This window comes from Primulina eburnea, chromosome 3 (genome assembly GCF_022965805.1).
Source record: "Primulina eburnea isolate SZY01 chromosome 3, ASM2296580v1, whole genome shotgun sequence".
NCBI classification, from domain to species: Eukaryota; Viridiplantae; Streptophyta; class Magnoliopsida; order Lamiales; family Gesneriaceae; genus Primulina; species Primulina eburnea.
The window spans coordinates 13,862,137-13,929,933 of record NC_133103.1 but is presented as its reverse complement, the minus strand read 5'-3'; the positions used below and the strand labels follow the sequence as shown (position 1 = coordinate 13,929,933).

Below are 67,797 nucleotides of genomic sequence, written 5' to 3'. Positions count from 1 at the left end.
TGGTCTCATCCTTGTAAATGGACGGGACTTGATTGGACTAAGACATTGATGTACGACGGTTTTTGAAACAACCGTCGCTATTAGCAACGGTTTTTCAAAAAACTGTCGTTAATAGCGACTGTTTGAATTAAAACCGTCGCCGATCCACATCGGCGACGGTTGTACTAAAACCATCGCAAATATTAGCGACGGTTGCTGAAAAACCGTCGCTAATATTTGCGATGGTTTTAGTCTGAAAAACCGTCGCTAAAAAAAGTGGGCTGGGCTGTACAGCCCTAGAATAAATCCGTCTCTGAATGTGACCCAACGGGAAGGTAACCAATGGAGATGATTGTCAAACATTTATGTTAGCTCTCGCGGAACACTATCTTTGGTTATTTTGTCGTTGAATCTAGTATATATGGTTACTTGTATGCTAAACAAATTTATGAGATCTGTAGATATGTGATGACAGCAGTTACGTACATACGTCCACGAGATGGAAAATGGATTCTATGTCTCTGTTAGGATACCATTTTCTCGTACCCAAGGGACAACAAAAGTTTCAAAATTTTGTCTCGACATTCGAAACTATCATTGGACGTCGTATGAACCAAATCATCCATAGGCTGTGTAGTTATTATACCTACGCATACATAACGCTGGACACCAAATCAAATCGGGGTTATTGGAGATAACACTTCTTGTTTATCTCTACGAACGGATTTTTCTCATCTTGATCATCAAATCCGGAGCATGATCAGATACTGTGTTACTCGCTTGGATCGCACTGCAGAAGCCAAACGATTTGTGCTTTGGGACTGAATCGTCGGAATTTTCAAAATCCGGAGTCGGTGCAGCAGCGCGAAACGCGGCCATAGAAGTCAAGGCTTGACCGAAAATCTCTTCACCAATATTTGGTGATGGCCAAGACTTTGTGTTGAATTAAACATTAATATATTTACACATATACATTTAATTTTTATGCACAGACATATTAAATTAAATAACAATTATTTAATTCATATAAATTTACTCAATAGTTAATTAATTATAGATCTCCCTAGAATATTTTATGATAATTTTTGTATATTAGTTGTCACCACCACTAGTACAATAATTTAATCAGTAAATTCTAAATTCGTTGAATAAATGATTCCGAACTCATTATAATCTTTAACGACGAGCCGTCGATGTCGATATATCAAAGATACAAGTCTTGTTCATATAATGAAATCAAAAATTTCAAAAAACCAAAATTTCACTTAACATATTATGCGGCTGCCAGCCTAATAAACTCTTTTTACCAAAACATGAAGTTCCACTTTCCTTCCATAATCAACAATTAAGCAAACTTCCATTTCTTATATCTTATGAAATCAGCTTATAAACTCTTTTATAGACATTCTGTTTGATCTCCATCAAAATATAGTCGTCAAATTCAACTTCTTGAGCTTTGAATTTCTCAACGGAAACACAGAATCAATACATGTGTAACCTTCAATGATTCAGAGATACAGTTAGCCATGAGTACACATCTTCACATGATTCAGAATAACATTTATTCTTATTCGGGCTTACCCTAATTAGCCCATTATTTTAATCAAATCTTTGATCAAGAATGTCAGAAATCATTTCTGATTGCACCCATCAGATAATGGTAAGAGCGTCTAGTAGCATTGCCCTATAATTCCTTAAGTATCGCTGATAGTGCCTGCAAAAACCTTGAGTTATGGTTAGCGTATAGTACGATCTCTTCAAAATATATATCCCGATCGAATCTGCAACCATTGATATATCAAGAATTACATATGAGTTCAATAATGATGTAATTTATCTTTGAGTACTAATAGTGACATGTTATGTGCAAGTAGGAAAATACCTTTCCCTAAGCACGTTTATTTCTCTGTCCAGAGACTTCTTGCATTATTAACTAATCACATCACATATGATATCTGCACCCTTAGACAAACAGTGAATCTCCGACTACAATATATTTGCTCCTACGTATTTGGAAACTATATCGAACCTCGCTACCTAATGACCCTCAATGTAGGGATGGCAATTTTCTCCGAACCCGTTGGAGGATCCGATACCTGACCCGAATAGAAGAGGGTATGGAGAGATTTTTAAACCCGATTAAATAATTGGGTAATCGGGTATGGGGATTGTTGCGTGTTTTCACTACCGCAAGTATACGGTGCCAAGTTTTAGTACTGGTTAGAGTACAGATATCGTTCCCACGAGGAGTGTATATAAAAATGTATATCAATGCTTGTAATTAAAATAGCCAAGACTTTATTTAGAAAAATCAATAATCAAATTGGTTTGTTTAATTGAATAGCTAGAAAACAATGACTTAATTAAATCACCGAATTGAGAATTACCAATGAGAGAAAATATCTAGAGAAATGATTTCGCAAAGTTTCCACGACAATTCTTCACAGTTGAATTATTATTCCTGAATTCCAATCGTTTAATGGCCAAGAACACTTAATTGTTTTATTCCCCTTTCCCAAGTGACGAATAAAGTGTACCGATTAAACTTCACTTTTATTATTCCTAATAAAAATCTAAGTTTAAAAGATAAATGCAAACAATGTTCTTACTAAGCCTCGCTAAAGTTATACGCCTTCCGAACGCTATAAACATTTAACGATGTGTTCTAATGATCTATAATCCTAGTTTCTCTCCCGAGTTGTAGAATTAATCAAATAACAAACAATTTATGGCCAGTAAATTGCAGTGCATTAAGTACAGAGAACACAAGTAAACATAACATGGAATTCAATCAAATAAAATAACCACGTCAAATTATCGTGTCCACAAAGTTACATCATTCTCTAGAATAGGAGATTAGTTCATCACGAAATCCAAGAGAAAACAAGACATATTTGTAATTCTAGGCATCGAGTTACACGAAAATAAAAAGAAACGAAAGATAAAAGACAAATCCGAAGTGTCGTCTCTGTGTCCAGATCCGTCGTTCTTCGTATCTGCGATCGATCTTTGCGTTCCGGATCTTCGTCTCCTGACTGTTCCAGCTCTCCTAGGTATTTCTCCAGTGACGGCTGCGTGTCCCCCTTGACCTAGACGATTCGCGCATTATATATGTTTCTGGACGCGGCGTACGCGCGGTGGCGCGAGTTCTGGCGCTGCTGCGCGTGCCGTGCTGCTCATCTGCCCGTGTATGTGTGCGCGCGGGAGCGCGAGAGTTGGCGCGACCGCGCGCTGCTCTCGGGTCTTCTGCTGCATCCTTGTGCGCGCGACTAGCGCGAGATCTGGCGCGATGGCGCGCGCACCACTGGTCGATCATCCTGCATATCATTGCGCGCGGCTGCGCGTGATGTGGCGCTACCGCGCGCTAGCTACTGTCCGAGGACTTCATGGCGCTAGTCTTCTTGTCTCTACTCGGCTTCGTATCCGCTGTTTTCACCATTCCTGAATTGACAACAAAAACAAACCAAAAACGCATAATTCTGTTCGAAATAAGCATAATTCAAAATGGATTCTAATATAAATTAAGTGCAAATCTTGCACTTATCAAACCCCCCAAACTTGAACTTTTGCTAGTCCCGAGCAAAACAAAATAAAAACAGGAAGACAATTAACAAGTAATGAAACTCTTAACAGTCATGGATTCGCAAAAAGTTTTATTGGCCTCAGACTTATCTATTTTAATGTAATTCATGATTTCCCAAGAGTCACGTGTGTGTGTGATATGTCAATGTTCGTTTACCCCATCGAATGCTCAAATAGAGTTGTAATGCCCATTCGCCTTACAGAATCAAGAAATCCTCAGTTCAGTTCAACTTACACATCATCAACATAAACATTTGCATTCACAGATTACATAGGACTTTTTCGGTGATTATTTGGCTCAAAAGATGATCAACACAAGTATGCCAAAGCTGAAATCACAAAATGAGATGCTTGCAAGCAAGTGATTAAAGTTTATACTCATTGACAATGAATTTCAGGTATCCATAGGCTTGATTTGAACAACTTTTCTCCACTAGTATATTGGATAAATGTGACAAGGTTAATAGGTCTTGTAGGCTTGTAACGTTAGGCCACGGCTCACGGCTACAATAAAAGTATGGAAATCAAAATTTGAGAGAAATATTTGAACTTCATCAACTTCACTCATTTCATTGTCTTTTCAACCAACACCCACTTTATTGTTTTTTTTTCATTCATGTCCTTCATTTCCCATTTTTTTTTTTTTTTTTTTTTTGAACTCCTTTCAGCACATTTAACTTTTTATTTCCCCTTCAAAGAGCATTTGAATCATTCCAACACCCATGAACTTATTTCTCTCAAAATTGGGTAAGACAGTAAGTGTATAAGCTTCATTAGGTAGTTGTTGTGGGATGTAGAATAGATACAAGTGGGGGCTAATTGTGTGTCATTGACACACACCACTTGATTTTTTGTCGGCTCAAAATGGGGCACTAGGGACATATCATGTTCATTTGGTAGGCTCGAAGGCTCAAAACGGTTTCCAAAGATCGCCTAAATCATTCCCATGTCACATATTATCCGTATTTCGCCTCGAAAAGTGTTTAAACAAGTTCTAGACTTCCGTCAATCCATCAGTCAACTCATACAAACCAATCACATGCAATTTTCAATAGAAATGATATATGAAATAGGTGCACGAAGAAAATTTAAGCATCTCAATTAACTTGAAGCTCAAAGGGCTACAATTGACAGTAAGCAAGAAACACAGGCCCAAGGATATTGTGAAAAACTGCCTAGCTCATTTCTATGATTGCAAAAGCGTCAACCAATGTCATGTAAGAATTACCAAAAATCAGATCTTCCTCATCTATTTAGCATCAAAGGCATGCAACTTGTCTCTAAACAACGATAATATCAACAAACACGACAGAGCAAAATAGTTGTGACTCCTAGTTTATCATGAACACATATAAATATCAGGATTGCAATTCAGTTTTCATCATCGGCTACAAGTTTTACTTATCCATTACTTTTCCTAACAAATATAGAATGCAATAATAAAAATCAAACTAACTACTATGCAAAAATAAAAAATTAACTAACAAAGCAATTAAACTAAAAAAGCAATTGCACCCCCCCAAACTTAAAATATGCATTGTCCTCAATGTATGGAATTAAAGAACATGACAACACATACCTCGCACCCGAGTGTCAGAACTCGGGGCTCGAATTATCATTTCTAGATCCCTCATCATCATCTTGTGGAGCGTACTGTGGTGGCCAAGCTGGAGGTGGTGGCCAAGGTGCATCCTCGGGTCCAGTCGGCGGAAAGCGCTGGGCGAAAACCGACGTGAAATCCATCATATGTGTCATAAAAACATCAGTTCTGTGTCGATGTGCAGCCTGCTCACGGCGTTCGACGCGCATATCCTGTTCCAATCGGAACATGCGATCTCCCAAACTTGATCGAGGACGTGATGGTGGTGGCGGATTGCGTGCTCTGGCCCTCTGGTTGTATTGTGCTCTTTCCGCTTGTCGTTCTATATCGGATTCAAAGCGTGAACGATTGACCTCAAATACTATGATTGGGCTCTTGGCTTTCAAGATCTGTTCATCGTCTCCCCATCTCACACCGGCATAAAGACATAAGGCGGTGATAGTGTGTGCACAAGGGAGGCTGACCGTCACGAGTCCCGTGCCGGCACGCATGATGTAGCTGTGAATGAGCTTCCCTAGATCAACGGTTCGCCCAGTCATGATGGCGTAAATCAACGCCACTTTGTCATTTGTAATTTCAGTCTGATGGGAGGAGGGCGTAATCCGTGAGAGAATAAATGATGCCCAGTGGCGTGGGTCACTACGTAGATCAGATCTCTTCAGTGTAACCGGGGAGCCCTGATTCAGTCTCCACTCTGCACCCTCAATGCATAAAGTCGTTATAATCCGCTCGTAGTCCACATCTCCAGTGATCAACTCTGTGTACCCGTCATTATCAAAATCCGGCAGATTGTAGATGGCATTAATGGTGGCCGAATCAAAGTAGACGAGTTGCCCGCGCACCAATACTCCGTACTCCTCATGTCTGATTCTCAAATTTGCATAAAATTCACGGACTACGGGTATAATGGCGTCTGACGGAGATTGTGCTATATCGACCCATCCACGTCGCACAACTTCCGTAATTATAGCACAATCCAGGTGGGTCATATCAAGCCCTCGTTCAGGGATGAGAGATCGAGACACGGTGTTTTCATATACCCTAGAGGCTTCCTCGTTCCAAAATTTGTTCGCATCGTAGGAACGAGAGGAGGAAGCCCCATCCTTTGATTTTTTACGAGGAGCCATAATTATCACTTGGTATCAACAATAATACTCAACAAATCGAGAACACAAATTCCACCAACACAGCTAGAATTCTGAAACTTATCCCCAAACAATAATATTGTGGAAGGAACGTTACCCTTACTTGAAGCAAACGACTGGAAGGAACACCGGCGCTTGGCGGCAGGAGGCGGCGACGGCGGCGGCGTGCCTGAGATGGGGCGGCGGCGGCTGTTGTTGGGTGTGGGAGAGATGGGTTGTTTGTTTGTGAGAGAAGGAGGTGGTGTATTGTAGTAGTTTGGGAGAAATTTTTGCAAGGTTGGGTGTTGGATTTGTGGAGGAGAGGATTTTGGAGAGAAGAATGATGGAGGGAGGCGGCTGTTTTTGCTGAGTGGAGGAGAATTTTAGGGGAAAAAATTCGGGATAGGTAGGGTTTTTATAAAAAAAAAATTCTGTGCGATGCGCGCGGTCGCGCGAGAAGTCGCGCTACCGTGCGGCAGCCACTGTCTCGGAACAATCATTGAGGCGCGCGATCGCGCGAGTTATGGCGCTGGGGCGCGCGAGCTTCTGTAATTCGGTGATAAAAGAGTACGCGCGGGAGCGCGAGAAGTCGCGCTATAACGCGTGACCTACTGTCTTCATCGAAGTTTGCTGTGCGCGCGATCGCGCGTAACATGGCGCTGGGGCGCGCGAGCTTCTGTCTTTTTTTTTTTTTTTTTTTTTTGAATAACCTGCAAAATAAAACGATTCAAATTAGTACTTTAATTAACGAAAATTAAAAAAATTAACTAACAAAGTTAAATAGAATAATGAAGCAGAACGAATGCGAAAATAATTAAATGCGGGTTGCCTCCCACACAGCGCTTGGTTTAACGTCGTCAGCCCGACTGTACTCTCTCTGATCAGATCAACTTGTAACTGTCGATATTTCTTGCTTCAGTCCCATAATAAGGCTTAACCCGCTGTCCATTTACTTTAAAAGTTCGTCCGTCATTGCACTTTAGCTCGACGGCTCCATAGGGGGACACCGTTTCCAAGACAAATGGCCCTGACCATCGTGACTTTAGCTTACCAGGGAACAACTTCAGACGAGAGTTGTACAGCAGTACCTGTTGTCCTGGTTTTAGCTCCCTTCGAATTATGAGTTTGTCATGCCACTTCTTAGTCTGTTCTTTGTAGATCTTGGCATTCTCATAGGCGTCATTTCGGAATTCGTCCATCTCGCTCAATTGCAATTTTCTAACCTCGCCAGACGCTTTCAGATCAAAATTCAACTTCTTCACGGCCCAAAATGCCCTATGCTCTGTAGTAGCCCGAATTCCAAATTGGGTAATTAACGGAGTATTGGTGATTAAGAAGGTTTAATGTGTAATTTTGACCGAGTCATGATCGGACGGACCGAAGATGGTTCGGAAGCACCGAAGAGTTCGGAAGGTCCGAAGTGGGTTCGGTGGATCCGATCATGAGGTGTCAAGAGCAGCTGGACACGTGCATGTTCGGACGGTCCAAAGTGTATGATCGGAGGATCCGATCATGAGCTGTCAAGAGCCAATGGACACGTAGCGTTCGGACGTTCCGAAGTGTTGTTCGGAGGATCCGAACATGGCCTATAAATAGTGCTCGGATTTCTCATTTTTGACTTGCCAATTTCTTGAGTTTTGCCTCATAGTTGAGAGGATTTGGAAGGTTTCTAGGGTTAGTTGTTGGTCGAGCGATAGCCAAGAGCTGCCAGGAGTAGTAGCGTAGCGGCGCCTGAGTTACGAGGCAATCGACATCAAAGGGCTGTCGACGGACGAAGGTAAACCCTAAACCTTTGGTAGTACTAGGGAGTACTGGTTTTGCTAGTCGAGCATGGTAGTATTGATTGGGTATGCTTTTGATGCGTAGGCTTGTTCTAGACCTGATTAGCGGTGTTGCGTAAGGCTAGGCTTGCTGTGATAGAGGTACGAAAGTACTATCCGAGATATCCTGGTTGAGTATACATTCTTATATGTGTTGCATGATTATGTGGTGCATTGATATATGTCATATGATGCATGCTATTATGTCACGTTTATTACTGCACGTTGCATTTCATGTTGAGCCGTACCTCCTTCGAGATAGCCTTTACTGTTGAGCTGTATCTCTTTCGAGATAAGCTATATCTTGGGGCCGCTCAGCCCTGTCTTGTGGACGCATGGACACCGAGAGTACACAGTGGCCGACGGGTCGGGAGGGCTTCGGTGGTCCGGGACATTTTAGGTCCACGTCTGTCTTGTAGTGGATGCAGTGACCCAGAGGTGTACCGCGCGGCACTATCCACTTGGCGCCTCTAGACTGAGCATTGTTGAGATCCTTTTGTGACTCCTGTTTCTTGACTACCCCGGTATCATGATCATAGCATGTGCATTTCATATAGGTCTGTATACTCATACTTTTGTACTGGGCGTTCTTATCGCTCACGTCCTCGGTTTTGTTTATTCTTGGACACCCCATTCCCTCGGGGCAGGCCTCAGGTTGGACAGCTCAGGAGGAGCAGGAGGAGGACGTTGAGTAGCTGGTTGGTTTAGTTTATCGGTATTGTTTTGATTCGATATGGTTGTACTGGATATTTCATTTTGAGTTATTCTAGACTTCGATTGGGTTGTATAACCACTATTGTTGTTGACTATTTCCGCTGTTATCTCTGATTATTGTTAATTAGGTTAATTGCATGCTTAGTTCTTGATTAGTAGGTGATTCTGGAACGGGTCACTACATTTATGGTATCAGAGCATGCGTACGATTTTGGGATATAGATTCTGTTTTGGGATTTTTCGTGGACCATTTTACTAGTTTCCCCATTCTATGTTGTAGCAATGGCTGACCACTTTGGTGATGAGAGTAGTCAGGGGAGTGTAGGTCGTTGGGGTGACCAGGACGATCATAGACGTCATTCTTTCTGTTTCTACTCCGATGGGTCATTCGGTGTTAGCTAAGCGTCTAGTGATGGGTTGTCCTTTAGATTTTGAGGGTAACGATGTTGTTATTTTTCGTTTTGTTCATCCTCTAAACTTGATTTCGAGGACGAAATCGTTTTAAGGGGGGGAGAATGTAGTAGCCCGAATTCCAAATTGGGTAATTAACGGAGTATTGGTGATTAAGAAGGTTTAATGTGTAATTTTGACCGAGTCATGATCGGACGGACCGAAGATGGTTCGGAAGCACCGAAGAGTTCGGAAGGTCCGAAGTGGGTTCGGTGGATCCGATCATGAGGTGTCAAGAGCAGCTGGACACGTGCATGTTCGGACGGTCCGAAGTGTATGATCGGAGGATCCGATCATGAGCTGTCAAGAGCCAATGGACACGTAGCGTTCGGACGTTCCGAAGTGTTGTTCGGAGGATCCGAACATGGCCTATAAATAGTGCTCGGATTTCTCATTTTTGACTTGCCAATTTCTTGAGTTTTGCCTCATAGTTGAGAGGATTTGGAAGGTTTCTAGGGTTAGTTGTTGGTCGAGCGATAGCCAAGAGCTGCCAGGAGTAGTAGCGTAGCGGCGCCTGAGTTACGAGGCAATCGACATCAAAGGGCTGTCGACGGACGAAGGTAAACCCTAAACCTTTGGTAGTACTAGGGAGTACTGGTTTTGCTAGTCGAGCATGGTAGTATTGATTGGGTATGCTTTTGATGCGTAGGCTTGTTCTAGACCTGATTAGCGGTGTTGCGTAAGGCTAGGCTTGCTGTGATAGAGGTACGAAAGTACTATCCGAGATATCCTGGTTGAGTATACATTCTTATATGTGTTGCATGATTATGTGGTGCATTGATATATGTCATATGATGCATGCTATTATGTCACGTTTATTACTGCACGTTGCATTTCATGTTGAGCCGTACCTCCTTCGAGATAGCCTTTACTGTTGAGCTGTATCTCTTTCGAGATAAGCTATATCTTGGGGCCGCTCAGCCCTGTCTTGTGGACGCATGGACACCGAGAGTACACAGTGGCCGACGGGTCGGGAGGGCTTCGGTGGTCCGGGACATTTTAGGTCCACGTCTGTCTTGTAGTGGATGCAGTGACCCAGAGGTGTACCGCGCGGCACTATCCACTTGGCGCCTCTAGACTGAGCATTGTTGAGATCCTTTTGTGACTCCTGTTTCTTGACTACCCCGGTATCATGATCATAGCATGTGCATTTCATATAGGTCTGTATACTCATACTTTTGTACTGGGCGTTCTTATCGCTCACGTCCTCGGTTTTGTTTATTCTTGGACACCCCATTCCCTCGGGGCAGGCCTCAGGTTGGACAGCTCAGGAGGAGCAGGAGGAGGACGTTGAGTAGCTGGTTGGTTTAGTTTATCGGTATTGTTTTGATTCGATATGGTTGTACTGGATATTTCATTTTGAGTTATTCTAGACTTCGATTGGGTTGTATAACCACTATTGTTGTTGACTATTTCCGCTGTTATCTCTGATTATTGTTAATTAGGTTAATTGCATGCTTAGTTCTTGATTAGTAGGTGATTCTGGAACGGGTCACTACATTTATGGTATCAGAGCATGCGTACGATTTTGGGATATAGATTCTGTTTTGGGATTTTTCGTGGACCATTTTACTAGTTTCCCCATTCTATGTTGTAGCAATGGCTGACCACTTTGGTGATGAGAGTAGTCAGGGGAGTGTAGGTCGTTGGGGTGACCAGGACGATCATAGACGTCATTCTTTCTGTTTCTACTCCGATGGGTCATTCGGTGTTAGCTAAGCGTCTAGTGATGGGTTGTCCTTTAGATTTTGAGGGTAACGATGTTGTTATTTTTCGTTTTGTTCATCCTCTAAACTTGATTTCGAGGACGAAATCGTTTTAAGGGGGGGAGAATGTAGTAGCCCGAATTCCAAATTGGGTAATTAACGGAGTATTGGTGATTAAGAAGGTTTAATGTGTAATTTTGACCGAGTCATGATCGGACGGACCGAAGATGGTTCGGAAGCACCGAAGAGTTCGGAAGGTCCGAAGTGGGTTCGGTGGATCCGATCATGAGGTGTCAAGAGCAGCTGGACACGTGCATGTTCGGACGGTCCGAAGTGTATGATCGGAGGATCCGATCATGAGCTGTCAAGAGCCAATGGACACGTAGCGTTCGGACGTTCCGAAGTGTTGTTCGGAGGATCCGAACATGGCCTATAAATAGTGCTCGGATTTCTCATTTTTGACTTGCCAATTTCTCGAGTTTTGCCTCATAGTTGAGAGGATTTGGAAGGTTTCTAGGGTTAGTTGTTGGTCGAGCGATAGCCAAGAGCTGCCAGGAGTAGTAGCGTAGCGGCGCCTGAGTTACGAGGCAATCGACATCAAAGGGCTGTCGACGGACGAAGGTAAACCCTAAACCTTTGGTAGTACTAGGGAGTACTGGTTTTGCTAGTCGAGCATGGTAGTATTGATTGGGTATGCTTTTGATGCGTAGGCTTGTTCTAGACCTGATTAGCGGTGTTGCGTAAGGCTAGGCTTGCTGTGATAGAGGTACGAAAGTACTATCCGAGATATCCTGGTTGAGTATACATTCTTATATGTGTTGCATGATTATGTGGTGCATTGATATATGTCATATGATGCATGCTATTATGTCACGTTTATTACTGCACGTTGCATTTCATGTTGAGCCGTACCTCCTTCGAGATAGCCTTTACTGTTGAGCTGTATCTCTTTCGAGATAAGCTATATCTTGGGGCCGCTCAGCCCTGTCTTGTGGACGCATGGACACCGAGAGTACACAGTGGCCGACGGGTCGGGAGGGCTTCGGTGGTCCGGGACATTTTAGGTCCACGTCTGTCTTGTAGTGGATGCAGTGACCCAGAGGTGTACCGCGCGGCACTATCCACTTGGCGCCTCTAGACTGAGCATTGTTGAGATCCTTTTGTGACTCCTGTTTCTTGACTACCCCGGTATCATGATCATAGCATGTGCATTTCATATAGGTCTGTATACTCATACTTTTGTACTGGGCGTTCTTATCGCTCACGTCCTCGGTTTTGTTTATTCTTGGACACCCCATTCCCTCGGGGCAGGCCTCAGGTTGGACAGCTCAGGAGGAGCAGGAGGAGGACGTTGAGTAGCTGGTTGGTTTAGTTTATCGGTATTGTTTTGATTCGATATGGTTGTACTGGATATTTCATTTTGAGTTATTCTAGACTTCGATTGGGTTGTATAACCACTATTGTTGTTGACTATTTCCGCTGTTATCTCTGATTATTGTTAATTAGGTTAATTGCATGCTTAGTTCTTGATTAGTAGGTGATTCTGGAACGGGTCACTACATTTATGGTATCAGAGCATGCGTACGATTTTGGGATATAGATTTTGTTTTGGGATTTTTCGTGGACCATTTTACTAGTTTCCCCATTCTATGTTGTAGCAATGGCTGACCACTTTGGTGATGAGAGTAGTCAGGGGAGTGTAGGTCGTTGGGGTGACCAGGACGATCATAGACGTCATTCTTTCTGTTTCTACTCCGATGGGTCATTCGGTGTTAGCTAAGCGTCTAGTGATGGGTTGTCCTTTAGATTTTGAGGGTAACGATGTTGTTATTTTTCGTTTTGTTCATCCTCTAAACTTGATTTCGAGGACGAAATCGTTTTAAGGGGGGGAGAATGTAGTAGCCTGAATTCCAAATTGGGTAATTAACGGAGTATTGGTGATTAAGAAGGTTTAATGTGTAATTTTGACCGAGTCATGATCGGACGGACCGAAGATGGTTCGGAAGCACCGAAGAGTTCGGAAGGTCCGAAGTGGGTTCGGTGGATCCGATCATGAGGTGTCAAGAGCAGCTGGACACGTGCATGTTCGGACGGTCCGAAGTGTATGATCGGAGGATCCGATCATGAGCTGTCAAGAGCCAATGGACACGTAGCGTTCGGACGTTCCGAAGTGTTGTTCGGAGGATCCGAACATGGCCTATAAATAGTGCTCGGATTTCTCATTTTTGACTTGCCAATTTCTTGAGTTTTGCCTCATAGTTGAGAGGATTTGGAAGGTTTCTAGGGTTAGTTGTTGGTCGAGCGATAGCCAAGAGCTGCCAGGAGTAGTAGCGTAGCGGCGCCTGAGTTACGAGGCAATCGACATCAAAGGGCTGTCGACGGACGAAGGTAAACCCTAAACCTTTGGTAGTACTAGGGAGTACTGGTTTTGCTAGTCGAGCATGGTAGTATTGATTGGGTATGCTTTTGATGCGTAGGCTTGTTCTAGACCTGATTAGCGGTGTTGCGTAAGGCTAGGCTTGCTGTGATAGAGGTACGAAAGTACTATCCGAGATATCCTGGTTGAGTATACATTCTTATATGTGTTGCATGATTATGTGGTGCATTGATATATGTCATATGATGCATGCTATTATGTCACGTTTATTACTGCACGTTGCATTTCATGTTGAGCCGTACCTCCTTCGAGATAGCCTTTACTGTTGAGCTGTATCTCTTTCGAGATAAGCTATATCTTGGGGCCGCTCAGCCCTGTCTTGTGGACGCATGGACACCGAGAGTACACAGTGGCCGACGGGTCGGGAGGGCTTCGGTGGTCCGGGACATTTTAGGTCCACGTCTGTCTTGTAGTGGATGCAGTGACCCAGAGGTGTACCGCGCGGCACTATCCACTTGGCGCCTCTAGACTGAGCATTGTTGAGATCCTTTTGTGACTCCTGTTTCTTGACTACCCCGGTATCATGATCATAGCATGTGCATTTCATATAGGTCTGTATACTCATACTTTTGTACTGGGCGTTCTTATCGCTCACGTCCTCGGTTTTGTTTATTCTTGGACACCCCATTCCCTCGGGGCAGGCCTCAGGTTGGACAGCTCAGGAGGAGCAGGAGGAGGACGTTGAGTAGCTGGTTGGTTTAGTTTATCGGTATTGTTTTGATTCGATATGGTTGTACTGGATATTTCATTTTGAGTTATTCTAGACTTCGATTGGGTTGTATAACCACTATTGTTGTTGACTATTTCCGCTGTTATCTCTGATTATTGTTAATTAGGTTAATTGCATGCTTAGTTCTTGATTAGTAGGTGATTCTGGAACGGGTCACTACATGCTCCAACTCCAATGGTAGGTGGCATGCTTTTCCAAATACTAGCCGATAGGGAGACATCCCAATAGGCGTCTTGAATGCAGTTCTATAAGCCCATAGCGCATCATCCAACTTCAACGCCCAATCCCTCCTGTTTGTGTTGACAGTCTTTTCCAGTATCTGCTTAATTTCCCGGTTGGACACCTCAGCTTGTCCATTTGACTGCGGATGATATGCTAGTGCCACCTTGTGCTTCACATTGTATTTGGCCAATAGTGAGTTGAAAATTCTATTGCAAAAATGTGTACCTTCATCACTTATGATGGCCCTCGGTGTTCCAAACCTGGTGAAAATGTTTTTCTGTACGAATTTCGCTACAACATGAGAGTCATTAGTACTGGTGGCGATTGCTTCCACCCATTTCGACACATAATCAACAGCTAACAGAATGTAAGAATAGCCAGAGGAAGGGGGAAAAGGTCCCATGAAATCTATGCCCCAAACGTCAAAAAGTTCCACTTCCAAAACATTTGTCAGTGGTAATTCGTGACGCCTAGAGATGTTTCCTAACCTTTGGCATCTATCACATGATTTCACTAAGGTATAACTATCCTTAAACAAACTAGGCCAGTAAAAACCAGATTGTAATACCTTAGCTGCTGTTCGCGATGCTCCGAAATGTCCACCATATGGTGAAGAATGACACTTCTCCAAAATTTGTTGTGCTTCAAGACCTTCCACGCACCTCCTAATCACTTGGTCAGCACACCTCTTATACACGAACGGATCGTCCCAATAGAAGAACTTTATATCATGGACAAACTTCTTCTTCTGATGATAGCTCATATCTGGGGGAAGGGTTCCACAAGACAAATAATTAGCAATATCAGCAAACCAAGGAAGTACAGAGTTTACCTCAAAGAGCTGCTCATCTGGAAAAGTTTCTTGTATAGCTCCCTCTTCTTCCTTCTCCTCTCGCTCAAGTCTTGACAGGTGGTCAGCCACTTGATTTTCACATCCTTTTCTATCCTTCACTTCAAAATCAAACTCTTGGAGCAACAAGATCCACCTTATCAAGCGTGGTTTGGCATCCTTCTTGGCAAAAAGGTATCGAATAGCTGCATGGTCAGTGAAAACAATTACCTTTGTACCAACCAAGTAGGGTCTGAACTTGTCAAATGCGAATACTACAGCAAGCATCTCCTTTTCAGTAGTTGTGTAATTCTGTTGTGCAGCATCCATGGTTCGACTTGCATAGTAGATTGATCTAAACATCTTTTCCCGTCGTTGGCCTAAAACAGCACCCACGGCATAGTCACTTGCATCGCACATCAGCTCAAAGGGCTGCCCCCAGTCCGGCACTATCATAATTGGTGCAGTAACCAATGCTTTCTTGATCTTCTCAAATGCCTGCAGACAATCATCATCAAAAATAAAGGTGGATTCTTTTTCAAGCAAATTACACAGAGGTTTAGTAATCTTAGAAAAATCCTTGATAAATCTACGATAAAACCCGGCATGCCCTAAGAAGCTCCTTATTCCCTTGATGTTCTTTGGCGGAGGGAGTTTTTCAACTGCAACCACCTTGGCTCTGTCAACCTCTAATCCCTTGGAAGATACTTTATGTCCAAGAACAATGCCCTCTTGGACCATAAAGTGACACTTCTCCCAGTTAAGAACTAGGTTCTTTTCTTGGCATCTCTGCAAAACAAGGGATAGGTTATGTAAACAGTGATCAAAAGAAGAGCCAAATACCGAGAAGTCATCCATGAAGACTTCCATGATGTCCTCCACCATGTCTGCAAAAATGGCCATCATACACCTCTGAAAAGTAGCAGGTGCATTACATAGTCCAAAAGGCATCCTTCTAAAGGCAAACGTGCCATAGGGGCATGTGAATGTTGTCTTTTCCTGATCTTCTGGTGCTATGGCAATTTGATTATAACCTGAATATCCATCTAAGAAACAGTAGTGACAATAACCTGCAAGTCTATCAAGCATCTGATCAATAAAAGGCAATGGAAAATGATCTTTTCGTGTGGCATTGTTCAACTTTCTATAATCAATACATACTCGCCAACCAGTTACAGTACGAGTAGATATTAACTCATCATTTTCATTTTTGACCACTGTCATCTCACCCTTTTTTGGTACAACTTGCACAGGAGATACCAAGCTACTGTCAGAAATAGCATAAATTACACCAGCATTTAACAATTTCAGTACCTCATTCTTCACAACCTCTTTCATTGCTGGGTTCAACCTCCTCTGGTGATCCACATAAGGAGCATACGTCTCCTCCATCAAAATTTTATGCATGCATATAGTGGGGCTAATTCCCCTAATATCAGATATCGACCATCCTAAAGCAGTTTTATACTTTCGCAGCACTCTCAATAATTTATCTTTTTCATCACATGAAAGGGAGGAAGAGATAATTACCGGATACGTCGACTTCTCACCTAAAAATGCATAGCACAGGTGGCTTGGCAACTCCTTCAAATCAGGGGAAGGTGGTTTTACCTCTAGTTTCTCATTCACATTCAGCTCATCATGCGGTGCATCTTTTCTCTTTTCTTTTGGCAGCGCATCAAGAGCCACTAATTGCTCTTTCACTTCCCAATTATCTTCATCGACAGTTCCTGCCGCACCTATCAGACAGCTCTCCAAGGGATCTCTCATTCCTGCACAATCAAGAGACATACATGAGTCTATAACATTAATGCTTTTACAAGTGCTTACCTCATTGGATCCCTTCATGGCGTGATAGATGTTAAAAATAACTTCTTCGCCACCAACTCGCAAGGTGAGTTCACCCTTATGAACATCGATCAATGCCCTTCCAGTCGCCAAGAATGGTCTCCCAAAGATCAATGGAGCATCATGATCCTCTTCCATATCTAAAATCACAAAGTCAGCAGGAAAAATAAATTTATCTACTTTTACCAGTACATCCTCGACGACCCCACGTGGATATGTGAGACTTCTGTCTGCAAGCTGTAGGGTGATAGTAGTTGGTTTAACTTCTCCAAGCTCCAATTTCCTGAAAATAGAAAAGGGCATCAAATTAATACTTGCTCCTAAATCACATAAAGCTTTACTACAATGAGAACCACCAATAAAACAAGGAATAGTAAAACTCCCTGGATCTTTCAATTTTTGTGGTAATTTCTTTTGCAAGATGGCACTACACTCCTCAGTAAGCTTCACTGTCTCAAACTCTTGCAACTTCCTCTTTTTAGACATCACATCTTTAATAAACTTGGCATAGTTCGGCATTTGCTCCAAAGCATCAGCAAATGGTATGTTGATGTGTATCTTCTTGAAAATTTCCAAGAACTTTGCAAACTGATCATCCAAGCTCTTCTTCTTGAATCTCTGAGGGTAGGGTAGAGTCGGCTTATACACTGGAGGTGGTTCAACTTTGATTTCAGCCGTGGATTTCTCCATTTCACCTTCTTCAACTGTCTTCCCACTGTCCACTCTCTCTTTGGGATTCTGTACCTCTAATTCCTTCCCACTCCTCAAAGTGACTGCCTTGCACTGTTCTTTTGGGTTAACCTCCGTGTTACTAGGAAATTGACCCCTGTTCTGATCTCTCAAGGCGTTGGCCAACTGTCCGATTTGTGTCTCCAGAGATTTCATTGTGGCCCCCATATTTCCCATATGAGTCTCCATGTTGTCCAGACGAGACTCGGTTCTCGCCATCCTTTTTCCAGACTCAGTAACAAATGATCCTACCAAATCTTCCAATGAAGGCTTTCCCTCCCCCTTTGATGTATTGAACCCCGGTGGAGGATTCAACACATTTTTATTGTTTGCGTAAGAAAAGTTTTCGTGATTTCTTAATCCAGGATGATAAGTGTTAGGGGGAGGGTTACCTCTATATCCTCCATATCCACCCTGATTTCTGTTGTTGATATACTGTGCTTCTTCAGGGGTGGATAGCTCTTCAGCAACCATCGATGGACCTTCGATGTCAGATGTACTCACTTTGTTCATCGCGGCTATTTGAGTGGTCAATGCAGATACCTGTGCAGTGAGTGACGTAATGGGATCCACCGCATAAACTCCAGCTGTCCTTTTTACTCCTGCCCTTTCCGACGGCCACTGGTAGCTGTTTATCGTCATCTGTTCGAGCAAGTCATAAGCTTGCTCAGGAGATTTAGCAAAAATCGTGCCACCAGCTGCAGCATCCACTGTTCCTCTTGTTTGCCCATTTAGACCGTTGTAGAATAATTCAATCTGCACCCAGTCTTCGAAACCATGGTTTGGGCACTTTCTCAACAACTCCTTGTATCTTTCCCATGCCTCATACAATTGTTCAAAATCAGTCTGCCTGAACGTGCTAATCTCAATCTTTAACTGCGCAGACTTTGCAGGGGGAAAGTACTTTGCTAGAAATTTCGTCGCCAGCTCCTGCCATGTTGTGATACTTCCCAAGGGAAGCGATTGGAGCCATCCCCTAGCTTGATCCCTGAGAGAAAACGGAAACAAACGCAGTCTAATAATATCATCAGGAACATTATTAATCTTTACCGTATCAGTTATCTCCAAGAATGTCCTCAAGTGAACGTGAGGATCAGAAGTGGCAGTCCCAGCAAACTGGTTTTGCTGAACCATATTAATTAGGGCTGGCTTCAATTCAAAATTATTTGCGTTGATCGTCCCTCTTGCAATACCAGAGTAGTGATTGTTGATCACTGGTCGGAAGTGATCTCTGATAGGAATAGCCTCTGGCGGGACGTGTCTGTCATTTTCTCTGTTCTCAGCCATTGCTTGGATCTCTTCTCTTCTTGCTTTTCTCAATCTTCTTGCAGTTCTTTCGATTTCCGGATCAAAAATAAGCAAGTCAGGGTTTTGCGATCTTAGCATACACTGTCAAGCAGAAAAAATGAAAAACTAAATCAATATGAAATAAAAATAAAAGCTCTAAATTGAAATCTAGACTAATTGGTAACAATACTGATATAAATTCAAATTTGACACTCCCCGACAACGGCGCCAAAAACTTGTTGCGTGTTTTCACTACCGCAAGTATACGGTGCCAAGTTTTAGTACTGGTTAGAGTACAGATATCGTTCCCACGAGGAGTGTGTATAAAAATGTATATCAATGCTTGTAATTAAAATAGCCAAGACTTTATTTAGAAAAATCAATAATCAAATTGGTTTGTTTAATTGAATAGCTAGAAAACAATGACTTAATTAAATCACCGAATTGAGAATTACCAATGAGAGAAAATATCTAGAGAAATGATTTCGCAAAGTTTCCACGACAATTCTTCACAGTTGAATTATTATTCCTGAATTCCAATCGTTTAATGGCCAAGAACACTTAATTGTTTTATTCCCCTTTCCCAAGTGACGAATAAAGTGTACCGATTAAACTTCACTTTTATTATTCCTAATAAAAATCTAAGTTTAAAAGATAAATGCAAACAATGTTCTTACTAAGCCTCGCTAAAGTTATACGCCTTCCGAACGCTATAAACATTTAACGATGTGTTCTAATGATCTATAATCCTAGTTTCTCTCCCGAGTTGTAGAATTAATCAAATAACAAACAATTTATGGCCAGTAAATTGCAGTGCATTAAGTACAGAGAACACAAGTAAACATAACATGGAATTCAATCAAATAAAATAACCACGTCAAATTATCGTGTCCACAAAGTTACATCATTCTCTAGAATAGGAGATTAGTTCATCACGAAATCCAAGAGAAAACAAGACATATTTGTAATTCTAGGCATCGAGTTACACGAAAATAAAAAGAAACGAAAGATAAAAGACAAATCCGAAGTGTCGTCTCTGTGTCCAGATCCGTCGTTCTTCGTATCTGCGATCGATCTTTGCGTTCCGGATCTTCGTCTCCTGACTGTTCCAGCTCTCCTAGGTATTTCTCCAGTGACGGCTGCGTGTCCCCCTTGACCTAGACGATTCGCGCATTATATATGTTTCTGGACGCGGCGTACGCGCGGTGGCGCGAGTTCTGGCGCTGCTGCGCGTGCCGTGCTGCTCATCAGCCCGTGTATGTGTGCGCGCGGGAGCGCGAGAGTTGGCGCGACCGCGCGCTGCTCTCGGGTCTTCTGCTGCATCCTTGTGCGCGCGACTAGCGCGAGATCTGGCGCGATGGCGCGCGCACCACTGGTCGATCATCCTGCATATCATTGCGTGCGGCTGCGCGTGATGTGGCGCTACCGCGCGCTAGCTACTGTCCGAGGACTTCATGGCGCTAGTCTTCTTGTCTCTGCTCGGCTTCGTATCCGCTGTTTTCACCATTCCTGAATTGACAACAAAAACAAACCAAAAACGCATAATTCTGTTCGAAATAAGCATAATTCAAAATGGATTCTAATATAAATTAAGTGTAAATCTTGCACTTATCAGGGATTTTCGGATTCGGGTATGGAGGCGGGTTTGATATAATCCGACCCACACCCGACCCGATTACCCGTTTAAATTAATATATATAAATATATATATATATGTATGTATATATGTATATATATAATAATTATATTTATTTATATTAAAAATTCATCTTCTCAAATCCGAGTAAATCAGTATTTTTTCTTTTCTCTTCCCTCATTTTCACTTTCACTTTTACGTTTCAAGGTTTTACCACTCTTTTATTATTTATTCAATTTCTCATCTTCTCCACTGATAAGTTTATTCCATGTTTGATATCAAAAATTGAAAATTACCTTATTTCTTGATTATGGTTCATCGTATTCCTTAGTTCAGAGACATGTATGATTAGTTCGGAGATGAAGACACGTGTTCCTTAGTTCATTGTATTCCTTCTACAATGTTAAGTGATGAAGACATGTACGATTAGTTCGGAGATAAACCGATCTAGTTTGATTTTGGGTTGATAATTTTTATATACGATTAAACTAGGGGTAGCCCATAGATGATTAATCAATTGAATTATGAATTTTTGGATATGATGTAAATTCTACTATATTTTTGTTGAATTGCATACTTTTGTTCAACTAATATAAACTACTTTTAATATTTTGTTATTTTTTCTATAAAGTTTATTTTGTAAATTTTTATCATTAATAATTTTTCTTATTGTTCATTTAAATAATTTTTTAAATATTCATAACTTCATTGAAACAATTTAAATTTAAAAAAATTCATTTGTATATAATAATAGGGTATTTGGGTAGGGTATGAGTATCTAATAATCCGATGGATATGAGAATGATGATGAAATTACCCGATGGATATGGGGATGTGTATGGGGATGAATTTAATAAATAGGTATGTGATAGATGTATGAAATCCGACTCATACCCTACCCATTGCCATCCCTACGACCCTACCTCAATGGTGTCGGTAAACGAATCAAAGTGCATGCTAGTACGTATAACCTCTACATTGTCCCGAGTCAAAAGACTAATGATGTACAATCATAACCGCAGACTATTCTATTCGATAAGTAAGAATCACTTGGACAGCCTGATGGAGGGTTTCATTGAATCATCATATGATCATTCATCTGTATGAATGGGCATCTCCATGTTCTTGCCAAAAAATATGGCGTTCACATCACATATGCTAGTTTTGAGCTCAAGCGACTTTTATCTTTATTTTAGGCTGCTGGTTCGACTAGGAACCTGGTTAAAATATATGATGCACTTCCTAATGAGTTTCACGATCTTAGGTTGAGAGACATACTTCATGGTATATATTGTATATTCAAATACTTTATCTATGCATCTTGCATGTGTATACAGATAAAATATAGTGTCATAATTGAATAACTATATATAGAATACTCATGAAGGATCATTTCTTCCAAGTTAGGTCCCTTCATCCTTTTATATATTGTTGATTAAAGTTACATCTAAAATAGACGGTATGTATATCAAAGAAGTGTGAAACAGAGGATCAAGATGTTTATTTGCTACTACGCGAGCAGGATCGAGGGAAAGAGAAAAACATTGAAGAGTAAGATCGGTGGGTCAGTGAATGGAGGCGATTGGGATCCTATTTCCAGTCTACTTAATTTTTTTATTTCAATTTTTCCTTTTGGTTCACCCCGAAAGCGGTCTTCCTTTTTTCCACGAAGAAGAGAAACTTTGCGAGATGGCGAAGAGGAGGAACATGAGGCAGAAGTTGAAGAGTTATCGGACGTTTCGGAGGAGGCAATTTCCTTTGTCTAGGTCCATCCCAGCGTGGTATAATTTAGTGCAACCATTTTATTGTTTAGATTGTTTTATGGAGTGCTTTTCCTATTTCAATACTATTAAATAATGTGATTTTCTCACATTTTTATGAAATTGACATATATGTTGATGATCCAAAAAATAACATTTCACCATATCATAAAAAACAAATACTTGAGATACAACCCAGAATAATCTCGAACCATGTAGACCTTTTTCTTGTTGGTCAAAGGAGACGGACATCTCACACCTTTGTAATATTGTTTTAATATTTAAAAGCATATATTCCTTAAATTTCTAAGTATATTGCAAACATAATTTAAGAATAAATTATAATTTCTCTTTTAAATACTTCTCAACTTATAAATGAGTGTCATTATCTTGTGAATACTTTATTGGTGTATACAATGTCAAAAGAGTACGAGATGATTGATATATTTAATCTTGAATCTAACCAAAGAATTAAGCCAATAAGTCAATTTTTATTTTAAAAAATAAATAAAAAGAAATTCAATCCACATTAATTCGATATTTTACATTTCTTTAATTAGCCAGGTTAATTAGGATAGTTTAATTTCGCTTCCGATGCACATAATAACAATTAAGGTCAATTGTCAGTAATTTTCTACTTACTTTGATTACTGAGGAAAGTCTAATAATCAAGTTGAATATTATTTATTAATTATCGTGGTTGAGTTTATTGTACGTCGTTTATGTACCTGGTCTGTAGGTAAAGTATCCTATTTCTACTATAATTTCCAATGTAATTATTCCAGATTTATAGTAATGAATAGGTCTCTTGTGAGACGGTCTCACGAATCTTTATCTGTTAGACTGGGTCAACTCTACCGATATTCACAATAAAAAGTAATACTCTTAGCATAAATAGTAATATTTTTTCATGGATAACTCAAATAAGATATATGTCTCACAAAATATGACCCGTGAAACAATCTGACATAAATTTTTGCTTAGAGTTATAATAAGGATGAAATTTTAAAATTTGCTGTTTATTGTTGGTTGGGTGGCCAAATTTCCATCCGTATAGAGATTCTAGGCGCTGCTAATTATTTATTTTTGGGGGGAAAATTCGTAACAAACAATTCGTATTTTACCTTTAAAAGACAGCATACATTTTTTCACGTGAAAATAGAGATACATCAAGTCACGGGAAATTTTTAATCGTTGTTCTTTGTGTAAAAACACCAAATCTGGAACCGATATAATCAATATTTTACAGAACCGAAAATCGATTAATTACTGACAAATAGGAGGGATTGTAACGTTTTACGAAAAATCAATAACTTGTGATAACATTGTTGATCGAGCTTTCTTTGCACGGTAAATTTCCAAATAAAATTTTAATCTTTTATGCTTGAATAAAGCGCAACAAGTTATAATAGAACGTATGAAGTACGGATATCGTCTCACAAACACTATATTAAACGATTATTATTTTCAAAATTAATTAATCTTTAGTAAAGTGTAGACAAAAGTTTGAATTTTGAGTTATCCAAAAATAAGTAATAATAGACAATTTCAAATGAAGTTTTTAAATCAATTAGACGTAAAATTTGTTGGGAATTTCGCTCATTTATACCTTGCTAATGTATATAACTGATTTTGATCTTTGTTTCGGCTTTTGACAGGATCCCCTAAATTAGTAACATTCTTTCTCAAGATATGCTAAACTAACTCGATATAATGAAATAATTAAATATTTTTAACTATTTATCAAATGTGAGTTGCAAACAAGATTCGTAGAATCCCCTAGCTTTCCACCTATTATATTATAACTATCAAGGTTTATTCAATTTCATATGTCTATGCAAATTATAAATCCATGGATTGTGTTACTCATTCATATTGCAAATTATTCTCTCGACTTCATTCATAATATAAAATATTATCAAAGTTAGCTGGAATTTAATAACAAAGTGAAAGATAATAACACAATCAAGCATATGCAAAAGTCGACAGTTGATTATATAAGAAAAAGTTTCGTGATATGATCCCTTTAAATCCAAACAAATAAAAGATTTAGCAACTAAAAATCATAATAAAATATTTAAACAATAAATAAAATAAAGTTTTCAAACAAAAAATACTAGAGTAGATGAAGAACAAAAGACACGCTGAATGAAAATCTCGAATTCTTCAAGTTCCTTGACTCAGGTTCTTTCCTTCAGCATGACAGCTCTCTCTAGTTGATAAAAAAAACTCTCCCAAGCTATCCAAATATCTTTGAAACAATGTACTAGGGCTTTCCAGGTAGGTGGCCATCAAGAAGTTGGAAAGAAATCAATGAATATTTTTATTCTTTCGTGATCGTGTTGGGGCGGATGGACTTGCCCGCCCTGACCGACCTCTGCGCAGTATTATTATTATTTTTGTTCTCGCACGCTAGAGCGGCCATAACTGTCCATCCAGCATGCCTAACTCGCAAATCGACTCTATTTTCCTTATTGTGTGCGTTGGGGCGAACAATTTCACCGGTCCTAGCGCGTGCTCCTCGACTTTGGTCCCTGAAATCAACATTTCTTGATCACATTGTCTACAATTAAACCCAAACATATGAAAACCAAATATTATGCATAACATATAATAAAAAAAACAACTAAATATAAACGCAATCTAAAACAAAATATACATGAACGTGACTCAACACGATATGATAAAATACAAACGACAAAGATAAGTTAAAACTCAAATATTTTTAAATCATACGACAGTATAAACGCCACGAGCAATCTTTGTCCTACATCAATAATTATATAACAATTGAATAAATTACTAGATTTGATCGGTTTTGAGTTTTGATAAGTTGATTTGAACGTTTAACAGAAGTGACAGCACTTTTTTTATTTTTTTTGCGTTGTTACCTTAATTACAATTATTTATTGTGCATTCAAGTGTCATATTAATTTTATAGGGAGTAGCTTCCAGATTGAATAATGATATGAACTTACATCCAATAAAAAAATATTTTATTTTATATAATTTAGTACTTAAAGTCACCGATGATCTAGTAGCTACGAGGTCGTGTAATTTTTAGATGAAAAGTATATATTACCTCTTTTCATAATTTGTCAAAAAGGTAGGTGAACTGGTAAACCAAACTTTAAATTATAATAATTATTATTATAATTATTATTTGGTATATATTACATCTTTTTCATAATTTGTCAAAAAGGTAGGTGAACTGGTAAACCAAACCTTGAATTATAATTATTATTATTTGTGGATAATAATGACAAGACCTAAACCTTATTCAATGTAACCCTGTCAATGGATTAGTCGGGTCTTTGAGGTAAAAATTTATGTGAGATGGTCTCACGTGTCGTATTTTATGAGACGGATATCTTATTTGGGTCATCCATGAAAAAATATTATTTTTTATGTTAAGAATATTATTTTTTATTGTGAATATCGGTAGGATTGACCCGTTTTACAGATAAAGATTCGTGAGACCGTCTCACAAGAGACCTACTCGTCTCCGGGTTAAGAGCTATTATCACTAGGGTTTAATTTTAACCTCAGCCTACATTTAGAGCACTTTTTTTACAAATAATTATAGAGTTTTCATTTTAATCCATTGGAATGATAGCAATGGAGCCCGCGCATGCTCCGATCCTTGCATATCCACAATAAGATATAAATGTCTAATAGATTAAAATTTATTAAACATAAAAAATCGTTTTATAATTTATTTTTTAATAAATAATTAGGTACAAAATGATTCAAGAAGAACTAAGTTAAGAATTACGGCTGAAAGCTTACGGATGGTTATTAACCGAGGATCGACTTTGTTTGGTAAATATATGATCAGACTTGTATATTTTATGGTTCTGATGTTTGAACACTAGTTTCTTTGTATTTTTTTTTTTGTTGGGAAAATGTAAATTTTATTGATCAAAATTTCACAGTAGACACGTAGTCGAGTTTTATGGAATGAGTAGGTGTCGTTCTAACATATTTTTATTCGTGAGATAAGTCAACCATGATCATATTTACAATAATAAGTTATACTTTTGATATTAAAAAACAATAATTTTCAAGTATGACTTAAATAAAATATATGTCTCACAAAATTGACCCATGAAATAATCTCACATGAGTTTTTTTTGTACTACGAACTTTGTTTAAGAAAGCCTAGAAAGGGAACTCTTGGATGACCGAAGCAAGAATACAAGGAATGACAGGATTTTTGCTAGTGTGGATATCAATAATCTATTTCTTATAGTTCGTAGATATATTTTTTTTAAAAAATAAAAATAAAATCTACTGATTTATTAGTGGAGTTTTTGCGAGAGAGAAGGGACAGTATAGTAATTTTGTGGTTTGATGGGTTGTCAGACCTAAGCGGTACCGTTAGAGTGGGCCGTGAAAACAATATTTAAGCCCAAATGCTTTCAACCACAACAATAAATGGCGGATTTTTAATATACAGTAGCCTTCTCCAACACGTCACTTTTTATTTGGCCTAGAAGAATCATAGGACAGCCAAGGAACCAACTCACATTCAAAGCTATTCATGTCGCACTGGACAAGGCCCATAATTAATGCTATTTATTTCGAACCCAAAAAATCTATCCCTTTTAGTACATAATAATAATAATAATAATAATTAAAAAAAGGGAACATAAAAAAAATTAATTTTATGATTTTTCTTCTTATTTTATTTTAAAAAACAGGTGTCTTGTGAGACGGTCTCACAAATATTTACTTGTGAAACGAGTCAACCGTACTGATATTCACAATAAAAAGTAATATTTTTAGCATAAAAAGTAATGTCTTTTCGTGGATGACCCAAATAAGATATCCGTCTCACAAAATACGACATGTGAGACCGTCTCACACGAGTTTTTGCCTACATTAAATTAGTATTATTATAAAACATTTTTATAGATTTTTATATATATATATAAAATGTAGTTAATCGTTAACTATACTAGTTATTATGTATCCAGTAGTGGTACCAAAATTTTGGCATACATATTCAACTCACAAATCACTTCCCACAATGAATGCAATGCAACCATTCACGAGAAAGGAACTAAACAATCTTCATTTTTCAGGAAAAAAAACAAAAAAACAAAAAGGAAAAAAACAAAAACAAAAACGAGTATGTACTCTTTACGCATTGAAACCGAGTAAGTCCAAATGCACGGGTACATGTATCCATCAAATCAAACATCATCCCTAGCTAGGAATCTACCGACAATATAGTTAGAGTCTATAAGTTTATATTACATACGTTGTAACACTTTTTTTTAATGTTTTTTTTTTAATATCGTGAATTCAGATCGTCAATTGAACATCTTACAATAAAACATAGGTAAGAAGAGTGCTATTACGTATAAAATTAGATAGAGTAACCTTGTAAATATGTATTCGAACGTGTGATGAATGATTAAATGCATATAAAGCAACGACACGTGCCAATCGTTTTCGTTTGACACAATATTGTTTGTTTATAAGCTGCATCCACCCTATGTTGTACGTAAAGTAACAAGTTGATTCATTAACTATGTATTGTCAACAAATGAAAATTTATCAGCTGCACATGAATAATTTAGTTGATATTATATTGCACCTGCTCGTACACAAATTAAGCCCTTGTTGAAAACCAAAGAATTAGTAGGGGTCCGTTGATTTCATGGATTTGTATATATTATTATGTTTTGAATTCAAAATTAAGTTTGCATCTACTCAAGAGATGCTTTTAGAGGATACTAATTATCCCATCTCGATTATTTCGGGTTTGGGTTGAACAATCAATTGTTGAAGTTGAATCGATTATTTCGGGTTTCGGGTTGAACAATCAATTGATGAAGTTGATGTATTTTTCCTAAAAAAATCCAGAGTATATATATGTGACAAAAACTTGTGTGAGATTGTCTCACGGATCATTGTTTATAAGACGAATATCTTATTTAGGTCATCCATGAAAAAATATTACTTTTTATGCTAAGAGTATTACTTTTTATTGTGAATATCGGTAGGGTTGACCCGTCTCACAAATAAAGATCCGTGAGACCGTCTCACAAGAAACCTACTATGTACACACACGCTCCTAAACAACACTTCACATTTTCTATTTAAATAATTAACAGACAAAATGACCCTTATTTTTACTTTCTTTATATTATAAATTTTGGATTTACGGTAAAAGTTCAAATGCATTACTTTTTGTGGATGCCAACAACTAAAACTTTAATATTTAAAAATGTATCATATGTTTTTGTCATGAACAAAAAATATAATATTACGGAAATCTTATTTTGATATTAAATGTTTTATCCCTGGTTTTAGACTTTCAATAGAGGTATAAAAAATTTTGGTTAATTTTATTTTATTTTATAGAAAACACATGAAAATATTGGGGTGTAAATTATTTTGATAAGTCAAAATTTTATTAAATCTTGGAATAAGATATAAAATATAATTAAAACTTAAAAATTAAAGGTAAGATCATTCATTAGTTTTTATTATTTTTCTCCATCAAGTATCAACATATTTTGTATGTTATCTCAAACTTAATTAAATTTTAGTAAAAACAATTTTTTCATCCCAATAACTTATATATGTTTGTAAAGAATTGAATAATATTTTTTATATGCATACTAATATCTGTCTTATTTTTTGAATATATTGAGTTTTATTGTTTGAATAATTAAAACCGTTTGACATACGGCCATATTGTATTTGAAACTATTTTTCAGGTAAATTAAAATTTTACCGTGCAAGGAAAAATATATTATAAGGTTGTTAGCATCATGTATTTAACACTAGGTCAAAAACTATATGTGTTAGCTGAAGCGCAACTTTACTTCTTTATACTTATGGCAGTATGTAGTGTACCTACTTAGGTGCTAATAATTCGGCTTGTTAAGCCATGATTCCGAGAAGGTGCATGTCTATCTATTGATGTTGCCTCATATCTTTTAGAGATCAATCTTACCATTTTCCTATTGTCGGTCATGTCCCTAGTAGAGAAAGTATTACCCATTAATATATAGCGTCACATTTTTATGTCCCACCTAGCCAACCAGATCAAGTGGCACTACATCAATAGCTTGACGAATGAGAACTTCCAGAAGATCACACATCTCATTACTATTCTCATTCATGCACGCTAGGTCCACCATCCCCCCAAATAAGTATATAAAAATGTTTCTTGGGAGACTTGAACTCATAACATATCTCTTATAGTAATTGTTAGGATAAAACGCTTACCACTAACCCAAAAGTTATAGTTGTTAGCCAATGCATAACTTTATTTTCTTATACTAGTGGCAGTGCAGAGTGCACTTACTTGTGTGTTAATAGGTCGGGCTGTTAGATCCATAATTCCAAGGAGGTGCGTGTATATCTGCTGATTATTTATCATATCCCTTAAAAATCAGTCTCACTATTTCATTACTATCGACTTGTTCCTAACATATATATTATTACATGTTAAGATATGACGTTACTCTTTCAAACCACCTAGCCAACGAGATCAAGCGGCACAACATCAACATCTTGACACATGAGAACTTCTTAGGTCTCAGTACTAGTCTAACCTATACACGTTTCACTCAACAAAGAGTTATATTGTCTAATTATATATCAATTAGGCAAGGTGGAGTATTATGAACATTTTTTGTAGTGTAAATACCATTTCTATATTTTTTAAAGGTAAATCAAAATGTTATATTATTAAGGAAAATAACTAAAATTATAATATTGTCTAGTGAATAATGTTAAAGTTACAACATATATATGGTACGTGAATATTTACAACAATTATATTAAATCATGATATTTTGCATTGAATTTATCATGAAATTTTTATAAATAAAATTTTGTATTTAATTTTTCGTATTATAAGAATTGTTATACAAATCTTGTTCTATATGTAGTATGACTTGTTGTCACAATTCAATGCGGCATGACACTCCAAAGTATAGCTTTTGCAATTGTATTTATTTGTGTTGAGTTATAAATAAAGAGACTTAGATCGAAGAAATAGCAGCACAGCGACGAAAATTAAAATATGGCTACCAAACCAGGCGTCCTTACAGAATGGCCATGGACTTGGCTTGGAGACTTCAAGGTAAACCTTTGTTTTTTCTTTTCTTTTCTTTTCTTTTCTTTTTTAGTATAATATATAAATTTTTGATTTAGGATTTTAATTATAATTGATTTTTTTTTGGTGCTGCAGTACTTGGTATTGGCTCCATGGGCAGTACACGAAACATACTCATTCATGGTGAAGGACAAAAACGAGAGGGATTTGTCCCATTTTCTGATATTCCCATACTTGTTGTTGAGAATGCTTCACAACCAAATTTGGATCACACTCTCTCGCTACAGAACTGCCAAAGGGAATAACAGAATTGTCGATAAGACCATTGAATTCGAGCAAGTTGACAGAGAAAGAAACTGGTAATTAATCTCTCTAATTTTCTACAAAACTTTGAACTACCTTTCCGCCGGGGGTAGTGTTGGATTTGCTGTTGATTGGATCAATGGTGGACCAAAAGTATGGCAAGGGTGGACCAAATTTTTCTAATTTTTTCATTCAACACGCGCGGTTGGGAGGAGTTGTGTTCTTGTCAAGGTTTAAGCCCTGGAGGCTCGACCCTCCCACATCATGAGGGAGATTATATATATGCCGCTGCACCACATGGGTGGTGGCAATTACTTTTTTATATATAAATAATATATTCTCCTTAGATTTCCAATATGGCTCTCAATTTTTTGGGAGGCCAATGAGGAAAACCATAGAATCTATCATTTTTTATTTTTTTTTGAATATTTTAATAGCTGGATGTAATGATCGATTAAGAGGTTTGAAAACTGTGTTTTTAGGGATGACCAAATCATATTCAATGGGCTTTTGGTATATGTTGGGTCCATGTACGTGGAACAAGGTCAACATTTGCCGTGGTGGAGAACAAATGGTGTGATCATCACTATTTTGCTGCACACGGGCCCGGTGGAGTTCATTTACTATTGGCTGCACAGGGCGCTGCACCACCACTTCCTCTACACTCGCTACCATTCCCACCACCACTCCTCCATCGTCACCGAGCCCATCACATGTAAGAATTCTATGTCAAAACTCGTTTTCATCAGTCTGCATGCATGTGGGTGAAAACTTTTACTGAATACTAATATATTTGGTTGCAGCTGTGATTCACCCATTCGCGGAGCATGTGGCATACTTTGCACTATTTGCGATACCGGTTCTTGTGACTGTGCTCTCTGGGACTGCTTCCATCCTATCGTTTGCTGGTTATATTACTTACATTGATTTCATGAACAACATGGGACACTGCAACTTCGAGCTCATTCCAAAGTCCCTCTTCTCTACGTTTCCTATCCTCAAGTATTTCATCTACACACCTTCGTAAGTATTTTCTTTTAACTCTTCCACCTATAGCTCATATGTTATTATGAACTTTTTTTAATATTTGATTTTGAATATCTTTATGCTATATTAATTAAGTGTTTTAATATAAAAATCAAAGTGACTACAATCAAAATTAATAAAGCTCCATTTTTTTTTAAAAAAAAAAACAACTATACAAGCACGCGACACGTGCACAAACTAATAATTAAGACGAGTGACTAATATTATAATGTAAGATTCATGTATCATGCATACACGTTTTAGCATATTTCTTTTCCTTAAAAGAAGATTTTATTTTAAATTTTTTCGCAAAAATTCAATTCTTTCAAAAGTTTATTCATTATATTCTCATTTAATGAACTCTTGGCCTCATGTGCTGCGAGCGTACGCCAATGTTTTTTAGTCACAACGTTGTAGGGCAGAGAACATAATCTCGCGATATATATATTTGTTCAATACAGAGTATGATGGATTGGTTGAAGAAAATCAATTCCCATTAAATGTGCGTCGCATCAAATTCACTCAGGAGCTTTATTTTGCCATTTTACAACTGAAGTCTCGAGAAATTGAAGTTATTGATTTATATAAATGCAACTAAGTTGAATTATGAACTTATAAATAATGTGTATAAGATTGCTTCTTCTTTTTAATTATCCAAAAATACATCAAGTGAATTAACTTACAAGTCTGTATTTAAATATGAATATATATATATATACACTTTCAGATAAGGATTAAAGAACAAGAACCATAAATTTTTTTACTACATTTGAATTCGTTTGTATGAAAATTGTTGTTTTATGTAATTAGTTTCCTTTATTATTTTTTAAAATCAACTATTATATATATAATAGTAATTTTTTTTTATTAAGAGGTCATCTTCAACCTCCCTAGCTAATGCAAAATAACCTTAGCTACGACCCTTAGGCCCTTGAGACACCTACACGTCTTTGGAAATATATAAAACGCTCGCTATTTTTTTTATTACATAGATGAAGGGTTTTTTTGGCTATCAAGTTTACTGTACCCAAAGTGAGATGAAGTTTACTGTTTTAATATCGAGAATACGCTCAATATGTACATGACCTTTGTGTATTATAGGACTAAAACGAACTTACTTATTTCTTGACACAGGTATCATTCCCTTCATCACACACAGTTTCGAACCAATTACTGCCTTTTCATGCCATTATACGACTATATCTATGGTACGATGGACAAATCTTCAGACACGTTGTATGAAACTTCACTTCAACGAAAGGAAGACACCCCCGATGTGGTGTACTTGACGCATCTAACTACACCCGAGTCCATATATTATCTTCGCCTCGGTTTCGCATATTTGGCCTCTGAACCTTATAAGTCGAAGTGGTACTTAAGGTTGATGTGGCCCGTCACGCTTTGGTCTATGATGATCGCCAGGATTTATGGACGTTCGTTTATTGTTGAGAGGAACATCTTCAATGACCTAAAATTGCAGACGTGGGCGATTCCGAAATATACTGTTCAAGTAAACGTTGCTTCCATATCTCTATACATGTTACATATTTTAAGTTCTTATACACCATTTTAATCAAAATGCAAAGAGACTGGCCATTTTCATGCCGTAGCTGCAGGGGCTACACTATGGGATCTACTGGCTAGCTAGACTCTTAACAATATAATTCTTAGTATGTATAATTACTTCACATGCGTTTGGACATGCATATTAACTTTGCGCAATGAATTGTGGAAATACTTAGAGACGTACATTACACAATCTTACAATTGTTTCAAGCTTCTGCACCGGAGATATGCATTCATTCTTCCCTGGTAGACATATGTTTAGAATGTCCATGGCGAACGATAGACTCTGCTTTATAATATTACGTTGAGCCCACAAGGTAAGGAGGCTAATTTAACATTAAGTATGAATACTTCGTAACTTCAGTTTTCCACAAACCGATATATATGGCCTATGGGATGGTAGAACGCACGCACAAAAGGTTTACTAATAACATTTTTCTGGGGTTTTGTCCCACCAAATTTTTAATATTTCATTCAACCTTCTAAATGAGATTAATATATTGTCGGTTACGTGACTGCTTGTAGTATTACATGAAATGGCAAAGGGAGTCGATCAATAAGATGATTCAGGATGCAATAACTGAAGCTGAGGAGAAGGGCATCAAGGTGTTGAGCCTGGGCCTATTGAATCAGGCAAGAATCAAATCTACAACATTTACATTCTCCAAAAGAAAAAAAACAAGACCTTGTAACATATTTGTATCTTTCAAACTTTCATGTACGTGCGCAGGAAGAAGGGCTTAATGGAAGTGGTGAGCTTTTCGTGAGAAAGCACCCTGGTTTGAAGGTGAAGCTCGTAGATGGGAGTAGTTTAGCTGTCGCTGTGGTGTTGAACAGCATCCCAAAAGGTACAACACAGGTGGTCCTGAGGGGAGACTTATCGAAGGTTGCTTATGCTATTGCTCTTGATTTGTGCCAACATGGTATCCAGGTATGTTAACAAATATATAGGGATTTTAAAGCCTTTGGGGTATGAAAAGCTATGACGTGATCAGATTGAAATGCTCTTTTATCCTATGAAATATATGGAAAAAATATCCTTGAAAAAGCTGAATGATTCGGCATTGATTATGTCATAATTATTGAATAAAGATAAAAATCTATGCATAATTTTTTGTTACAGACATGAAAAAATGATAGAACTATGATGTTCCCATTTCATTTGGTATTAAAAATCCCTGATCTGTTAGGAACATAATAGGTATTTACACTGCGTGAAGATGATTATCAAAGTCTAAAAGCAAGGCTGAGCAATGAAGCTGCAAAAAATTTAGTTCTCTCCAAAACCAATGGTCCGAAGGTTATATTTACTTCTCTCTGATTTTATTTTTGCCTCCTGTATTATGGAGATCTAAATGAGTAAAGAATTGGTGATTATTTGAGCAGATATGGCTTGTCGGAGATGGACTAAACGAAGAGGAGCAGCTTAAGGCCCCGAAAGGAACAACTTTCATTCCCTTTTCGCAGTTTCCTCCTAAGAAGCTGCGCAGGGACTGCTTCTACACCTATACACCAGCAATGTTGGCTCCCAAGAATCTTGAAAACCTCGACTCTTGTGAGGTTAGAGATGAAAAGTCTCCCAGTTTCATCTTGTTTCTTGACATATAAAACCTAGTTTACCATACTCGATCATACAAAGTCGTAATACTCCTGTCATTTGTCGCGAAGGATCGTTCAAAATGGTTTTATAAAACTACGTATGAGATTTCTCTAGCAATTTAATTTGGTTAATCCGTTTCATAGAGAAATGAATAAAAAGTGATTAATGAACTTCATTGTATAAGTATAGTCTCCCTTCTGCGGTCCTATGGGTCTAATGTTATTTTCCAGGAAAAAAATATCAATCAATTTTCACTTGAAATCTTTTGATCATTTGTTTAAATGTCAGAACTGGTTGCCAAGAAGAGTGATGAGTGCATGGCGAATAGCCGGAATCCTCCATGCCATGAAAGAATGGAACGTGAATGAATATGGAAACACGATGTTCGATACCGAGAAGATCTGGCAAGCCAGTCTCGAGCACGGGTTTCGTCCCCTTTCTTATTAATCGAAGCCAGGAGAATGAAGTCGAAACATCTGCTATTTATAATTGCTTGTGTTTAATGCAACAATTTATGCGGGTATGTTGGTTTTTTGTGTGTGTCGTCCTATATTTTAGATGCAAACGTATCTGGCGTGATTTCATGAGTGTGATGATTATTTTGATTTCCCACAGATGTTTATGGTTTGTATTTCTTTTCGATTATGGGATGAAATTGAAGATGGAATAACGTCAAAATCCATGCAATAATACGCATCTCAACATTGACAAGCCTCTCAGGTCCTAAATTATGTGATAGATTTTTGGAAGAACAAAGAAGTCATATAGAATGTCAGATACAATGACAAATACCAGTAAAAATTCATCACACTATAATTATTTGGTTCAAATAATCATCGATATTATTGTCATATCAAAACAAAATCGAAAAGTAAGCCTGTATAAACAAACTAACGGAGAACATCAACTTTCAGAGAGTATTGCGAAAACCCGACCACCTGCAGAAGAAAATCCATAGCTCATGGGTAATTTATGTCTAACGATGCGAGGATGGCATAATAGCCAAGCAGGTGAGAATTTCCAATGATGTATCACTTAAACATATTGCAACACAAGCTAACTCCAGTTAGTTAAAACAACTCCTTCCATTGCACAAAACATACAGCCCACCGGGTGAATATCAAAGAAAAAATTCAAACTACTAAATATTCTTCTATGGATGTGAAGAAAAGAAATCAGGAAATAAAACGAAATAACATCAAAGCAATTTTTGGTGATATACCCGGACTGAATCTGCAGAAAATATCATGGCTGAAGTTGCAACTCTATGCAGCAACCTGTCACAATTTAGGAAAGAAATCTATTAACAGCATAAAGTGTTCCTCTCACAAATGATGCATGTCGTATCACAGCTAAATATTCTGTTCAATACACTGAGTGACGAAATACGGAGTAGCCTAACTACCTGATGCAAACATAGTTAAATTCCCAGGAACATCCTGGATAATCTTCGTAAAGAGATAACGAAATCCGCTTTCATATTAAAGTGTTGGCATTTTTACCATTTCATTTTCCATTTGTTCAAGTCTTAATACAAAGCATTTGCCACCTGAATGGGCCGTGTTTTTTTTGGTAATCTCTTACCTAACAGTCTTACACTGTGATTGCAAGGTTCGTAGGAAGATGGCATAAATAAATTTAGTACATAAATAATTGATGATTATCAATTCATTCCAATTACATACAAATATCAAAGCTTAAGAGCGTTTCTCTTTGCTTCATTAAAGATAAATGTGCCATTTTATCATACATCTCATCCAACAGCATTTTGGTAACCAATTTACAAATTTCCTTCTCCATGAATTAAATTGAAGGCAGTTCTTTAAAGCATGATGCTGCTTTACCTTGTCGCCTAATGTGGTGAAAACTGACTTCACGTCCTCAAAAACTTCTTCAATTGGTTTTGTAGCATCAATCTATATTAAAAGAAGCATAAGTTAAAAACAACCAAAATCTTCATCCTTAGGAGATAATGGTTGGAAGACTCAGTGTGGGAAGAGCAGGGGAAGTAGAACATCGTCAAATGGCGAAAGGTATATAAGTTTATAAAATACAAGTTTTGCCCTTCCCAAAAACCAATAAATCCTTCTGCTTCACACAGCAATTACATTCCTTGGTACTCACTACTCCCATATGTTAGAGAGCAGGGTGGAAAAGAATACTGTGTTCTGAACTTTCCTGTGCACATATGATTGAGGGTAGTATGAAAGGAAACTTTACCTTTCTGACTTTCCCCTTTGCATTGTAATACTCGATCACAGGTAGACTAGATTCCAAAAAGACCTTAAACCTCTTCCTTATTGTCTCAATGTTATCATCTACTCTACCCTTCAACCAAGGAAAGAACAAAACAACAGGCAATTTCAAACAACTGGATGAAGATTCAAGAGAAGTGTAAAAATTTGCCAACAAAATCAATGAAAGATATGTCAAACCTGGTTCCTGTTCAACAGGCGCCTCTCCATCTCCTCTTCCGAGCAATCAAAGAAAAGCACAAATTCTGGTTCAATTCCTGTCTGGAGTACAAAGCCGGAGAGGATCAGATGAAAGTGAGGGAAAAATTAGTGATAACTAACGTTAGTCTTCGGAACCTTCAATGAAATGAACCTACTCGAGCATTTGAAACGTGATTTTATGATAAAAGAAACTTTCACAGATTGCCTTGAGGGATTTGAAGAGGTATAAAAGAAGACTTACTACAGACTCAAATGCTGCACGATTCTCCTCATTGCGAGGGAAGCCATCAATAAGAAACTTGTCATTTCCATTTTCCTGTATTGCTCTTTGGAGAAGCTTAATCGTCACCACTGAAGGTACAATTTTCCCCTCCTTGATCATGTTATCAATCATAGTGCTACATATCATGAGACAAACAGTTGGTGAACAATTTTAAATGGTATCTGACTGCAACAATTTTTTTCAAAGCAACATAAAGGAATTATAGTCTATCCAGACTGAGCAGTTTAAAAATTACAGCATTACTTTGTAGATAGAGTTCCTTTGACACAGACCTATATCTTTAAAATAAAGCAACCTCATCGATCCCAATATTATTATCACATTCACTAGGCATGCAATTCAGAGATTCCGTAAACCAGTTTTAGCAAATAAGAACTAATCAGTGCTTGGCAATGTAAAACAAGGTTGTCTTAAATACAAAACCTTTCTAGTACCAAACAAAGAAAGAGGGCCTAGGGTCAAGAATGAAATTACGACACATTAGAAAGTAAATTCAAAACCTTATTTGTTCAGAAGAAAATTCAAAAAATCCAACTAAACTATTTATTTGACTAAATTCACTACTGATTCTAGAGTTTCGGGGCTACAATGAATACATACCCATTTTCAGAACCAGATTTTATCTCAGCTCTGAGAAGATCACCAGCACTAAGATGGGTAAATCCAAAATTTTCGACGATATTTGCACATTGGGTTCCCTTCCCACTGCCAGGGCCACCTACTCGAGTTAGAACAGAGAAACAACCCATAGGTCAGAAAAGCATCAGAATTTGAAGCTCGAGAGAAAAAAAAAGGTCATTAATTACACAAAAGAAGATGCAGATTATTTGAGAAAAACAATCTTCACCATGAAATTTGTTTCGATTATTCTTGCTTTCGTTTTTAGTTGAGTTGCAAAATTACCAAAGAGAGGAAGAACAAAAGATTATTTTCCACTGATTATCTTAAAGAACCTAAAGAGCATAAAAACTGTAAGAATACAGGAGTATATAATCAAAACAAAAACACTCACCGAGGACAAAAATAACTGTTACGCTCTTGTTTGTTCCACTTCCAATTGCTTCCTGCACCAAATTTTATTTATATATAAGGACTGTCCACAGAACTTTGCACTTTTTACTTTATTCTATCTGGAGATGAACAAGAAGTAAGTTATCATGCCCCATGGTTGAAGTCAGAATTTTGCGTATATGTGAATGCCTAATCTAATAGAAGTATATATACTTGCATATATATGCGTGTGAAGAACTAATATGCACAAAGATAGAGGATAGAAAATTTTATCTGAATTTTCACTCAGGAAAAATAGAAAGTTATCATGCCCCATGGTTGAAGTCAGGATTGCCTTTCTCAACAAAATCTTCACAAGCTATCTTATACACAGTAAATTAAAAGAAAAATTACAAGGAACTGCACCTTTAATTTCTAATTCTTGACTGGGGTAAAATTATAGACACAACTCGCAACAATATTTAAAGAAAATCTCGATGCAAAGCAAAAGTAAATACCTCTTTTGCAGCATCAAGAACAGTACCCATGATTGTCTACAAAGCGATTGTAACAAATTGTCTGCAAGCACAAGATACAGGCCGTGCAGTTAGGATTTTATTCGTATAAACTATTATCCTACAATACAAACAAATGATAAAAAAATCACATGGCAAAGAGACCAGAAGTACCAATCTTAAGAAGATTAATCAGATCAATTCGGATCCAAGTAGCAATCAATCCTCAGATATAGTGAAAATTGTAACAATAAACATTCAAATACTCATCTTCACTCTCAGAGAAAAGATCAATGAGCAGATAAAAGATAGCGCCTGAATGCTACGTTGGAACACATTCAAATACTTATCTTGCAAGTCTGAAATCTTCACCATGCAACGTCTCTAATCAATAAACGTTAAACTACTGAAAGTCGAAGACTTACGATACTGCGTATAAGCATATATGAACACATAAAATAGATGTCTTTTCACTTTGGTGTGGTCTATTGACCACGACACATTGTATCCATTCAAGATGAATTCACCGATAGAAGCTTCATATCTGAAAAATGACCACGATTCGGCCATTACAAGTGAATCTTAAAAGGGACTTCACAAAATTGAGAAATTGTTCAGATCTACTTAACCAACTTATGAAATTATTTCAGCACTGAAAGCATAGACAGCACAAAATCTAACATAAAGAGAAGCTTGAAATTCCAACAAATGAACCATTAATCTCGATAAAATCATCAGATCCCAGAAATCCATCCCATTTTCACAAACGAGACACCCATCTTGGAATGAAAATTCGAATTCCTCAAGTAGATTTGATTCGAAAATCCAGCTTAACAACTATCCCAAGCAAATGACAAGAAAAAACCCAGAAAAAATTTCAGTCCCCGGTCATCCAACTATTGACCGAAATAATCATCAGATCATGCACACAAGGCGACGCATCTAAAGATAGAAAACCCGATAGATTCAATAAATCAGAAGCGGGAAATCCTCGCAGAACGTTGTGGTCACAGAAGCTAAAACAGAGATCGTGAAATCAAGAATTTCCCAGATCAAGAAATGAGAAACCTGCAGAAATCAAGATCTGGTTCTCACCTTATTGTCGTGTTTGCAAGAGGGAGTGAAAAATGCGAAGATCGAATGACGGTAATTTAAGGGGAAAAAACGCGAGAATGCGTATTTGAGGAGGGAAGAACAAAATTCTGTAGGCATATCCTTAAATTACACTCTTTTGTTTTGCGTGGATGCTTAGCGTGGGATCAACGGTTACAAAGTCGTTTAAATAATTGTACGTGTTTGTTTAGATAATTATAGAATAACGTTATATTGTATATTTTCATTAAAATTTCCAAATTTTGTGTCATATATCGGCAATTAATGCTCTCTTTTATTTTCTTGTCGACGAAATTTCAAACGACAAACCAATCATGCAAAATGATGAATAAATTAGCACAAATAAAGCTTGGACCTGTTGAGTGTTATCAATAATGTTGTTACGATGAATTCCTATCGATAAAATAGGTGAATGTTTAACTAAAATTAAAGAGTTTGATTCTCTTTGTCAATATTTTTTCGGATGATTGTCATATATGAATTGTTCAGTAAGATTTATCTGACTAACTTTGTTTACTATCAATCGGGTTAGAAATTTAGCTCGTGTATATTAAAAGATTCTTATGTCATAAAAAATAATGTTGTTTTAAGTTTTTGTACATAGTAAAGTTTATAGCGATAACATTCAACTCATATGTTAAATATTTTAAATATAATATTATCACGAGTAAAATACGAAAGGAATTAATTCCGCTAAAATTTATATAAACAACATATGAAATAAATTTTTAACTAAAAAAATCATTCCATCAAATAGTCATAATAAAAAAACCCATTCAATAGAAGATTATTCTTCTCTTCTAAAAATGCCGTCAGCTTCGTCCATACATTTGAAAAATTATTACTATTATTTTTTATTGAAATCATCTTGATTTGATTGATAATTTGATATTGTTAAATTAACTATTATAGGAATAAGATTCGGGTTCCTTAATTTGCACATTTGTTGCTTCTAGAATGGAATCGTATACCATATACATGGAAAGAAGTTGCCCTTGGGTGAAATTTTTTCATGCAGATTTATGTGAGACGGTTCATACTTACAATAAAAAATAATACAGTCGGATTGAAGACATGACTTACAATTGATTCATAAACAGTTTTATAAGAATTTTTAATAAAATTTTGTGAATACGATCGACTTAAATTATACCATAAAAGTCAAAGTATAATAATAAAAACTATTGAAATTACAGGAAAAACCATTTAATGCTCGTAATCAATCACATGTGATGTATCCCCCGTTTACTCCAATACACATGGGGGCCTATAATTGTTAATTTTAAATTCATTTACTTGCAATTTGAATTTCACCACCTTTTACTTATGCAAGCTGCAAGCGTTTATCGTCTTCTTCACAACATTAATGCAACCCAGTCTCAATGGGGCCAGTCCCATTTTTGGCCCAGATGTTTTGGTAACAGGCCTGCCCCACTGGTTTTGGGCCGCTACGTGTCCGAGGATTACGAATTTCTTAAAAAAAATCCCTTAAATGAAAATTAAATAAGTTTCATATTAAAATTTAAGGATAATTATATCAATCACCTCTGAGATTTTTAGTAACTTAAAGTAAAAGCATAATTAAATGTTGCATTTATCCTCTTGAGATTTGTGAAAATAGCTATTTTACACTAATATTTATCTTACATTTTCAAGAGTTAAATATAAGATTAATACAAACTTTAGGGGTGTAAGTAAAATAAAATTAGACATCTTACGACAGGAACGTTCGTGGGCACCAACCTGAAAAGGGGTCACGTGCTTACCACATGGCGGGTACGATATTAATAATGTCTCCCATTCTGAACATACCTATCGTCTTTATTGTCATTGTTTTTTAGCGTGTGGAAGGATTTTTATGATTAGATTTTGAACTCGAAATCACATTCTATATTTGAGATTTTTGTGTCAGATAAACTAAAAATTATCGACCTTTTAATTCATATAAGACCAACTCATACCACATGTCATGAATGGTCGCTCGTGGTTTGGGCTGAGGTCCAATATATACATGATGGGAGATATTGTAGGATCTTAGCAAAAAATGCACACTCGTTGTATGTATTACTATAATTTTAATTGATCAGATAATAGTAAACAGTTAGCATGAGATTATTTTCAATCTAGAATAGTTGTTTGATTTAAAAGAAAATTTTGTTTAGATTTTTTTTATGTAAAATATGGAGTGACTCGAGCAAGTTTTTAATAGGATAAGAAAGGTAATTATGAAAATAAATATTTTGATGTCATCTAAGATAGTTATTCTAAGAGTCTCACACTTAATAATGTAGTATAGAAGTTTAGATGCAAGATGATTTTTTTTAACCATTTCCTCAAATGGTATTTCAAATACCTTCCGAAGTCAACAATAAAAGATTTTGGCACGATCAATATTTGTTGTTAGGCTTTCATGTAAGAAATTAACGTAAAATTAAGTTGTGTAGTATACTTAACAATTAACATGAATCGATAATGTTTGGCCAGTGGTCGCTTAGTCTAACTGGAACATATGCTTTACTAATTATAATGTTTGTAAAAAATCGGTAGCTTGTAGTTCATCTAGCACCAAGATACCAAATTTGGGCCGCGACCTCTGATTCTAGATCGAATATAAGCAAAGAAAATTTACAAACTCAATCACAGATTATTATTATTATTATTATTATTATTATTATTATTATTATTATTATTATTATTATTATTATTATTATTATTATTATTATCATGATTATATATATCATTGTTTGTTTAAAAGAGTGATATAGCATTAAGCACCGCTGAATCTTTTATGTATATAGCTACAAAACTGAAAGAAGATTGAATGTTTGAGTTTAAATGATTTGGAATGATTGTACGGTACACATTATTGCCCTAATTTATAATTTCAGGCTACTTAATATTTTGTTTATTTTTCCTTATTAAATTTCCATTAAAATTCAATTAAAAAAATTTAACACACTGTTGGACAAGAAATTATATATTCTTCAGGAAAAAAAGTTATGCAAAAAGTGGCGAACGATTTTTTTAATGCTTAAGGTTGATTATTGCTTGTATTTATTCTTGAAATATTAATCTACAATGGTCTATTTTCGAAATAGGAAAAAAAAAATGCGACCTAAATTTTCTGTGCCCCAAAATGTAGTAATTTTCTATTTTCGAAATAGGAAAAAAAATTTAAAGATCCTTTAGAAAAATATTTTCTGACATGTACCATTTTGACTAAGATTTGTACATATTATACAATTTTTCTAATGTATAATTTATATTTTTGTGAGCGCCTCTCAAAAATTAAATTTTAGGTTTTCTAGCGATCGAGCCTGTGTAGCTAATTGTAGACAAAATAATGGAACGAGAACCAACTCGAGGAATAATAATAAATTATTATTTGCATAATTATCATTTTTTTAATGAACCACACAAATTTACTAAATTATTTTAAATTTATTTCAGACGTATTCATTGTTATGCATTCCATTAAATGGGAATCACAAATTATTTTTTACAAGTTGATTACATTAATAAAAATATATTTATCAAAAAATAAAACAAAACATAAATTATATTTTCAAATTCGATATAATAAAATTATTTCCCCAAAGGACGAGAAATTAACAAAGTTTTCCGTATAAAAAATAGATCTCCACAGATGGAATTTTCAGTATCAATTAATTTGCTCTATATATTAATTCCCTCCATGCATGAGCATGACACATGCATCTTCATTTGGCTTGATTCTATCTTACCGCAGTAAAAAAGATATTCTCTTTTCTTTACCCTATTTCTTTCTTTTACCCCCACCAGAAAATATCCAAGTGCAAGACAGAAATAAAATAATGCAAGAGCCTTAAATTGTAATAGAGCTGCATGATAGTTGCCTGCAAAAATAAACCCTTCCCATATTGAACATTTTTTTCTGATTTTTAAAGCTATATTTGGGATACAAACTGGGTTTTCTAATCCGGGGAATGAATATTCATATAAGTTACATATTTATATGCATAACACAGATATCCATGTACATATATATAATATATTGGTAAAACATTAGAATTAATCCAGCGAAGAGGATATATATATATATATATTAAACATATTTTACTTTATCTTAGATTGATGAAGTTCTGCAGTACTATGTTTATTAGTAGCAAGTAGGATGCAGGAATGGGATTAATACTTCTTAGTCATTGTGAAACTTAAGCGATTGTCCTGCTAGATTAAGACCGGTTCGAAAAGTAGAGTGAACTTGTTGATGCAGTTGAATAAGATGCAGCGCCTTTGCCTGAGTCACTTCTATAGTATTTGTGTCCCAAGCAATCCAGTGAAATTCTAGGTGGCGAAACAGCAACCGTGACCGAGGAGGGATGAGGCTCGGAATCTGGCGGTGACCCTGAGATTTTAGTTAATATTGTATAAAAATCAATACAAACAAGGGGAGGAGGAGCTGTACGCTAACTTGCCAAACTACATTTTTTTAGTTCGTTTCTGATTGGCGTGAATGAATTTGATCTTAAGAAAAGGAACATGGATTCCTTATGCTTACTCGAGGTTAAGTTTTCCGAAGAAGAATTGAGGCCGCTATTTTCAAGCTGAGATTTGTTGGCGCTGCCGGTTTCTTGATTCGTTTGCTGGCATTTTCGCCTCCTCCGGTTGTGATCGGCTAGCCTTTTCCTGCAGCTTCGCTTCCCGTTGTCGAATTCCGACAGTAAATGGAACCTAACATTTAAAATTCTAGTGAAAATACTAGCAAAAAAAGCATGAAATACATGATTTTATATCACAAACTTGTAATGTGTAAAACACATAATGTAATGAGAGAAAATTTATCAGTCAACAAAATAATGTCACAGACACACACACTTAACTCATTATGCTAAAAAGCTGAGAACAGATTGAAAAATAGAATCGAAAAAAGCTGCGCATTACTATAACAAAGAAAACGATACACCAAACTAAAGAGAATCAAACTTGAGGTGTAATATTAATTGAAGGACGAATATGGCCTCGGGATCTCTCCATGCACGGAAGAGAAATGCCCAACTCAATCATTGGCGTAATTAACACACCAAGAGGGCAGTTTAGTCAGTTCATTAACTATTAAATCACCATGACTGCTAATTTCAAAGTACCCCTTTTTTGTCATCATTATCGATCATTGCAACTTTTGCGCCTGATCAATGTCTAAAAATTGCTGCAGAATATTGCAAGAACGAGATATGCATGGGAATTGCTCACCGATGCGCCAGCCATGGAGTGGTCAAAATAATATAATAATAAAACAAAATTTTACTTTAGGATCTTCAAAATTCAATCCAAAATACCAAGAATTGGGTCTGTATCTCGTTGTGATAGATGGCAAAGTTCTAATGCTAATGTACGACATTAGTACGTAGTAGCTCTAGTGACCCTTGTTTTAACTGGGTAAAATATAGAACTTGAATGGGATGCACTGCGAAATGTTACTATGAGGGAGTTTAGTGATTTGAAACAAACGAAACCTGCTGCATTGTTGGCAGAACCGCTGAGTCAAACCGGCGGCCACGACTGTGGTGGCTTTGGAGTGGAACTCACACACCTTGTGGCGGCGGTGGTAGTGTTTAGAATGGCTAAGGTCGGCGTTGCAGCCCTCGGCTTGGCACCTGGGGGAGTTCGCGGTGCCGGGTTCAAGAGTCCTCGAACGGCGGTACAGCCGGTTCACAAAGTCATCCTCCGAAGAGGCGAAGTAAGTCCTGCCGCCCAAATTAAGCCCAATTCTGCTCGCGGTTACGTTAAGCTCAGGGTTGAATTCCAGTCCTCCCACCATCGGTTCACTCTTCGGCACCACCGCGAATCCCGTCGAACCGAAGGGCTCAAGACTGAGCATGGAAGGCGGCGGTGCTGCCTGGTACGACGAAGAAAGAGCATCGCCATATGCGCGAGTAGCGTAGAAATCATTGATATAGGTGTTCGTGTTTTGGACCTGAGGATGATGAAACTGCAGGTGGTGAGCTGCCGCGGCGACGCCGCCAAAGTGTGTCTCGGAGTCAACAAAACCCGTGGTTTCAGAGAAGTTGTGGGTGGTGTAAGGATCGAAAAGTTGGCGGTTCTGTTCAGAATCTTGGATCGATTCTTCCCCCGAAAGCATTATCGTTGAAGGATTCCCCCATTCATATTCCAACATCTCCCTCGAGAGACACAATTTCAAAACTACAGTGTCAGCTAGAACAACAGTAACTACTACACTTGAAAAAATATATAATATAAAAATAAAAGTCGAAAACTGCACCCAATATATATCTGAAATCAAGAGAGCAACTTTATATTACATATTATATGATAGAAAACGAGAGAGAGATGTGAGAAAGAAATCTGTCAGCTATAAAGGAGGAGATATGGACAGAAGAAAGGCTGCAAAAAACTCATAGCTTTAATTTGTTTTTGTCTCTCTCTTTCTCTTTCTCCTGGAGCTTCCCATTAAAGTAAAAATGGGTTTCTTTTTTAATTTAATGATAATTTTGATGGAAATTTGAGGAACATGTCGGGCTTTGAGGGTTTTCCTGAAAGGAAGAAATATTCGGTAGTAGACCTAAATTATTTACGTGTACTAATGCTAATAATCATGTCTCTTTCATCCATTAATTAAGAAGTAAATGATAATATCTACTCTAACATCTAAGTCAGAGCAATTTATTTAAAAATATTTTCTTTGAGTATTGAGATATAATAAAGAATTTAAAAAAAAAATGGGCAATTTTTTTTTTTTTTTGCAATCAATATTTGTTACAGTGGGAGATGAGAGAGAGTTTCTAAAAAATGAGGACTCTGCCGATAGGGTCGATTTCCTACACATTTTGTACTTAATTAAATGCACTATTACTGCTTTACCCAACTACAAGCAGTGAAATTATCTTACTGCCCCTTACTCTTTCAGGATTTTACGATGTAGCATGCCATTGCATCTGTGAGTTATTTTCGAAAAAGAGAAAAAAAAAATTAAAAAGAGACAAAAACAAGTAAAAGAATAGTACAGTCGGTGTAATTCTTATTTTTTAAAAAAAAAAACAATTATAAAATGAAACCAAACATAGCGTTATGCGCTTTTTCAATCGAGTCCTTTGGTGCGAGAACTGTGTAAGCATATTTTTATATTAATTACCATCATTTCAGATACACCAATTTCTCCTTTAAAAATAGAACCTACATCACTTTCGAACTAAAAAACTGAGGTTTTACTCGTCTAACTTATATCGATTCTGTAAAATTTACAATATATTAGGTAAGAACAACATTTAATCCACTTAATAAGGATCTAAAATATGTTGGATAATTTTGGTGCTTAATGAATGAAAATTAAGTAAATTAATCAATGTGTTTGATTGAAAAAATTTAAAACTAAAAACGAAGCTTAATGAGCGAATATTAAGTTCGGTGGTTCTGAATTAAACTCGAAACGAGTTCATCGAATGTTGAAAGAACTTCAAACGAGTCGTCGGAACATGTAAGGAACATAAACCGAATTAAAAAAAATTCGGTGAACAGTAGCAGGCGCGGGTATGCGTGCCTGCCGAGAGCTCTCGGCAGCACTCGCTCGCACAGAGCGCCCAATGTTTGATGACTGTGGTCAGTTACAATGGTCAAGGGACACCCGTATAAATGAAAGATCATGTATTTTCACATGAAAAACATTAAATGCTTGATTTATCAAAAATCAATGACAAATAATTTTCATTTGCATATTGTTCTTCTTCCTTTTCAACAAGAGAGAGTTTCATTCATTTCCTTGTTATAGAATTTGGATATTTAAGTATTCATTATCCAAGAGTTGTAGTTGTATCTTGGGAGAAGATTGCCACAAGCATTTAACACATTGTGATAGATAAATTCTTCTTAAAGAGAAATTGTTCAACACTTGCTTCTATAAATCATTTTCTTTGTTTTCTTCTCGTTTTTCCTATCAAATCTCAATCCCTTGAACAACAAAATACACTATGAATTTTTCACTATACATCCAAGGGTTGTTTTTTTATTTAAATATACTTTAGATTATTTATTTGTATTTTATTTCATATTCAAATGAGTTATTAAAAAATTTAAAATTGTATTCACAAACATGAAAAAATGAGTACAGTTATAAAATAAGGGGCATTAATGATCGTTGCACATCACTGAGAATTTAAACTCGACGAAACAAGCTTGAGTCATATCGTTAATTTCAATCCTTAGTGTTAAAAATTATTATCCTTGGTTAACTGGTTTAACTCTATCTCACATAGAGATGATTGTTCAAGTCAACAAAATACAACTTACAATAACTTAATTCAAGTGATGTGGAATATCTAATGCACCTCTTTTAATGCAGGATTGAATAACTGGAGCGTGAATTTATACAAATTAGCAGGTGAACCATAAGGATAATTCAACACATAACAGTATGCCTGATATCTGATATCATGTTAATATTATGGACTTGGACATAACATTTTCTCAAAAGCTAGCTCGAGATGAGATGATTGTCTAAGTTTGTACATACAACTCTTAAGGACTTAATCCAGCTGATGTGAGACATTTAACACACCTCATCATGCACAAGAATGAACAAATAGAGCGCAAAGTTTACAAGACATTAACGGGTGGCCCACAAGGATAGTCCAACACATAACGGTGAGTCTGAGCTCTGATGTCATGTTAAGATTGAGAGTTGGACTTCCATATGAGCCACACACTAATGTTTTTCAAAATGCACGCTTCTTTTGTACATTCCTAATCATGAGAAAAGTGTATTAGATTTCTTCATCGATGGGATTAAGTTCCAGTAAGTTGTATATATAGACTTGAAAAATCATCCCCTTGAGTTAACTTTTGGGGGAGTGAAGTCAGGCCGAAGCCCTAATCTTAATGATAACAAATCTCAAGTTTATCGTTATGTGTTGGACTATTATATGAGTCACTCGCTAATGTCTTGTAAGATTCACGTTTAAGTTAATCATTCTTGAGCGTGAAAGGGTATGTTAAATGTTGTATAAGCCCATATTTATAACTTTCAAGAACTTAATTAAGTCGACATGAGACATTTCAACACTTACTCAACCAAAGCTCGAATTTCAATATTTTGAGTGCCTCAATCAAGATCGACTTGATTTACCAAGTTTACGGATTGATTAAAACGTAATTTTATTTATTAGTAAAGGCAAATGAGATTTTTTTCGGGTGCATAAGATCTTATCAATGAATAGTTAGTTCGTGGATTCCAGCGTAATATGAAGTTGATAATTTTCAAGCAGTTGTGTCGAAAATTTATTTGAAAAAGATAGAAACTTACATAAACTTGAACTTGTTCATGTTTTATTTTTATTTTTAAAAAAATCGATGTGAACTTGTTCATATTGTAATTTTTTTAAATTTTTTTTTATATATATGATGCTATTTTCATGTGTCCCCTTACTATGATAACATGCTTGACGAGAGTGTTCATATTTCATCACTAACATTATCGATCATAGATCTGAGAAATAACCACACAAAAAAGAGAGAAGAAATTAATAGAACTTATTTTTCAATTAAATGAACATGTGCAAAAGAAAATATATTGTTCCTTCGGAAATTTTTTTTAAAGAAAATTAGTTCAATGAAACTCAACTAATTAATATTTTCGAAGTTACAACTTATCAAAATAACATAATCTAATAGTCAATTTGGTTGTTTACTTCCGTTCAACATAATTTTTATAAGACAAAAACTTGTGTGAGACGGTCTCACGGGTCGTATTTGTGAGACGGACCTCTTATTTGGGTCACCCATGAAAAAGTATTACTTTTTATGCTAAAAATATTACTTTTGATTGTGAATATGGGTAGACTTGACCCGTCTCACGGATTATGATCCGTGAGACGGTCTCACATGAGACCCACTTTTTTTATAAAGTCATGCGTACATTATCATACATTATCTGTTGAAGATCTAATCCGATTCACATATAAATTTTTTTATAATTTTACAATAATCAATTGGTACTCCGGTAAATAGGTCATCCGATAACTCGGGCTGGGGAGAGGTTGGAACTCGGGTCATCTTATATCCATATATTTTGATTTAAATAATGAAAAACTGTTAAACTAATGAAATTATTGACTCGTCGAGTCAAAAGTTGCGAAAATGACAACATTTGACGTTATGTTTGAGTAACAAATTTTAATGTACACATGTACCAACTAGCGAATGAAGAACAGGAAAGAACAAAAGGGAATCCCGATCGTATCAGCTAGAGTACGACGTCGTTTATTGGCGGGATTAGTCGTACCCTTGAGATGGGGATCGACACCTACCAATCACAGGAAGGAAAGCGCATTAACGACTTGAGACAAATTCAAAAATGATAATGATAATAATAATAATAATAATAATAATATGATACTTTTAGCAAAAGAGGTATCTCGTGAGATAGTCTTATGTATTTTTATTTATGAGATGATTCAATTATGTCCAGATTTATAATAAAAAATAATATTTTTCATGGATGACTCAAATAGAAATCATATCACAAAATTGACCGATAAAACTCTCTAACAATAAGTTTTGTGTTTAACAAATATAGAAACAAATTCGTTACAATCAACCATATATATGTTATTACATCTAAATAGCTAGCCTATTGATCATCGTATGATTATAGATGGTATATGTCTTTCCTTGCTTGATGAATAAGAGCAGTGGTAGTTAAAATATATATCTATTTTAAATTATCTCAGTGAGTTTTCATATGTTTAGCTAGAGTTGTCAAACCGAGTTAGACATGTCAGACCGATTTAATGATGAATTGTGATAGATTGTGGGTCGACACGGCCCATTTGTCCGTTTGGACATTGCTTATTTCAATGGTTATCAATTCAAAAAATTAAGGCTACATATGCTATAACAAGTCAATAACATGTATTAACCCACAATTTATATTTAACACTTGGGTAATAAGTTCAAGATCTCATAATCAATCAAAATTGAGTATGCTACATGTACATTAATATTTGTACATCAAATCTTACATATAAAAAAATAATACAAAAATACAATTTGTCAAAATCTAATGATATATTGAATCTAACGATATATTGAATAAAAATCTCACGATATAATAGCAAAATATTATTGGTCATACGTGCAGCAATTTAAGATAATAAATATGAAAATAGAGAATAAATTGGACACCGAGATTTACGTGGAAAACCCTTAAAGTTTTTTAGGGTAAAAACTACGGACAAGATGAAAAGAATTTCACTATAATATTTTATGGTGTACAACCAGCTCACTGTGTTTCCAAAAATAACACACACTTTCTTAATATACGAGAACAAAACACGTCATAAATATTATATAATTAAGCACTTAAATGTTATAAGATGATAGAAAACTCTAAGAAGAGATGATTTCAGAATGAGTGTGAAAACTCTATTTATAGACCTTCCTGTAAGTGTAAAACCGCGTGTAGGAAATTTCCTTCCATTTACAAAGCCTAGTTTTTCATCACAATTATTTCATACTTGTCTGCCCAATTTTTCTAATTTACCGAACCCATCATTAAATGACATTTGCCGACAAATATAATGATATAATTGATGTAGATATCAATGTATGATATATTTGATGTATCTTTACCATTATCCATCAAAATTAATTCTCCCCCTTGTACTTACTTAAAAGGAAACCAAAGTTTAGAGGCTCAAAAACTATAGACATATATAAAAGATTTTTTTTCCTAATTCAATTCTCTTACATGTACTCAGCTTTAATTACTTCAAGAAAAAATTCTTCTTTTATATGAATAATAGGAAATATGATAGGGAAAATGCACGTATACATAAGATCGAAGCAACAGCCAACACGAGTTAACTGGATGGAAATACTGATTCAATATATTTTGATTAATTCATAAATATTATTATATGTATAAAAAAAATTATAAATACGATGATTAATGTAATTTTTGAAAGAAGTTGGGGGTTGGATGCATTGAAGTTTGGGTAAGAAGACATGATGTAGATTGGACGAGGAAACAAAGATATGAAATAAAGAGAATGTGGTGGCAAAGGCATTTGGTGGGAAATATCCTGACACCGACGTTGACTCTTTTTTGTACGGAACTTCCACCAAAAAGTAATATTCTCTTTTTTTATTCATTACAATAAAAAATAATAATAATAATAATAATAATTCACATGATTTAAAACTGCCATCTACATTATTTAATTATTTTAATAAAATGACATAATTTAATAATAAAATATAAGAGGCGGCGAGGTGACCACGTTCTGAAAATAAGGTGAGGGGGCTGTCTGCTGGTGAAGGGAAATGACTGAAAAAAAGTCACCAAATGTTTTGTGGTAAGTAATTTTACACACTTCATTCCTATTTTTTAAATTTCGTCAAAGTCTCGTCCATAAATCAGAAATTTACTTCACTGATCGAATTATTAATATTTTCTCTTCATTCTAATTTAATGGTGAAAATTATATTTGAATCTTATAATATTTTTCGTGTTTTATGTATATTTTTTGTTTCTACAATTAAAATAAAAATGTTTATTTGGAATCTAGAAGAGTATGTTGTGAAAAAGTAAAAATTTATGGTAAAAAGTAAAAATCTCAAACTCTCAAAATTTACCAAACTACACACTTTATAATATTTTTCTCTCTACTCAATTGTGATTTTCTTCACAAATGAGAGATCTATTTATAGAGTTACATTACACATAATCCAAAAATAAAATACATCATTACCTACATCATCACACACAAATTTCTAACTTTACAACTCTTATTTTCAACATTCAAATATTCAACTATTACTTTTTCCATATTAAAATATATTATTTCAACACTCCCCCTTGTGATGATGATCATGATACGATGATGTCTTCATTACGTGTTTTGTACTGCCTCGTTAAAAACCTTACTTGGAAAAACCCATTGGATAAAAACCATAGTAAGGGAAAAAGAGTGCAGTCACGTAAACTCCCCCTGATGTTGACATGAATAATTCTTCACAAATTTTGTAGATTGCGCATCCCAATATTATATATGTGCTTTCTGAATATTGACGTAGGAAGTGCCTTTGTGAAGAGATCTGATGAGTTTTCACTTGATTGAATATGACGAATATCAATACATTTATTCTTCTCAAGCTCCTTGGTGAATGCGAAGAACTTAGGAGGAATATGTTTAGTTCTGTCGCTTTTTATGTATCCTTCTTTCATTTGAGCAACACATGCAACATTATCTTCATATAGTATCACAGGCTTCTCATCGAATGATAATCCGCATGAAATTTGGATATGTTTTGTCATTGATTTTAACCACACACATTCACGACTTGCTTCATGTAGTGCAATAATCTCGGCATGATTTGATGAAGTTGTTACGAGCGTTTGTTTCTGTGAACGCCAAGATATTGCAGTGCCTCCACGAGTAAATACATATCCAGTTTGGGAACGTGCCTTATGTGGATCAGATAAGTATCCAGCATCGGCATAACCAATTATACTTGGATTAGCATCTTTTGAATACAAAAGTCCCAAGTCTGTCGTTCCTCGTAGATAACGGAATATATGTTTAATTCCGTTCCAGTGTCTCTTTGTTGGATATGAGCTAAATCTTGCCAACAGATTCACGGCAAAAGATATATCAGGCCTTGTACAATTTGTAAGGTACATAAGGGCACCGATGGCACTTAGATATGGTACTTCTGGACCAAGAATATCTTCATCATCTTCACATGGACGGAATGGATCCTTTTCTATGTTTAATGATCTAAAAACCATTGGAGTACTTAAAGGATTTGCTTTATCCATATTAAAACGTTTAAGGATCTTTTCTGTATAATTTGTCTGGTGAACAAACATTCCACATTCTTTTTGTTCAATTTGTAAACCCAGACAATACTTGGTTTTTCCAAGATCCTTCATTTCAAATTCTTCCTTCAAGTATGACACAACTTCTTGAATTTCCTTATTCGTTCCAATGATGTTTAAATCATCAACATATACAGCAATAATTACGCATTCGGATGTTGTTTTCTTAATGAAAACACAAGGGCATATTGAATTATTTACATATCTCTTTTTCATCAAGTGATCACTTAGTCGATTATACCACATTCGACCTAATTGCTTTAACCCATATAATGATCTTTGTAATTTCACAGAATAACATTCTCTGGGTTTTGAACTTTGTGCTTCAGGCATCTTAAATCCTTCAGGGATTTTCATATATATATTACTATCAAGTGATCCATATAAGTAAGCTGTAACAACATCCATAAGACGCATTTCTAAATTTTCAGATACCGCCAAGCTAATCAAATACCGAAACGTAATTGCATCCATCACAGGAGAATACGTTTCTTCATAATCAATTCCAGGCCTTTGAGAAAAACCCTGTGCAACAAGTCGAGCTTTATATCTTACTATTTCATTTTTCTCATTTCGCTTTCGAATAAAAACCCATTTGTATCCAACAGGTTATACACCTTCAGGTGTAAGGACTATAGGTCCAAAAACATTACGTTTATTTAGCGAATCCAATTCAACCTGGATGGCTTCTTTCCATTTTATCCAGTCCTGCCGATTTTTACATTCACCAAAAGATTTTGGTTCATGATCTTCATTATCATTTATGATGTCGATTGCCACATTATAAGAAAATATATAATCAATTTCATCTATATCTTTTCGGTTCCATATTTTTCCAGTATTAATGTAATTGATAGAGATTTCATGATTCTCGTCAGTTTGTGGTTCTGACAGAACATTTTCATCATCATGTGTTTCTTCAGGAACAACATTCTCTATTTTGTGATCATCATGTTTCTCTGTGAATTTTCTTTTTCGAGGATTTTTATCCGTGGAACCGACTGGCCTTCCACGCTTCAGGCGTTTAATGACATCATGAGTATCTTCCATTTGTTTCTTTGGAATTTGAATTCGAGCAGGGGCATTTGCAGCATGTATATATGATTTAGTTACCCCTTTTGTGTCTGCAAATGCATCTGGTATTTGATTTGTTATTCTTTACAAGTGTACAATTTGTTGTACATATTTTTCACATTGTTTTGTTCTTGGATCCAGATGTAACAATGATGATACATACCATGTAATTTCTTTTTCGGTCTGTTTTTGTTCTCCCCCTAACATTGGGAAGATTTTCTCATTAAAATGACAATCAGCAAAACGTGCTGTGAACACATCTCCTGTCTGAGGTTCAAGATATCGAATGATTGATGGACTATCATAACCGATATAAATTCCAACCTTTCTTTGAGGTCCCATTTTCTTTCGTTGTGGTGGAACAATAGGCACATACACCATACATCCAAAAATTCTCAGATGAGAAATGTCTGGTTCTTTACCAAATGCAAGCTGCAATGGGGAGTATTTATGATATGCACTTGGTCTGATGCGAATTAATGAAGCAGCATGTAAAATTGCATGTCCCCATATAGAAATAGGGAGCTTTGTTTTCATAATCATTGGTCTAGCAATCATTTGCAGACGTTTAATCAATGATTCAGCCAATCCATTCTGTGTATGTACATGAGCAACAGGATGCTCCACAATGATTCTCATAGACATACAATAATCATTGAAATTCTGGGAAGTAAATTCACCAGCATTATCAAGTCTAATTTTCTTGATTGTATAATCGGGAAACAGATTCCTCAATTTTATTATTTGAGCAAGTAATCTTGCAAATGCAACATTTCGAGTTGACAATAAGCATACATGTGACCATCTGCTGGAGGCATCAATCAATACCATAAAGTATCTGAATGGTCCACATAGTGGATGGATTGGTCCACAAATATCACCCTGAATACGTTCAAGAAACATTGGTGATTCAGTTTGGATTTTGACTGGTGATGGTCTTATAATAAGTTTTCCAAGAGAACATGCTTTACATTGAAACTTATTATTCTGAAAGATCTTCTGGTCTTTCAGTGGGATGACCATGTGTATTTTCTATAATTCTTCGCATCATTGTTGAACCAGGATGTCCCAATCGATCATGCCAATTGGTTAATATCGAAGAATTATCAATTACCATGTTTGATTCAATGAGACTTATATGTGTATAATGCAATCCAGTAGGGAGCATTGGTAGTTTTTCAATAACATATTTCTTTCCTGATTTATATGTGATAAGACACATATATTTCTCATTCCCTTCATTTATTGTTTGAGTATCATACCCATGGGAATATATATCATTAAAACTCAACAAATTTCTTTTCGATTGTGGTGAATATAAAGCATCATTGATAAAAAATTTTGTAACATTAGGTAACAAAAATTGTGCTTTACCACATCCTTTAATCAAGTCTACAGGACCTGATATTGTATTCACCGTTGTTTTTGTTGGTTTTAGTTCAAAGAAATATCTTTTATCTCGGAGGATAGTGTGCGTTGTACCACTATCGGGTATGCAAACTTCAGCTTTGCTCATAGCATTTTCCATATTTGAACTTCAAAAAAATATGCAATGAAATAAAATTACTGACAATACATATATAAATATAACACATATCATAATTGTACAATAAAAATTATTATATGAATACATGAAAAACAAATTATTGTACATTTATATTCTACCACTATATTGTTCATTTTCAGAAAAATCATTGAGAAAATCTGCAGCATCAAAATTGTTCATTTCTATCCCACCAACATGTTGATCATTTCCAGATAAATCATTCATAAAATCACCAGCATCAAGATGAGTTGAATCACTCAAACGGTCACTGCGTTCAGTGAAGTTGGTCTCCTTTTGTGACACCCCTGACCTCTTTAAATAAAATAAATACACAGCGGAAATAAAATTTTCTCTTTTAAAAATATACGGAAGGAGTTTCAAAATACATTTCTTTAAATATCTTTACAAAATAAATACATGATCATTTAAATGACATAACAAAAACAAAACATCATTCCTATGATCATGCCAAAATCATCCTTCCAACGGTGTATGCATATGACCCCCGATCTACAGTCAACGTCCCGGAGCACCACTCTGATCTGCATCACATGAAATAACTGGAATGAGAATAAATCTCAGCAAGTGGAACTCTTATATAACAATGAACAATAACTCTGTAAAACATATCTTTGAAATCATAAATACCATCAACTCTGAACTGTAAACTCTGAATATCAATAACATAGCAATAGCATAAAAATATGATGGTATTTCTCTTTTGCTCTGGGGATTGATATCAATAGTATCTCTGCTCTGGGGTGCTCGTATCCCAAATCGATATAAACCGATAACTCTGAGGGATATAAGCCTATAGGCGATGATCATCTAATATTGCATGCAATCTCTGACTATGTATTTATCAATCCGAAAACATTTAAACTCTTCTCTGGTTTTAACAATCACTTTGAACTCTATATATCTCTTTGTATTCCCTTTAATCAATAATGAGACATACAATGCCTCCAATACATATAACAATACATACTATGGATCAAATGAAAGGGAATAACACAATAAACTCTTTGAAACACATACATATATAATCATGTGAGCAAAAAGAATGAAATTCCACTTACAAACCACAACAAACACCTCAACTTAGCTCTTGATCACCACCTACAACAAATAATCCACAAATAACACCAATATCAACTAAATATCCAAGATTACAAGCTAAATAATCCATAAATCCACATAAACAACCAACCTAAACAACTCTTAATTTACAACCTTAACAGAATCGCACCAAAAGCTTACCCAAGCTTCCTAGCACCAAAGAGAACGTCGAACTCAAGTCGAAATTCCAAACAAACGCTTGAATCGAAGATAGGGAGTGAAAGAAATGATGAAAAACCCTAAAATGGAGAGAAAATGCGAAAATGAGAAGGAAAGAAAAAGGAAAAGTGATGGCCAACCACTCCAAAATCGACTAAATATCTCGCCCATACCTTCACCGCGGGTGCGCCAACACAAGGACCGCGGGTGCGCCTAAGTTACGGCATTCTCAAAAATTCTGGAACACAAACAGCGCGGGTGCGGCGACGCAAGCAGCGCGGGTGCGGTCTCTACCGCAGGGGCGGTCTCTACATCACCGCGGGTGCGGTGTGCTCACGGCATTCCAACTCCAAAACAGCACAGTACACCGCGGGGGCACTCCAGTTAAGAGCGCGGGTGCACTCAAGTCACTGCCAAGCACTATTCCCAAGCAACTAAAATCGAACCGACACTCTGAAACGAACAACCAACATCAACTAACACCTCAAGACAATAAAACTAACAATACTATAGCCCAAAAATACAACTCTGAACATCTAATCAAATATCCTAAAATAACAAACGAAACTTAAATCATACCGTACACCGGGCTCGGCTATTACAATCTCCCCCCCTTAAGGGAATTTCGTCCGCGAAATTGACGTCACGGCACGAAAAACTCAGGATACTTCTCTCTCATCTCATCCTCTGGTTCCCACGTAGCCTCCTCTATCAAATGGTTCCTCCAAAGAACTTTGACAATGCCGATCTCTTTGTTCCTCAGAACTCTAACTGTGCGATCCAAAATCTGAATCGGAATCTCTTGATACGTTAAATTCGGCGTCAAGTCCAATGGCTCATGGCGAAGAACATGGGAAGGATCTGCAACATACTTCCTGAGCATCGATACGTGAAAAACATTATGAACTCTGTCAAGATCTGGAGGTAGGGCTAATCTGTAGGCTCGATCGCCAACTCTGTCCAATATCTCGAATGGACCAATGAATCTCGGACTCAACTTGCCCTTCTTGCCAAATCGCATCACACCCTTGAGAGGTGCTATCTTCAGAAACACGTGATCGCCAACCTCGAACTGTAAAGGCCTACGACGAACATCTGCATAGCTCTTCTGTCTGGACTGGGCAGTCTTCATCCTTTCTCTGATAACAGCAACAACATCGGCAGTCTGCTGGACCAACTCTGGTCCCAACATCTTCCTCTCACCAACCTCGTCCCAATACAAGGGAGATCTGCATTTCCTGCCATAAAGTGCCTCATACGGTGCCATGTCAATCGTCGCCTGGTAGCTATTATTATAAGTGAACTCAACCAAAGGCAACAAAGAATCCCAGCTACCTGGAAAGTCTATAGTACAAGCTCTGAGCATATCTTCAAGAATCTGAATGACTCTCTCTGACTGACCATCGCTCTGAGGATGATAGGCTGTACTGAACGCTAAACGCGAACCCATAGCTCTGTGCAAACTCTTCCAAAACTCTGAAGTAAATCTGGGGTCACGATCAGACACGATCGACACAGGGACACCATGAAGTCTAACAATCTCTGCTATGTAGTCCTCGGCATACTGGTTCATCGAATACGTCGTCTTGACTGAAAGAAAGTGCGCTGACTTAGTCAATCGATCAACGATAACCCAAATAGAATTGAAACCTCTCTGCACTCTGGGAAGACCAGTCACGAAATCCATCGTAATATGCTCCCACTTCCACTGAGGAATCGGCAATGACAACAATGTCCCAGCAGGTCTCTGGTGCTCAATCTTCACCTGCTGACAAGTAAGGCACTGAGAAATGAACACGGCAACATCCTTCTTCATACCTGGCCACCAGTAGAGTCGACGAAGATCCTGATACATCTTCGTACTGCCTGGATGAATCGAATACGGCGCGGTATGAGCCTCTGTCAGAATATCTCTACGAATATCATCGCCAACAGGAACACAAATACGACCTCTGAAAGTCACCAAACCATCACCATTCAAGGCAAACTCTGAATTACCTCTAATCTCTGCTCTATCTCTCAACTCTGTCAACTGAACATCAGTCGACTGCTCTCTACGGATCCTGTCCGTCAATGAAGATCGAATAACTAACGCTGAAAGACGAGCAATGGTGCCTGGAATCACCAGATCAATCTCCTCTCTCTGCAAATCCATCAGCAACGGTCTCTGAATCAAAGAATTCAATGAAGCACTCGACTTGCGGCTTAAAGCATCAGCCACAACATTCGCCTTCCCTGGGTGATAACTGATAGTCACATCGTAATCTTTGACCAGCTCTAACCACCTCCTCTGCCGCATATTGAGCTCTCTCTGAGAAAACAGATACTTCAAACTCTTGTGGTCTGTGAAAATCTCACACTTTTCGCCATACAAGTAATGTCTCCAAATCTTCAAGGCGAAAACCACAGCTGCCAACTCTAAATCATGCGTCGGATAATTCTTCTCATAATCCTTCAACTGGCGAGAAGCATAGGCAATGACCTTACCTCTCTGCATCAACACTGCCCCGAGACCCTTCTTCGACGCATCGGTAAAGACCACAAAATCCTCTGAACCACTGGGCAATGCGAGAATAGGAGCTGACGTCAATCTATCCTTCAACTCCTGAAATGCGCTCTGGCAATCTATAGACCACTCGAACTTCACAGTCTTCCTCGTCAGATTGGACAATGGCAGGGAAATCTTGGAAAAGTTTGAAATGAAACGACGATAATAACCCGCCAAACCAAGGAAACTGCGTACCTCAGAAACAGTCGTAGGAATAGGCCACTTCTGAATCGCCTCTATCTTCATCGGATCAACAGCAATGCCATCCCTCGAAACTACATGGCCTAGAAAAGAAATCTGATCCAACCAAAACTCACACTTCTTCAACTTGGCAAACAACCTCCGCTCTCTCAACAACTGGAGAACAACTCTGAGATGCTCTGAATGAAGCTCTCTGGTCTTGGAATAGATCAAGATATCGTCGATAAAGACAATGACGAAGCTATCCAAATACGGCTTGAACACACGGTTCATCAGGTCCATGAAAACAGAAGGGGCATTGGTCAAACCAAAAGACATCACGAGAAACTCATAGTGACCATACCTGGTCCGGAAAGCCGTCTTAGGGATATCAGACTCCCTAACCTTCAACTGATAGTAACCAGACCGAAGATCAATCTTCGAGAAAACAGTAGCACCCTGGAGTTGGTCAAACAAATCATCAATCCGTGGCAACGGATACTTGTTCTTGATCGTCACTTTGTTAAGCTCCCTATAGTCGACACACAGACGCAAAGAACCATCCTTCTTCTTAACAAATAGAACCGGAGCTCCCCAAGGCGAAGAACTCGGACGAATAAAACCCTTATCTAGAAGATCCTGCAACTGCGTCTTCAACTCTTTCATCTCGGTAGGAGCCATCCTATACGGAGCCTTAGAAATAGGAACCGTACCTGGAGCAAGATCAATAACAAACTCTACATCTCTATCCGGTGGCAAACCCGGAACATCATCCTCAAACACATCAGCAAACTCCCTCACCACATCAATATCATCAATATTCAACTTAATCAGTCTATCAACATCCACAACAGATGCCAGAAAAACATCACAACCTCTACACAATAGCCTCTCAGCATCAAGACACGAAATAAAAGGAAGGACCAGCGAAGTACCTGAGCTGGCGAGAACTCCTCCCTGGCCATCATCTGCAAAAGTCACCGTCTTAGCAACGCAATCAATAACAGCACGATAGGTCGACAGCCAATCCATGCCAAGAATAACATCAAAGACAACCATCGGGATCACAATCAAATCAGCAAAGACCTCTCGATCAACAAAACGAACGGGGCACGCATACACTATGGAGGTCGGGCACAAAACATCTCCCGAAGGCAAAACAACACTAAGCTGAAGGGGAATAACAGAAGGAACTATACCCAAAGATCTCAAAAACAATTCAGACATAAAAGAATGAGTAGCACCAGTATCAATCAAAGTAGTAGCTACTCTGCCTGAAATTAAAATGGAACTAGAGATTACAGAAGAATTACGATTAATACCTTCCTTAGTCATCGAAAAGATACGACCCTGCACCTTCTCCTGGCTAGCTCCCTTAGGACAATCTCTGGAAATGTGGCCTGGCATGCCACAACGATAGCAAGAACGAGTGCCAAATCTACACTCTCCACGATGAGGTCTGCCACACTTGGGACACAAGGATCTCTCAGAATCAGACGGAGCAACTGGCGCTGAAGGTGGCCTAGGACTCTGATCCACCTTGTCCTTCCCCTTGAATCGATCTCTGCCACGCTGACCTGAACTCTGGCCTCTCTGAACACTAGCCTGGTGCCTCGCCTGTCTCTCCCTGGCGATATCCTTCTCGTCCTGCTCTGCTAGCAACGCTTTGGACACAATCTCCTTGAAAGTAACAGCCTTGGACATATTGATATCACGCCTGATCTCCGCTCTAAGGCCTCGAATGAAGTGAGCGCCTTTATCTTTATCACTGGTAGCAATGTACGGAGCAAATAGGCAACCCTCCTCGAACCTGAGAATATACTCATCTACATTCAAGCTCCCCTGACGAAGCTCCAAGAACTCTGTAACCTTCCTCGCTCGCAGTGCATCAGGAAAGTACTTATCGTAGAAAAGCTCAGTAAACTCAGACCACTTCAAAGTAGAAACATCAATGCCAACCTTGGTCGCATTCCACCACAAACGTGCAGCTTTAACCAGCATAAAAACAGCACAACTGATACGATCTCTGTCCTCATAGTGGAGATGATCAAAAATCGCCTCCAAAGCCTTGACCCACTCTACTGCAGCTAAAGGATCGGAGCTGCCTGGAAACTCGGGTGGATCCATCCTCTTAAACGCAGAAAAGATAGCATCAGAACCAACTGCAGCTGGAGCAACCTGCCCTCTACCTTGGCCTCTGCCCTGGCCTGCTCCTTGCAGTCTAAGCAACTGCTGGATCTGCTCACTGTGAACCTTAGCCTGCTCCTTCAGTAACTTGCCGAACTCGTCGACAACTCTCGAGGACGAACTATCCTCCCCCTCTGACGCCTTACGTTTAGGAGGCATCCTCTACTCTACAATGCTCACAAGACACCAATCAATACATAACAATAGATAGATGCAAAGAAAACATACCCGGACAGTTGAAAGTAGACGAAGTCATATGCATTGGTCCGAAGAAAATCTCGCTCTGATACCACTAAATGTGACACCCCTGACCTCTTTAAATAAAATAAATACACAGCGGAAATAAAATTTTCTCTTTTAAAAATATACGGAAGGAGTTTCAAAATACATTTCTTTAAATATCTTTACAAAATAAATACATGATCATTTAAATGACATAACAAAAACAAAACATCATTCCTATGATCATGCCAAAATCATCCTTCCAACGGTGTATGCATATGACCCCCGATCTACAGTCAACGTCCCGGAGCACCACTCTGATCTGCATCACATGAAATAACTGGAATGAGAATAAATCTCAGCAAGTGGAACTCTTATATAACAATGAACAATAACTCTGTAAAACATATCTTTGAAATCATAAATACCATCAACTCTGAACTGTAAACTCTGAATATCAATAACATAGCAATAGCATAAAAATATGATGGTATTTCTCTTTTGCTCTGGGGATTGATATCAATAGTATCTCTGCTCTGGGGTGCTCGTATCCCAAATCGATATAAACCGATAACTCTGAGGGATATAAGCCTATAGGCGATGATCATCTAATATTGCATGCAATCTCTGACTATGTATTTATCAATCCGAAAACATTTAAACTCTTCTCTGGTTTTAACAATCACTTTGAACTCTATATATCTCTTTGTATTCCCTTTAATCAATAATGAGACATACAATGCCTCCAATACATATAACAATACATACTATGGATCAAATGAAAGGGAATAACACAATAAACTCTTTGAAACACATACATATATAATCATGTGAGCAAAAAGGAATGAAATTCCACTTACAAACCACAACAAACACCTCAACTTAGCTCTTGATCACCACCTACAACAAATAATCCACAAATAACACCAATATCAACTAAATATCCAAGATTACAAGCTAAATAATCCATAAATCCACATAAACAACCAACCTAAACAACTCTTAATTTACAACCTTAACAGAATCGCACCAAAAGCTTACCCAAGCTTCCTAGCACCAAAGAGAACGTCGAACTCAAGTCGAAATTCCAAACAAACGCTTGAATCGAAGATAGGGAGTGAAAGAAATGATGAAAAACCCTAAAATGGAGAGAAAATGCGAAAATGAGAAGGAAAGAAAAAGGAAAAGTGATGGCCAACCACTCCAAAATCGACTAAATATCTCGCCCATACCTTCACCGCGGGTGCGCCAACACAAGGACCGCGGGTGCGCCTAAGTTACGGCATTCTCAAAAATTCTGGAACACAAACAGCGTGGGTGCGGCGACGCAAGCAGCGCGGGTGCGGTCTCTACCGCAGGGGCGGTCTCTACATCACCGCGGGTGCGGTGTGCTCACGGCATTCCAACTCCAAAACAGCACAGTACACCGCGGGTGCACTCAAGTCACGGCCAAGCACTATTCCCAAGCAACTAAAATCGAACCGACACTCTGAAACGAACAACCAACATCAACTAACACCTCAAGACAATAAAACTAACAATACTATAGCCCAAAAATACAACTCTGAACATCTAATCAAATATCCTAAAATAACAAACGAAACTTAAATCATACCGTACACCGGGCTCGGCTATTACACCTTTTCTTTCCCCTTTAATGATTCTTTATAAAGTTTACAAAGGTGCTCAGAGGCTCGACAAACTTTGGACCAATGTCCTGGAGTACCACATCTGTAACAAGAACTTTCATATCTTTTTGAGTGATTCTCATTAACACTTGTATTCTCATGATGTCTTTTCTGTGGATGGTTTGGGACGCTCTTTTGAGATGAGTTATAACTATCTCTATTATTTTCAAAACCACGGCCGCGTCCACCACCACGATCAATTCCACGTCAACGTCCACGTCCACGTCCACGACCTCGACCTCGACCTCGACCTCGACCAAAACCTTGTCTTTGAAATTGATTTTGGTTTCCAGGTATAAATTCATTTTTACTTACAACATTTACTTCTGGAAATGCTGTTGATCCAGTGGGTCGGGACTGATGATTTCTCATTAATAGCTCGTTGTTCTTTTCCGCCACAAGAAGACAGGCGATGAGCTCAGAATATCTCGCAAATCCACGTACTCTATATTGTTGCTGTAGAGTAATATTTGATGCATGAAATGTGGAAAATGTTTTTTCAAGCATCTCAGATTCTGTGACCTCATGTCCACAAAATTTTAATTGCGAGATTATTCTATACATCGTCGAATTGTAATCACTGACTTTTTTAAAATCTTGGAATCTCAGTGTGTTCCATTCATTCCGGGCGGTCGGAAGTATAACTTCCCTTATATGTTCAAATCTTTCTTTTAATCCCTTCCACAAAGCCATGGGATTTTTTTCAGTCAGATATTCACATTTCAATCCATCGTCGAGATGTCGACGCAAAAATATCATGGCTCTTGCCTTTTCTTGTGACGTGCATATACCATTTTCTTTAATGGTCTCGCTTAGACCCAATGACTCAAGATGCATTTCTACATCTAGAGTTCATGGCATATAATTCTTTCCCGTGATGTCGAGCGCAATAAATTCGAGCTTTGTTAAATTTGACATGGTGGTACTAAAAAAAATTACGATGCATTTTATTAGTTAATAAATATTGCAATACAAAGTAACGGATAAACAACAAGTACAAGTATTTGTAAAAATAAAGAAAACGCACGAGGAGGATATTCTCCGATAAATACAAGACTCGTGAGTATGATAACCAAAATAATTAAAAATATCCTTGAGAAAGCCATCTTCTTTTTTCTTCGAAAAATTTGATGATGAATAATTTTTAGAGAAGAAGAGAAAGTTGGAGTGATTGAATGTGTTTGTGAGATGATATTTATAGGGAAAAAACTAGCCGTTTGTTACCGTTTATGACCGTTGGTGTACAAAAAAATAAATGTTTGTATTTGTATAATTTTATGGTAATAATATGATGTATATAATATTAGACATGTTTAAATAATTATGTATATCATATCATAATATTATAATGAGTGTCATAATTTATTTTGTTTAAAAACCTTATAGGCTTTTATACTTGTCGTATCCCTTACCGGGAGTGTGGGATGTCGTCTTAACATCCTCCCAGGATTTATAACAAGTTTATGAAAAATTTATTTTTATTATTTCTAATAATAACATTATATTGTATATTAAATAAATACACAATAAATAAATAACAGTAAAATAAATATTATTACTTTTGTTACCTTTTTCTTCTGTTTGGAGCTTGGAAAAGTATGTAGGACTTTTAGAGCTTCGTGCTGATAACGTGTTGTGAAAAAGTAAAAATTTATGGTAAAAAGTAAAAATCTCAAACTCTCAAAATTTACCAAACTACACACTTTATAATATTTTTCTCTCTACTCAATTGTGATTTTCTTCACAAATGAGAGATCTATTTATAGAGTTTCATTACACATAATCCAAAAATAAAATACATCATTACCTACATCATCACACACAAATTTCTAACTTTACAACTCTTATTTTCAACATTCAAATATTCAACTATTACTTTTTTCATATTAAAATATATTATTTCAACAGAGTAGATATTATATATGTATTGAATTGTAATTATAGAGACAAAAATGTTATATTCTCTATAATATATTATTATATGTTGCTCGTAGTTAATTTACTTACACTATTTGTTACAAAAGCAAACTAAATTTATACTACAAGTCAATGAGTGCATTTATTCTAGAATATGATATTATTTTATTACACATTTTATACATATATTGGATCTCATATAATTAAAATTCACGTGAAATAAACACACCTGAAACTATTCGTCATTAAAAAATTAGCTCGATGAAAAATAATAATAACGCTTATAATGTTTAAAAAAGTAATATTTTGATTTTTCAATAACAAAAAATATAAAAGAATTGAACAACTGCCACAAGAAATTTAAAATCATACATACACATACACACACATGCATTGACTTTGTACGTATGCACAAATTAAATGTTGTTCAATATATATTAATTGCATATTTAAATTGAGTTAGACAAATAAGTCAAAATTAAATAGAGCCCGGTAGATTTGACCAAAATCGATTTAAAAAAACCTTTAAATTGAAATGTGGATGTATACAGATCGATAGGTATATACAAAGGTGTATAAATTTTTTCATGTATTTGGAATCACATCAGTAAATATTTTCAATTGTCTTATAAAAACACGACATCATAATCATATAAGTACACCGATGCACGATTTACGTGCTTGTACAATATTGTTTATAATTCATCTGGTTTTTATTTAAGTGAATATCAAAATGTAATTACAAGAAATAACGAGAGCCTACACTATAAATTTGATATATGAATTAAAAAATAAATTAAAAAAAAAAAGAAAAAAAAAGTGCGAAGTAGGAATTGAACCTATAACTTCGAAGTTTAAAAAACAAAAGCTCTATCTGCATTATAATTTTAACACTT

General features: G+C 36.8%; 4 protein-coding genes across 7 annotated transcripts; 1 reads left to right on the top strand and 3 right to left on the bottom strand.

Moving 5' to 3' along the window:
* Nucleotides 1–7,166: 7,166 nt before the first annotated feature.
* LOC140826825 (uncharacterized) lies at nucleotides 7,167–19,057 on the bottom strand. The gene is made up of 7 exons (XM_073189336.1): nucleotides 18,821–19,057; nucleotides 17,631–18,412; nucleotides 17,266–17,324; nucleotides 16,409–17,181; nucleotides 14,933–15,982; nucleotides 14,293–14,533; nucleotides 7,167–7,567 (listed from the first exon to the last, which is right to left on the bottom strand). The coding sequence occupies exons 1-7, from the start codon at nucleotides 19,055–19,057 to the stop codon at nucleotides 7,167–7,169; spliced, it is 3,543 nt and encodes a 1,180-aa protein (XP_073045437.1).
* Nucleotides 19,058–30,384: 11,327 nt separating this feature from the next.
* On the top strand, nucleotides 30,385–35,645 carry LOC140826681 (very-long-chain aldehyde decarbonylase CER1-like). Its single transcript, XM_073189186.1, has 10 exons — nucleotides 30,385–30,563; nucleotides 30,672–30,895; nucleotides 31,322–31,554; nucleotides 31,643–31,862; nucleotides 33,000–33,375; nucleotides 33,957–34,064; nucleotides 34,162–34,362; nucleotides 34,633–34,731; nucleotides 34,818–34,991; nucleotides 35,320–35,645. The coding sequence occupies exons 1-10, from the start codon at nucleotides 30,504–30,506 to the stop codon at nucleotides 35,476–35,478; spliced, it is 1,854 nt and encodes a 617-aa protein (XP_073045287.1). The 5' UTR covers nucleotides 30,385–30,503; the 3' UTR covers nucleotides 35,479–35,645.
* Nucleotides 35,646–35,752: 107 nt separating this feature from the next.
* LOC140826682 (UMP-CMP kinase 3-like) lies at nucleotides 35,753–40,534 on the bottom strand. Of its 3 annotated transcripts, XM_073189188.1 has the most exons (10): nucleotides 40,371–40,534; nucleotides 39,279–39,339; nucleotides 38,783–38,834; nucleotides 38,371–38,488; nucleotides 37,729–37,885; nucleotides 37,467–37,547; nucleotides 37,252–37,359; nucleotides 36,876–36,947; nucleotides 36,254–36,308; nucleotides 35,753–35,969 (listed from the first exon to the last, which is right to left on the bottom strand). In XM_073189188.1, the coding sequence occupies exons 2-9, from the start codon at nucleotides 39,306–39,308 to the stop codon at nucleotides 36,297–36,299; spliced, it is 630 nt and encodes a 209-aa protein (XP_073045289.1). In that variant the 5' UTR covers nucleotides 39,309–39,339; nucleotides 40,371–40,534; the 3' UTR covers nucleotides 35,753–35,969; nucleotides 36,254–36,296. The 3 variants fall into 3 exon arrangements, with proteins under 3 accessions (XP_073045289.1, XP_073045288.1, XP_073045290.1); XM_073189187.1 differs by lacking the exon at nucleotides 35,753–35,969 and having other exon boundaries at nucleotides 36,045–36,308; nucleotides 40,371–40,533; XM_073189189.1 differs by lacking the exon at nucleotides 35,753–35,969 and having other exon boundaries at nucleotides 36,045–36,308; nucleotides 40,344–40,523.
* A 3,910-nt stretch (nucleotides 40,535–44,444) lies between these two features.
* LOC140828294 (squamosa promoter-binding-like protein 8) lies at nucleotides 44,445–46,892 on the bottom strand. 2 transcript variants are annotated; one of them, XM_073191282.1, is made up of 3 exons: nucleotides 45,884–46,892; nucleotides 44,929–45,101; nucleotides 44,445–44,763 (listed from the first exon to the last, which is right to left on the bottom strand). In XM_073191282.1, the coding sequence occupies exons 1-3, from the start codon at nucleotides 46,543–46,545 to the stop codon at nucleotides 44,603–44,605; spliced, it is 996 nt and encodes a 331-aa protein (XP_073047383.1). In that variant the 5' UTR covers nucleotides 46,546–46,892; the 3' UTR covers nucleotides 44,445–44,602. The 2 variants fall into 2 exon arrangements, with proteins under 2 accessions (XP_073047383.1, XP_073047382.1); XM_073191281.1 differs by having other exon boundaries at nucleotides 44,449–44,775; nucleotides 45,884–46,887.
* Nucleotides 46,893–67,797: the final 20,905 nt, after the last annotated feature.

Bases quoted from the DNA above. Each gene is read 5' to 3' on its own strand.
- LOC140826825 (XM_073189336.1), bottom strand. From the start codon at position 19,057: ATGGCTGAGAACAGAGAAAATGACAGACACGTCCCGCCAGAGGCTATT. The intron at 18,413-18,820 runs GTAAAGATTAAT...TTGCTCGAACAG, and splicing joins TCTTGGAGATAACTGATACG to ATGACGATAAACAGCTACCA. The intron at 17,325-17,630 runs GTTTGCAAAGTT...TTCTATTTTCAG, and splicing joins AAGAAGAGCTTGGATGATCA to GAAATTGGAGCTTGGAGAAG.
- LOC140826681 (XM_073189186.1), top strand. From the start codon at position 30,504: ATGGCTACCAAACCAGGCGTCCTTACAGAATGGCCATGGACTTGGCTT. The intron at 31,555-31,642 runs GTAAGAATTCTA...ATTTGGTTGCAG, and splicing joins CGTCACCGAGCCCATCACAT to CTGTGATTCACCCATTCGCG. The intron at 34,065-34,161 runs GCAAGAATCAAA...GTACGTGCGCAG, and splicing joins GCCTGGGCCTATTGAATCAG to GAAGAAGGGCTTAATGGAAG.
- LOC140826682 (XM_073189188.1), bottom strand. From the start codon at position 39,308: ATGGGTACTGTTCTTGATGCTGCAAAAGAG. The intron at 38,835-39,278 runs GTATTTACTTTT...AATTTGGTGCAG, and splicing joins TTCTTGATGCTGCAAAAGAG to GAAGCAATTGGAAGTGGAAC. The intron at 37,360-37,466 runs GTTTGACATATC...CCTTGGTTGAAG, and splicing joins GCCTGTTGAACAGGAACCAG to GGTAGAGTAGATGATAACAT.
- LOC140828294 (XM_073191281.1), bottom strand. From the start codon at position 46,545: ATGTTGGAATATGAATGGGGGAATCCTTCAACGATAATGCTTTCGGGG. The intron at 45,102-45,883 runs GTTTCGTTTGTT...TTTAAATGTTAG, and splicing joins TTCTGCCAACAATGCAGCAG to GTTCCATTTACTGTCGGAAT. The intron at 44,776-44,928 runs GTAAGCATAAGG...CTAAAATCTCAG, and splicing joins TTCGGAAAACTTAACCTCGA to GGTCACCGCCAGATTCCGAG.